The sequence below is a fragment of the Arachis stenosperma genome, chromosome 8, assembly GCF_014773155.1.
Source record: "Arachis stenosperma cultivar V10309 chromosome 8, arast.V10309.gnm1.PFL2, whole genome shotgun sequence".
Classification (NCBI taxonomy): domain Eukaryota; kingdom Viridiplantae; phylum Streptophyta; class Magnoliopsida; order Fabales; family Fabaceae; genus Arachis; species Arachis stenosperma.
The window spans coordinates 4,729,136-4,801,224 of NC_080384.1; the positions used below are offsets into that span (position 1 = coordinate 4,729,136).

Consider the following 72,089-nt stretch of genomic DNA (forward strand, 5'->3'; position numbering starts at 1 on the left):
ACATTAGTGGAATAAGCTTTAAATCTAATATTTTATATAGTATAAAAAATCTTCGATTCAAATGTTGTGTATTCTTATATAGTGATTTTTTTATTTAAATAATTTAATTTGCATGAACTAATCGAGAAGACATTCACATAGATATTTAATTATAAAATGAGTTATACTTCAAATGGTATAGTTTCTGCAGGAATGGATCTTTTCAAATTTTTTTAATATTAGAGAGAATAAAGTGTGATCTCTCACCTTTAATTCTATAAGTAAAACCAAAAATAAATAAAAAAGAGAAAGTAATAAAGGGTGAAATTAAACACTAAATACCATTCAATTTTTTTCCACTGGATGGAATCAACTCCTCCACTCACTTAAAAAGTCGCGAATTCGAGTTTCCTTATATTTGATAAAAAAAAATATTTAATTATATATAATATTAGTTTTTTTTAGCATATTACTTGAATAATCATAGAAAAATATTTGATTAGATGGCAAAACACACATCCAACTAAACTTAATATTCACTTCAAGTGCATTAAAATTAAGTTCATAACAAAGAAAAATTAATTAAAGCAGTGTCTTAAGTTTTCAGAATATTATATATATTGTATGGTTTTACTAATGGGTGTAACCAATGATTTTTTTTAAAATATGAACAACTATCAATAAAATAAAAATACACTATATTTTTAAATTATTTACCTAAATCTTAATATTAAAATAATCATCTGTACACCTAATAAAATGAACATCCAATATATCTATTGTTCACGTTATTCACCAATATTGTTGGTTATCTATACTTTTTCTTTACTAATTAATTTTGTGTATTTTTATATTACTAATTTCTCTGAAAAATATATTATTTTTCCGTACAAGTTAATATTGGCGTTACTCATTAGTATTCAATTAATACTAGTTTCTGGTACTGATTTACTTACCAATTAGTGAATTACTCATAATTATGACACATTTGACTTACCTTCATTGAACATCCAGATAGAACCTATGTTTGGATAAATATTGTTAAATTTTAGAGAATTTTAAATGTAAAAATTTTAAATACTGTAACTAAAATCTCTTTAATTTGAAAATATTTCGTTTCTTTGAAGTAATTATATATAGCATTTGTATTTTTAAAATATTTTTGTTTGAAAAAAGATCAAATTGCTTTTATTCATACATATGTAACTTATTTTTATCATTTATTAATTTTAAATATAAATTAATACATATAAAAGTATATCGTTATAAGTGAGAAAGAAGGAGAAAATTCAAATTCCTTTCTTATATGTGGAAGTTGAAATTTTCCCATTTTAATAGTTGAATCTGAAATCCCTTTTAAACCTTTTAAAATTCTTTGAAATTGAAAATATTTCATTTAAGTATTCAGATACAATATTTTTATCTTTAAAGTTTCAAATACTTTCAAAATATACATTTCCTCGTTTGAATTGTAAATGCTTTGTCCTCATTCTCTTCTTTCAATTTTATTATTCTGCAAATTACTATCAATCACCAGACAAAGTAAAATTAATTTAAAATAAAAAATAAAATAAAATAATCTAACAAATATCGCCAATATTTTAAAAAATTAATAAAATTAGGCATGTAATTTTTTATTTAATGATTTGGGAAAATGTTATTAAATACTATTCGTAATTAGAGATGAAAATAGGTTATATAGCCTGTCAATGGCCTAAAACTTGACTTTTAGCCTAACCTGTCATAAAATAGCATTAGACACAAATTAATTTAAAAGATTAAATTTAGACTTACAAATAAGTTTATTAGAGCTGTTAGACCTACTTACATTTTTTGGTAACTTTTATAAACTAAACACAAAAAAAAAACAAAAGAACTGCCTAAATAAAAGGACAATCCTATTTAAGACTACTCTTAAACTCCTCCCAAGGAAAATGAAGCATCACATGATGAAGTTGTAACTTTATCACCATCTTTGCCATAGTGTCTACCACCGTGTTTCCATCTCTCATAATCAAACGAAAGTCAACACGCCAATTCCAATGCATGATATCCCTTATTTTGAGCACCAACGAATCAATAAACCCAAAACCATCTTGGTGATTAGTAACAAGATTAAACGCTTCCACACAATCCGTCTCACAAATAACATCGCGTTGACCCATATCCTAGGTTCAAAGATATCCTCTCCAAATAGCAAACAATTCTCCTTGAAGAATACTACTACTCTCAATCATTCCCAAACATCCCATTTACCAACTCCCATTACAATCTCTAATAACGCAAGTAAAACCAACATTATCACCCGAATCAGGATAACTAGCATCACAATTAATCTTAAATGTACCAATAGATGGGGATTCCAAAAATCATTTAGAATAGAGGGAAGGGACGTACGTTGTAATTCAGAAGTATTCCTAAGCTCTGTTTCTAAAGCTAATGCCAGACAAATCACTCTTTCCAGAGGCCAAGTCTCATGAGTATTAAAGATGTCATTATTCTTTGCTCGTCATATCCACCAAAGTCCCAAAAAGAACTTGAATGGATGCTCTTTGCTATGATACAAGAACTAGTTCTTCAAATCTAGAGAATGATAAGAAATATCCAACCTATGCATACAAGCTGAGCTTTTTGACAATCTCGAATACAATATAAAAACCAATTCCTGGCTAGAAAGACATCTTGGGCACGTATCCGATGACGAGATACCTCTTCTGAAGCGAAAATTTGTAATAGGAAGAGCCTCCTTAAGACACAGCAAAGCTAAAAACTTGTACTTTTCCGGAACAAGTTAGCGCCAAAGCCAAAGCTAATTCTCCCGCTCCTCCCAACCAAACAGCTGCTTACACAACCACAAGTAACTATTACGTGAATCATAAACTTTGGCAGTAGACTCAAACTAATACCAACCCACTTCCGAGCCTACTTGCACATCTGGATTGTAAGAAAGAATATTACCTTTCAGATTTTGAGATAAAGGAGAATAAAGAGTATCCAAATGCCAGCTAACAACTGACCAGAGATCTTGTATCCAGAAGTTCGAATCAGAAATGTGAACATAATCCATCTCATTAGAGAACTGCCCTTCTCTCCTCCAGTTAGAAAACCAAAAATTTTGGTTCAAATTTCCAAAACAACAAGCAAACCCATCCTTCAATACTTCCCAAGCCTTGCAAAGACTCCTCCAAATGGGAGAACCCTTGTTCTTAGGACAACCAAAACAGTCATATAGAGATGATCGATATTTGGCATCCAATAATTGGACCCATAACTTGTCTGACTGCTGGAAAAAAGTCCAAACTAGCTTCCCAAGAAGAGAAATATTCACACAATAAGGATCTCTAATCCCCTGACCTTCATATTTTTTTGGAGTAACCAGTACCTTCCAACTAACAAGATGCAATCCTCTTCCATTAACTTGTCCTTTCCAAAGAAAATTTCTGATCATAGAGTCCAATTTACTAATGATTCCTTTGGAAAAAATAGATACCTGCATCTGGTACATAGAAATAGCGACTGCAACGGAATTAACCAAGCAAAGTCTACCAGTTCAATTGAGTAAACTCCCTTTTCAGCTTGCTAGTCTACCCCGAATCTTATCCAAGACACCATTGAAAGTTGAACAGCTCACCCTAGAATGGCTAAGGGTAACCCCAAGATACTTGCCAAGTCCTAGACAAATCTAATAGAGGACACCCCAGTGAAAATCTCTTTCCTTGTTGCAGAGACATTTTCAAAGCAAAGCGCTTTAGACTTCTCCACATTAATCTTCATCCCAGATGCTTTGCAAAAGTCTCTAAAACCAACATCACATTTTGCACTTATCTCTTTGTAACTTTACAGAATAAAAGAAAGTCATCCGCAAACATTAAGTGGGACATTCTAGGTCCCCCTCTAGAAATAGTAACCGGCTCCCACAAGCCCAAATCAAGCTGATGACTAATGAAACATGTCAATATTGCCATACACAACACAAAAAGATAGGGTGACATAGGGTCTCCTTGTCTAAGACCCTGGCTAGGAGTAAAGCTATTCAGACGATTTCCATTCCAAAGAATAGATAAGGAGAAAGTAGTGACACGATTCATAATCAAATTAATCGTAGGACTGGAAAAACCAAAGCTCTTAAGGTATGGGCTAAAAACATCTAGTAAATTCTGTCATAAGCTTTCTCCAGATCAATCTTAAAGGCCAGTGTGCCTTTCTTTGATTTAGTCTTCTTCATAAAGTAGAGGACCTCTTGAGCAATAATGATGTTGTCAGGAGTTTCTCATCCCAGAATATATCCTTCTTGAAGCGGGCCAACAATCTCCGCAAGATAAGGACAGAGCCTATTAATAAGGACCTTCGTGATGATCTTGTAAACTACATTGCAGAGACTAATCGGCTTGAAATCTTTCATAGATACCGGCGATTCAATTTTTGGAATAAGAACCAGTAAAGTCTCCATTATTCTCAGATCAAGAGCAACATCGGAGAATGCCTGCTTAACCATCTTCCAAATATTAATACCAATGATCTCCCAATATTCCTTGAAGAAGAAAGCTTGAAACCCATAAGGACCCGGAGCTTTAAAAGATTTCACGTGAAAAATAGTTGTTCTGACTTCCTCCATAGTAACTAGTGCCGTAAGATCATTGCAAGCTTCCTCATTCAGAGAAAAAAGAGGAACATCACCAAGGCAACCCAAATCAACATTATCCAAATGATAGAATAAACTTTTGTCGAAAGACTCTGTTTCTCGACTCATAACCTTCAGATCAGTTTCTCACACTCCATCCTTGAGAAAAAGACCATAAATCTTATTATGCTTCATTCGCATAAGAGTTTGAACATGAAAGAATCTTGTATTTCTATCCCCGAACCTTACCCATTGCTCTCTGGACTTTTGGAACCATAGGAGCTCTTCTTGCACTAGTGTATTATTATAAATCATCAAGAAAATGTTGTTCTTTCTGACGCAAGTAAATTCTATCCACCACTTCCAAACTCTTCTGTAAATAATTAATCTACTGCTCTAATTCACATTTCTTAACAAAAATATTACCAGAAACCTTCGAGTTAAACTCTAATGATCTCTTCTGCACTTCCGAAAGTTTGTCATGAACCCCTCTATTACTAGACCACCATGACTGATTCACAATATCCTTATACCTGGGATGAGTAGCACAAGCAGTAACAAAACGGAAAGGTCGATTCCCTTTAGGCTGAGGATAACTTTTACAACACACTAGAATAGAGCAATGATCAGACTGAAGCCTATTTAAAACTTCTACATAAGCCTCTGGAAAGATAGATAAGCAACCACTATTTATACAAACTCAGTCAAGCTTTTTTGCCACGTCAACATACTCTTTCACCCTCCTGTACCAAGAAAACCATCTTCCAATAGTCTTCAGATCAAACAAACTACTATCCCCTAATGAAGTAGCAAACCTGTCTGCTCTTTGATGAGAAAATTTACAACCCTTAGATTCATGGAAAAATATGACTTCATTAAAATCTTCAAGAATAATCCAAGGTCTTTGAAAAATCATGAATTGTGCAACAAGATAATCCCAAAGGAGAACCCTTTTATTAAATTGAGGGTTACTATAAATACCACTACACCCAATTAAATTATCATATTGAACCTTAACAGAAACACCTTGATCAAAAGTATCAATGACCTTACAACAAATACCCTGCATAGAGGATAGAAACCAAATACCCCCCTTTATGCTCTTCTGCTTCCACTATACCAACAGAGTAATACCCCAACCTTTCATAGAATAATTTTAAATGCTGGAAAAGGGAGCGAGTTTCAACCACAATAAAGAAAATATGTCTAAATTTTCTAACAAGTTCTTTACAATGCACCCAGGCTAACTTATTAGAAGCACCCCTAACATTCCAAATAATCATATTTAAACTATCCATAAATAATAGGGACAGAATAAATAAGAACATAATATTCTAAATAGAATCACCAACCTCAATAGGTGGTTTGTCCTGCGATACTAGCACACTCTGATCCTCAATAATTGCCACCCTCGGACCCCCCAAACGCTGCACCCGCCATGCTTCCATCTACTAAATTTCCCTCCGCTGCACCGTCATTTTTATCAACTAGCGAGTTCTGCAGGGAGGAAGGTCGCAGGCGCTTCCGGAGAGAAATTCCATGACGTGCAGGAGTTCTGCACGATGGAGATGGCACAATTTCATGCTTTTCTCGCTGCCCTATTCTAATGCCAATTAGTTTACCTCCATCACCATATAAATTGGGCCTTGGGACTCTTTTCGAACCATACTTGTGCTACTTTCCGTCTTGGTCCTTCATACCTGATGGCTGACCCATTGTGAATTTTCCCTTATGCAATACTTGTTACCAGCCCTCTCCATCATCTATGCATGTCTCCTTAACATGACCATCAGACACGTGAGGGGTCAATGGTTTCGTAACTGCATCTTTCCCTTTAAGAACTCCTAATTTCTCGCCCAAATTATGAGAATCTTCACCCAAATCGCGAGCTTCCGATTCAACCTCTTTTTGAATTTTATGATTGTTGTGTGGCACTAGTGTTGGGGTTTCATGATTCTTTCCATCACCGAAAGAATCATCTTTCCCTTCTGATGACTCCTTCTCCATGCACAATGATTTATCATGCCCATACCGTGCATAAGTAGAACAAATCAACTGTAAACTCTCATACTCCACTTCAAAAGTCATGCCCTCTACTATAATGTGTTTGATTACCGGCAACCTAAGATTAATTTAAACACAAGCTCGGACATATTTTTCTCTCTCTGCAAGCTTAGTGGCCAAGTCTAGTTTCATCGGAGCCCCTATTGCAGAAGCAATCTGCAGCATTGCTTGTTCCTGGTAGCACCAAATCGGAAGTCCCGAGACTTGAATCTATACTAGCGTTGATCCGAAGGATTGTTCGCATGGCCTAAAATTCACATCCCATAGCTTTATTATGACAAAGTGACCATCTATCAACCACTAGCCACCAAGCATGACTTTGATCTTCAACAATATCAAATTTAACAAAAAAAATATCCAAACCCCACATCCAACAAATTAAACCCTCCTTGATGCGCCAGACTATCTGAAGCTTATGCATAAGAGCCGTGTAGCCATAATGCTTATCCAACACCTTGATCACGATGGCTTTCTTATATAGTTCAGCTAGACAACTCTTTGTCTCTTTCGTAAAACTGACACTTGGTGGATGAGAATTACCTTGCTTACCTGTCAACGTGGTAATACTATCTCCAGATAAAGATCCTACTAATACAAAGGCCTTAGACTTCTCTACACCATTGACATTATCTCTAAAAGAAACCTTGGATGGCTTTTCTAAACCCTCTCGAGAAGAACCCTCCTTGACACCGGATACACACCCTCCCACGCTTTCTCCCTTATTTCTTCCGATGGCTATGACCATCTTTCTCACCATGTTTTACCCTCAAACATTCGTCCCGGCTCTCTCCTTCTCTCATTCTCTCTGAGTACAGAGTACGTAGACTTACTTGCATTTGTTAAAATATAAATAAATATATAGAGTTTTTATAATTAAAAAAGTTATTAAAATTTTAAATTTGTTATACTTTATTATAAAATACTTATTCATATTTTGAATACTTTAAATGTTTAAATATTATTAAAAATTGAATTTGGTATATTGAATATAAATAATTTTTTAAAGAAAATTAAAATTTTTAAATATTTTTTATTTTTGTTTATAGTTTAGGTATATATATATAAGGTCTTTTTCAAGGCTAATATTTTTATATGGAAAAAATATTGGTATTTTTGTTGAAAATGAGATTATTTGGTGTAATTACAGGTGGATGAATTTTGCAAGTGGATAGTCAACATGCAGGGTGCGTGTTGGACATGTATCAATATTTTGGCCAACACGCGACATCTTTTTTGCACATTCACAATACTATAATACACTTCAAATATCAATATTCAACCATAATACCATCTTCATCTCCATATTAAAGATAATTTCTGCTTTTTTAAAGCTTTGGGTTAGTCTAAACATAATAATAAACCAGATTTAATACTTAAAAAGTAATCTATAACAGATTGCAAATTAATTATTTACATTATAGGTTTAGCCTAGTCTGATCTAACTTGACATGTTTCCACCGTAATCGCAATACTATGTATCATACAAATAGAATATTTAATTAAGTTCTGTTGCAATGTATTTGAAAAAAGTTGCTTACTTCAACATATTATGTCAAATTATATATTCATGAGAGATGGCACATTATTTCTTTAGAAAATTTTTTTGTTATTGAAAAAAATGTATTTTTCATTGAAATGGAGAACTAAGATATAATTGCAAGTATATAGATGTTATAGATGAACATGCAACATGTAAGTTATGTAAAACTGCAACATGCAGGTTGCTGTATTTTGTAGGTTGTGTGAAGCCTCGATGCAAGTCAAATACTTAAATAAAAGTGTCAGCGGATCATCCACTACTTTAAAATTATAATGCAATGCATGCAACAGTGCCTTGTAAAGAGCATTAGACAAATTGCCCCCAATAAGTACGAATTTGTGCAAAATCTCGAAGCATTGATAAATATTTCAACTAGGCATAAGTCGTTGACTTATCAGCGAACAACATAGTTCTGGGCAAATAGAAAATGTGGCACTGCACATATAGTTAAATAGATTTTAGTGTGTTTAAAGGTTTTATATCTCAATATGTCGAATCTATGACAGCCTTATGTAACTTGATGAGTTAGTGCTAGCTTTGGATTTTCTATTAAAAACTGTTATGCACTTAGCTTATTTACCAAGAAGGCATGACTACTGTTTGTTCCTCCGATAATGGCGTCCCGAGATCAATCCACATACTAAAAATGTTAACCACATCTTTTAGGATTATCATACATTCACCTATCAGAAAGTGAAAGGTGTGAGTCTCAGACCTCTACCATTAATTTCAACTAAAGCCACAACTCGGTAGGCACTATCGCATGTCTTTTTGTTTAGCACACCCTAAAAACGTGATAGAACTCTGTCAATCTTAATGCATCAACTACAATCTCATTATTCATTTCTGGCGGATCAACTTTTTAGGATAAGAAGTTCATGATTGCTTGATACAAACAACATAACACTAATAAACCAAAAAAGTCTAACAAAACAATGATAATTATAAAATTATTATTATTTAAATACATTATAATTATTAAATATTATCAAACACTAAACATAAATATTAAACTATAATTACGAAAATCTAAAAATTATAAAATAATTCTAAATTCATTATTATACGGGTTAATAGTCAAATTAGTCCCTAAAAAATGACTCGTTCTTCAAATTCGTCTTTGAAAAATTTTATCAATCAAATTGGTCCTTCAAAGATTGTAAATTAATCATTTTTGCCCTTCAGTCACTCAATTAATAATTTTCGTAAATGTTTGATGATATGAAATGTTAACTCACATCAGACTTGACACCTAGCATATTTAATTAGATGCTGAACAAATATATTTATGAAAATTTATTAATTTAGTGTCGTTAGGTTATATTAAGATTAAGGTTTATATAATTGAAAAATGAATTATATTAATAGATTTTCATAAACATATTTATTCAACCTCCAATTAGACATATTATGTGTTATGCATGTTATCAATTAATGTTTTGTATCATCAATCGTTGACGGAAACTATTAAGTGTTGGAAGGACAAAAATGATAAATTTATAATTTTTAAAGGACTAATTTGATTGGTAAAATTTGTCAGGGACAAATTTAAAGAATAACACATCTTTCAGGGGTTAATTTTATCATTAACCGTCATTGTACACTAACAAAAACAATACAAAATAATATAACTTAAAAAAATGAAAATCGAAACTATTTTTATAAAATAATATAAAATATTAAACTATTTTAAGTATATTAGGTGTATCGTACAGGATAATGGAGCGATTGAACAAGATGTAAATCATAGGATCCAAGCAAGTTAGTCAAAATAGCAGGGTGCGTATGGTTTCATATGTGATAAAAAAATGTCTTTAAAATTTAAAGGTAAATTATATTACACTGCTATTAGACCGGCTATATTTTATGGTAAAGAGTGTTGGACGGTCAAAGGAGAGCACAAACATAAGTTAAGTGTGGCGGAGATGAAGATGTTAAGATGGATGAGTGGTCATACACTATTGGATAAAATAAGAAACGAAGATATAAGAGAGAGAATTGAAGTAGCACCTATTGTGGATAAGATGGTAGAATCGCATCTCAAATAGTTTAGACATGTGAGAAGAAGACCAACAGAGTACTCAGTCAGGAAGGTGGATGAGATGGAAGATAGATATGGGATGAAAGACCTAGAAAGACCATTCATGAGATGGTCAAATGAGATCTACATGTAAACGATCTCCCTGCAAACATGATATATAATAGAATTCAATGACGTCATTTGATCCATGTAGCCAATCCCACCTAGTGAAACAATGCTTTGTTGTTGTTGTTATAAAATAGTAAATTATTGAAATACTAAACTTTTAAATTCCATTTTATAAAACATAATTAGCAAATACTAAAGATAAATATTAAATTAAACTGTAAAATCTGAAAATTATAAAATACTTATTTACAAATTATTACAAAATAATTATAAATTATGCCTACTTAAAAATATTAAAGTAATTAAATTATAAAATATTCCTATCATAAATTATTAAACTTGTCATAACAATTAAAAATTATAACACACTATATTATAATTATAAAAAAATTGAAATTATAAAATTATTGCAAAAAGTACTAAATTACATTATTACATTAATTAAATTACTTTATATTAAACTTTAATTACATTAAAAAATTTTATAAATTATTACATTATAATTTAAAACACAACTGAAAATTATAATACAATTATAAAAAAACAAATTTATAAATTTAATATAAAACATTAAAGTGATTAAAATTAATATCATCTTACATTTTAAATGAAATTAATCAAATAATGAGGATTATAAAATATATAAAAATAATTAAAAAAATTAAGGTGATTAAAAGATTAAAATGTTTGACAATATATTATGTCGATAATATATAATCGCGCATTGTTTTAACACACATTAATAGTTTTAAAATAATTAAAATTCTCTAGTTTCTCTAAAATTTTTTGCAAAAATTTAAAAACTCTCTCTCTCTCTCTCTCTCTTAACTTTAGATGCAAACATGCAATGCAAGCTCCTCCTCAACTAAGGATGACAACAAGTCCTCATGGGAGTGGAGACATGCCCTTCGCCCTTGTCTTCCGCCTCCATTATCTATCTCCATTCTCGCCCCGTCCCCATGACGGGTAACGGAGGCTCTGTATCCACTGGCAACTTGAGTATTTGCGGATACCCACAGATTTATTTTAAAATAAAAAATTGAAAAAAGTTAAAAAAATAGAGATAATTATCAACAGCCATGGAACCTTTAAAAGTAAATACTCAAATGATAACAGCAAATTCATAAATGAGTAAGGCAAATCTACCGAAATTTTGATAAACACACAAAACATAGACAGTAATAACAGCAAATTCACAGATACAGTGATAACAGCAAACCATAGATGAAGAACGACGAAGACAGAGATCCTCACTGCTGCGACAAAGACAGCATTGAGAGAACCCTTCCTACTGCGACGAAGACAGCGTTGAGAGAACCCTCACTGTTGCAACAAAGACGACGACGGTAACCCTCACTGCTTCGACAAAGACGACAATAGTGACACTCATATATGTGTGAAGAGTGAAGACACCGACAATGGATGATGAACGATAAAGATGGCGACGTAATTTCAATGAGAAAAAGAGTGCTAGTGCACAACGGTAAGGGATTTAGGGTGGCGGCAGACGGCGAAACGGTGTTGGGAAAAGAAGTGGATTAGAGAGGACAAGAAGTATGGGTTTCATGAATGATTTCATAAGAATTTAGAAGAAGAGAGAGAGTGCGAATGACGACTTAGGGTTCACTAGAGGGTTTGAAACATATATATATATATATATATATATATATATATATATATATATATATATATAAAGATAAAGGGCACTTTTATCATTTCTTATAACAGGGATTATATGGGTATCCACGAGGCAGGGACCTCTATCTCCGCCTCTTTCCCCTTTATTATATGGGTTTTCGTCTCTGTCTTCTATAGAAAAAATTGATCTCTAAATTTGTTCCTTAACGGGTAAATTCCCGAAGATAGCCATCCCATAAAAAAAAAATTGCCATGCCTACCCTGTACCCTCAACTTTAAAAATCCTTCACACAATGTCTCCAATTTTCAAACATGCTTCTGTCTCCTACATGCAAACCAAAAATATTGTGACCTGCGTATTAGCTTTCACGTAATTTGTGTAATTCCTACAGATTTCTACACATGTTAAAACCTAGTCTTCACATAACTTGAATACTGCTCTTTTCGTAATCTGCAATAGATACCAATATAATTGGATTACACCGTTTTTTTTTTCACAATAAAAATATTCTGGATTTCTCCCCCTAATTTTAAAATAAAACACACTAATAAACTATTTCAGCCTCAAAATTACACTAATGTCTTATTTTGATTTTTGGTATAAACATGTCCTAGATGATTCTACGTAAATCGAATCAATTAGATTCAATTTATATTCTTTCAATGTAAATCGAATATAATTTATTCAATTTACTATATATGCTATATCAATAGTAAATTGGATCTAGTTGATTCGATTTACTATTAAACAATACATATATAGTAAATCGAATCAGCTTTATTTGATTTATTACTTGTAACAGATTATTGATATTTACTACTTTTAAGTTAATTGTTACTTCTAACTTAAACTTAGATTTTTCAGAATATACAATCATCAAAGCATAAACTTTATACTTCATTTCACAAATTAAACAATAATTTAATTGATATAGTATTTTAATTATTTCTCGAATTACATATTGTATAAATATAGTTAGTCATTTTATAAAGTATAACTATCTATTACTTGTGACTATGAAAAATATTCAAGTTTTAACCCTTATGCCACCTTGGAGGGGTGACAGAGGAAAAATATCGGTAAAGATTTTTACAAAAAATATCGCGTTGCAAGTATAGTTCTAAATCGACAATTAAACGTCAATCAACATTTAAATTGTTTGTCACAAATACAAACCCAATAAAATTAACTAAAGTATTTAAATCTCGGGTCATCTCTCAAGGAATTGCAGTGAAGTGTAGTTTATTATTGGTTATGGAAAAGTATATTTTTGGGTTTTTGAAATAAGGAACAAGAAAATATAAATTATGAGAAAAATAAACTAATAATTAAGAAAGCTCTTAGCAAGGATTGAGAATTAGAAGTCATATCCTTATTATCATCATCAATTGTGATGGTAAATGTGAATTGCCTTCACTTAGTTAACCTCTAACCAATGGAGGAAGGTCAAGTGCATACAATCAACTTGAGTTCACAAGTCCTAGTCAACTCATAGTGAGACAAGCTAACTGACAATCTTCAATTACCAATCAACAAAAGAGTTTTGATAACTCAAGAGTCTATAATTGATCAATCCAATTCAAGAACATAAAAATCTACTTTAAAAGCCACCCAAGCATTTTATCAAACACTTGGAAGACACAAAATAAAAGCATAGAAAAGTAATAAAAGAATATAAAATCTAAGATCAACAATTGCAAGGAATCAATAATAACAAATGAAGAAAGAAACAATAATAAACATGAAATACCTCAAATTGCATTAAAAGGAAATTGAATTTAACATGAAGAGTTCATAAACTAAATTAGAAAAATTAAGAAATCAACAAGAGAAGATAAACTAAGATGCTAGAAAAATAGAATGTAGTATAAAACCTAAATTAAAGCAAAATAGAAATCTGAATTTGAGAAGAACTAAAACTAAAACTAAGAGAAACCCTAAAACCTAGAGAGAGGAGAGAGTCTCTCTCTAGAATTCTACATCTAAACCTAAAATTCTGTGAATGAAAATTTGAATGAATGATTCCTTCCAGCTTCACTCTGCGCCCTCTAATCAATATTTTCGGGCCTGAAATTGGGTCAAAAGCAACTCTGAAATCGCTCCCAGTATTTTCTGTAATTGCAGCACGTGATGCTCTGTCACGCGTACACGTCGCCCACGCGTACGCGTCGCTTGAACTCGGCACTGGCCACGCATAGGCGTCAGCCACGCGTGCACGTCGTATGTTTGCTGCACCAGTCACGCATACGCGTCGTCCACGCGTGCGCGTCGCTAGCAAATTCTGAAAACTTCAATTTCTTGTGTTTCTTCCACTTTTGCATGCTCCTTTTCCATCCTCTAAGCCATTCTTGTCCTATAAAACCTGAAAACACTTAACACACATATCACGACATCAAATGGTAATAAGAGAGGATTAGAATTTGCAAATTTAAGGCCAAAGAAGCATGTTTTCAATCATAGCACAAAATTAGGAAGGAAAATGTAAAATATGCGAATTATATGCATAAGTGTGAGAATAATGGATAAAATCTACTCAATTCAATACAAAATAAACCATAAAATACTAGTTTATCAATCTCTCCACACTTAAACATTAGCATGTCCTCATGCTAAGCTCAAGAGAAGCTATAAAGGAAGTGAAGAGGAATGGTAGAATGTATGCAATGCAACCTATCTATATGAATGCAACTAAATGTGAAATGCTTCTACCTACTTGGTTAAAATTAACTAAATCTTTTAAGAACGAATATGAACTGGATTCCACTAATTCAAATCATAAAATGAAGTACAAATAGACTTGCAAGAAGAAAGCTCGTGAAAGCCGGGAACAAAGAATCGAGCATCGAAGTCTCACTGGAAGTGTATACACTCTGATCACTCTAGTGTTTAAGGTTCGATTCTCTCAATTCTCTACTAATCTTGCTTTCTAAGACTTGCTCTTCTTCTACCAATCAACAAAAATTCAATGCACGAGTACACATATCAAGAGGTCTTTTCAAGGGTTGTAATGGGGTTAGGGTCAAGGTAGGAATGTATTTGGTCAAGTGGACTAATATCTGAATCCTTGATTAACCTAAACTTTTCACCTAACTTAAGACAATCCATGTAATGAGAATATAAAATCTAACTACCCATTAACTATCTTCGCCACATATTCATGAATCCAAATTTGAGTACAACTCATATGCGTTGCTAACACCATTTACTTTGGGGCATTTTGTCCCCTTTTATTATTTGCTCTTTTTCTTTTTTTTTCTAATTTTATTTATTTTTTTCTTTTTATTTTTCTCAATGCATATGATTGAGGTATTGAATGCAAGAATGTGTGCTCAACTATTTTTTTCATAGTTTTACCAAAAATACACAATATACCCAATTCCCAAACCAGATGTTTCCAGATCAAATTTTTTCACACTTAAATTATGAACACTCTCACTAGTCTAAGCTAACCAACGATTCAAATTAAGGACATTATTGTTTTCCTCTTAGAGTTAATGATGTGTTAAAGTAAAGAACAAATAGGGTAAAATAGGCTCAACATTAGTTTGCAAAGGATAATGAAAGGGTAAGGCTATATGGGTATGTAAGCTTAGAGAAACAAGGCCTCAATAACATAAGTACATGCATACATCAAACAATGAAAATATAAAATCAAGCAAGAGAAAGATCACAATTTTAGAGAGAACAACACACACCAAAACAAAATATATTGGTTGATAAAATGCAACCAATTAATCCGGCCCAAAATCTCACTGGTTTGTGTGTTCGAGCTCTAAAACGATGTTCCAAATTAAATATCTTCAAACAAGTTTAACAAAAATTTTAATTCAAATTAGTGAAATGCTCTAAAAAATTTCTTGAAAAAGAAAATATTACTTCAACCAAGTAGTAGCTAAATGCAAGCAACTAACTGACCATGCAATTTATCATGCAATGCAACAATTCAGTAACAAAGAAAACTAAACATTGGTGTTGAAAAGAAAGTAAGTAACCAATAGAAGTCGGTACCGACCTCCCCACACTTAAAGATTGCACCGTCCTCGGTGCATGTAAAGATGTGCAAGTGGATGGGTTGCTACAACTGATGTGCTTTCTCCAAAGATTGTGCGGCGGGACTTGTTTGTCGCCCCATTTAGAATTTTTTCATTTTCCTTCTTGGTGGCCATCCTGAAAGAAGAGAAAAAAGAAGAAGAATAACCCACAAACAAAGATATGCAAACAAATAAAATATGGGTGGGCTAATGCCAAATAATACTGAGGTTGTCAAGTACATGGTAGCTACAACATGTGAGTGAAAAAATAATATAGGTAAATGGCATATCAATAGTGCAAGAATTGCAACAATGAGGGAGAGAGAGTGGGTCATGAAAGACAATATAAGGTCATATCAATGCACAAGGAATACAAGTGTCATAAAAGATTAGCATTGAGCTATAAATAATATCACCCAATAATATAAAACAAGTCACTAAGCACCAAAATAATGGAAGAAATATGCAACAGTTGAGTAAGAAAATTCAACACCAATGAAAAAAAAAGCAAAGTTAGAAAAGGACATGAAAATAAGTACAAAATTAAAATACAATGAATGAAAGTATGTAACGGCAATAAACAAAAGAAAATGAGAGATGAGAAAAATGAGAAGTGAAATTTTGAAAAGATGAAAAAAGAAAAATAAAGAAAGGTGAGTGAGAAATGAATGTGGGAAGTGAGAAAGAGAGAGAGGAAGGAAAGAAAAGAAATGGGGGAAGGGAAGAAAGAAAAAGAAGAAAGAAGAAAGAAAGAAGTAAAGAAGAAAGGAGAGAGAGAAGCAGCAGGGTAGATGCGATGCCGAGGTGACGCGCACGCATGGACCACGCGTGCACGCGAAAAGCAGAAAAGGGCAGCGACGCGTAAGCGCCATCCACGCGTACGCTTGAAATAAAGAAAAGTGAAGGTGACGCGACGCGTCAGTCATGCGTACGCGTGGGCATAAATGGTGCCCAGCGCACAAGTTTCGCATGGTTCCAGCACAACTCTCTAGAATCAGCACTGGGTGGCAGCATCAACCAAGCAACGCATGCACGTCGATCATGCTTACGCATGGGTAGGTGAAAATTGATGGGTGACGCATACACATCAGTCACGCGTACGAGTGAAGTTGGCTATGCGCATAGCACCACACCAGCATTGTCCTGTTACAACTCTCTGTCCAGGCCGCGCTGTTGCAAAGTTCCAGCACGGTTTGGGCATGAACCCAATTTGGGCGTTGACGCGTACGTGTCGGTCACGCGCACGCGTGACAGCTGATGAGCGGATATTTTATACGCTTTTTGGGGGTAATTTCATGTAGATTTTAGCATGTTTTAATTAGTTTTTAGTTAAATATTATTAGTTTTTAGGCAAAAATCATATTTCTGGACTTTACTATGAGTGTGTGTATTTTTCTGTGATTTCAGGTATTTTCTGGCTGAAATTGAGGAAGCTGAGCAAAAATCTGACTTAGGCTGAAAAAGGACTGCTGATGCTGTTGGATCCTGACCTCCCTGCACTCGAAATGGATTTTTTGGAGCTACAGGAGTCCAATTGGTGCGCTCTCAATGGCGTTGGAAAGTAGACATCCAGGGCTTTCCAGAAATATATAATAGTCCATACTTTGCGCGAAGATAGACGACGTAACTTGGCGTTGAACGCCAAGTACATGCTGCTGTCTGGAGTTAAACGCCAGAAAAACGTCTTGATCCGGAGTTGAACGCCCAAAACACGTCATAACTTGGAGTTCAACTCCAAGAAAAGCCTCTACTCGTGGATAGCTTTAGTCTCAGCCCCAGCACACACCAAGTGGGCCCCAGAAGTGGATTTCTGCACCAATTATTTTAGTTTACTCATATTCTGTAAACCTAGGTTACGAGTTTTACTATTTAAACAACTTTTAGAGAATTATTCTGTACCTCATGACATTTTCAGATCTGAATTACATACTTTTTGACGGCATGAGTCTCTAAACTCCATTGTTGGGGGTGAGGAGCTCTGCAGCGTCTCGATGAATTAATACAATTCCTTTATTTTCCATTCAAACACGCTTGTTCTTATCTAAGATGTTCATTCGCGCTTAATTATGGAGAGGGTGATGATCCGTGACACTCATCACCTTCCCCAAACCATGAACGTGTGCCTGACAACCACCTCCGTTCTACATCAGACTGAATGAGTATCTCTTAGATTCATTACGCAGAATCTTCGTGGTATAAGCCGGATTGATAGCGGCATTCATAAGAATCCGGAAAGTCTAAACCTTGTCTGTGGTATTCCGAGTAGGATTCTGGGATTGAATGACTGTGACGAGCTTCAAACTCCTGAAGGCTGGGCGTTAGTGACAGACGCAAAAGAATCAATGGATTCTATTCCAACCCGATTGAGAACCGACAGATGATTAGCCGTGCTGTGACAGAGCATAGGAACGTTTTCACTGAGAGGATGGGAAGTAGCCATTGACAACGGTGACACCCTACATAGAGCTTGCCATGGAAGGAACTTTTCGTGAGTTGAAGGATTTTAAGGAAGAGTTGAAGTTCGAAGGACAAAGCATCTCCAAAACTCCAACATATTTCTCATTACTGCACAACAAGTAACACTGTTATTCTCTTTTATTTTTTATAATCAAATCTAGTAATTTCACTTATAATCCTATTGGCCTCCTGACTAAGATTAATAAAATAAATATAGCTTGCTTCAAACCAATAATCTCCGTGGGATCGACCCTTACTCACGTAAGGTATTACTTGGACGACCCAGTGCACTTGCTGGTTAGTTGTGCGGATTACAAATTCGTGCACCAAGTTTTTGGCGCCGTTGCCGGGGATTATTCGAGTTTGAACAACTAAAAGTTTATTTTATTTCTTAGATTAGGAATAATTTATTTTTTATTTTTTATTTTTTTTTATTGTTATAGAGTCATTAAGTCTTGATAGGATAGTTTCTTTTCAAAAATTTCTTTTCAAAATTTATTATTTTTCTTTTAATTAATTGCTAATTTTCGTGAGTTTAGTGTCTTGTTCCAAGTTTGGTGTCAATTGCATATCTCATATTTTTCTTTAAAATTTTCGACTTGTATTCTTTGTTCTTCATTGATCTTCAAGTTGTTCTTGTTTATTTTTCTTGTTTGATCTTGAGTTTTCTTGCTTTGTGTCTTTTCTTGTTTCACTTGTGTTCTTTCTAAAGCATTAATTGGAATATCTAGAACAAGTGTTACATTTATTCCCAATTGGCTAGAGTATTGGTTTATATTCTTGATAATTGGGTATACGCTTTGGAACCTTTTTCAAAAATAATTTTTCTTGATTTAATCTTGTGCCAAACTTTAAGTTTGGTGTTTTCTTGTTAATCTTTTCATAATTTTCGAAAATTTTATTAAAGTTTTCTAAAAATTTTAAGTTTGGTGTTCTTCCTTTTGTTCTTGGTGTTCTTGTGAATCTTCAAAGTGTTCTTGAGTTTTTCTTATATCTTGATCTTAAAATTTTTAAGTTTGGTGTTCCTTGGTGTTTTCCCTCCAAAAATTTTCGAAAACTAAGGAGCATTAGATCTAAAAATTTTAAATCTTGTGTCTTTTGTGTGTTTTTCTCTTTCATCATAAAATTCAAAATTCAAAAAAAAATTTATTTTTCTAACTAATTTTGAACTACATTTTTCGAAAATTTTATATAAAAATTCAATTTTCAATTTCAAAATATTTCCACTTTCTTTTATTTATTTCGTTTTTATTTTATTTTATAAAAATTAATTTTTATAAAATAAATAATTTTCAACATATAAATTATCTCTTGTATTCCATTATGGAAGTAAGTATGAATGAACAATCCAAGAGGACTCTGGGGTCATATGCTAACCCCACTACTGCTTCATATGGGAGTAGTATCTGTATACCCTCCATTGGAGTTAGTAGCTTTGAGCTGAATCCTCAGCTCATTATCATGGTGCAGCAAAACTGCCAGTATTCTGGTCTTCCACATGAAGAACCTACAGGGTTTCTGGCACAATTTTTGCAAATTGCTGACACAGTACATGATAAGGAAGTGGATCAGGATGTCTACAGATTATTACTGTTTCCATTTGCTGTAAAAGATCAAGCTAAGAGGTGGTTAAATAACCAGCCTAAGAACAGCATAAAAACATGGAAGCAGCTGTCAGAAAAATTCCTGAATCACTATTTCCCTCCAAAACGGATGACACAGCTAAGGCTAAGCATCCAAGGCTTCAAACAAGGAGATAATGAATCTCTTTATGATGCCTGGGAGAGATACAGAGAGATGCTAAGAAAATGCCCCTCTGAAATGTTTTCAGAATGGGTGCAATTAGACATCTTCTACTATGGGCTTACAGAAAAAGCTCAGGTTTCTCTAGACCACTCAGCTGGTGGATCTATACATATGAGAAAAACAATTGAAGAGGCTCAAGAGCTTATTGATACAGTTGCCAGAAATCAACATCTGTACCTAAGCAGTGAATCTTCCATGAAAGAAGAAGCTAAAACAATAACTACAGAACTCAGTCCAGTGGATCAGGCTAATGAATTCAATCAGCAATTAGATTTTCTAACTCAGCAGCTAGCCGAATTCAAGGAAATATTACAGGAAACAAGAATGGCTAACAGGAACATGGAAGTACAATTAAAGCAGACAGAAAAGCAACTGTCAAAATAAATAGCAGAAGAATGCCAAGCAGTTCAATTAAGAAGTGGGAAAACCTTAAATACCTCAATTCAAAGCAGCAGGAGACCAAGAAATGAACAAGTGGATACTCAAAATCCCTCTGAGGACAGTCAGAGCCCAGAAAGGAATAAAGCTGGCGCTGAACGCCGAGACCATGCTCATTCCTGGCGTTCAACGCCAGAAACAAGCATGAATCCGGCGTTGAACGCCCAAAGGGAGCATGGTTCTGGCGTTCAAACGCCAGTAACAAACAAGGAAGTGGCGTCTAACGCCACTCCAGCTCCCACCACTGGCATTCAAATGCCAGTGGGGAATCAGTCACATACAAGTGCTGATAACAACCCTTCTAAAAAGGCTTCCCAACCCACTTCTGTAGGTAATAAACCTGCAGCAACTAAGGTTGAGGAATACAAAGCCAAAATGCCTTATCCTCAAAAACTCCGCCAAGCGGAACAGGATAAGCAATTTGCCCGCTTTGCAGACTATCTCAGGACTCTTGAAATAAAGATTCCGTTTGCAGAAGCACTTGAGCAAATACCCTCTTATGCTAAGTTCATGAAAGAGATCTTAAGTCATAAGAAGGATTGGAGGAAACTGAAAAAGTTTACCTCATTGAAGAATGCAGTGCAGTCATTCTGAAAAGCTTACCTGAGAAGCTTAAAGATCCTGGGAGCTTTATGATACCATGCACATTAGAGGGCACTTGCACCAAGCAAGCTTTATGTGATCTTGGGGCAAGTATCAACCTAATACCTGCATCTACTATCAGAAAGCTTGGTTTAACTGAAGAAATCAAACCAACCAGGATATGTCTTCAACTTGCTGATGGCTCCATTAAATACCCATCAGGCGTGATTGAGGACATGATTGTCAAGGTTGGGCCATTTGCCTTTCCTACTGACTTTGTGGTGCTGGAAATGGAGGAGCACAAGAGTGCAACTCTCATTCTAGGAAGACCTTTCCTAGCAACTGGCCGAACCCTCATTGACGTCCAAAAGGGGAAGTAACCTTGAGAGTCAATGAGGAGGAGTTCAAGTTGAATGTTGTCAAAGCCATGCAACATCCAGACACCCCAAATGACTGCATGAGTGTTGATATTATTGACTCTCTGGTAAGAGAGGTCAATATGGCTGAGAGTCTCGAATCAGAGCTAGAGGACATCTTTAAAGACGTTCAGCCTGATCTGGAGGAGTCAGAGAAAATAGTAGAACCTCTGAAAATCCCTCAGGAAGAGGAAAAACCTCCCAAACCCGAGCTCAAACCATTACCACCTTCCCTAAAATATGCATTCTTGGGAGAAGGTGATACCTTTCCTGTAATCATAAGCTCTACCTTAGAGCCACAGGAAGAGGAAGCATTAATTCAAGTGCTAAGGACACACAAGACAGCTCTTGGGTGGTTCATCAGTGATCTTAAGGGCATTAGCCCAGCTAGATGCATGCACAAGATCTTACTGGAGGGTGACGCCAAGCCAGTGGTTCAACCACAAAGGCGGCTGAACCCAGCCATGAAGGAAGTAGTGCAGAAAGAGGTCACTAAATTACTAGAGGCTGGGATTATTTATCCTATTTCTGACAGCCCCTGGGTGAGCCCTGTCCAAGTCGTCCTTAAGAAAGGTGGCATGACAGTGGTTCATAATGAAAAAAATGAACTGGTTCCTACAAGAACAGTTACTGGGTGGCGTATGTGTATTGATTACAGAAGGCTCAATACAGCTACCAGAAAGGATCATTTTCCTTTACCATTCATAGACCAGATGCTAGAAAGACTAGCAGGTCATGAATACTACTGCTTCCTGGATGGATATTCAGGTTATAATCAAATTGTAGTAGATCCCCAGGATCAGGAGAAAACGGCATTCACATGCCCATCTGGAGTATTTGCATACAGAAGGATGCCATTTGGGCTATGCAATGCACCTGCAACCTTTCAGAGGTGCATGCTCTCAATTTTCTCTGATATGGTGGAAAAATTTCTTGAAGTCTTTATGGATGACTTTTCAGTGTTTGGAGACTCATTCAGCTCCTGCCTTAACCATTTAGCACTTGTTCTAAAGAGATGCCAAGAGACCAACCTGGTTTTAAACTGGGAAAAGTGTCACTTTATGGTAACTGAAGGAATTGTCCTTGGGCACAAAATCTCGAACAAGGGAATAGAGGTGGATCAAGCTAAAGTTGAAGTAATTGAAAAATTACCACCACCCACCAATGTTAAGGCAATCAGAAGCTTTCTGGGGCATGCAGGATTCTATAAGAGGTTTATAAAGGATTTTTCAAAAATCACCAAACCTCTAAGCAACCTGCTAGCTGCTGACACGCCATTTATCTTTGATAAAGAGTGTCTGCAGGCATTTGAGACCCTGAAAGCTAAATTGGTCTCAGCACCAATCATCTCTGCACCAGACTGGACATTACCATTTGAATTAATGTGTGATGCCAGTGACCATGCCATTGGTGCAGTGTTGGGACAAAGGCATGACAAGCTTCTGCACGTCATTTACTATGCCAGCCGTGTTTTAAATGACGCACAGAAGAATTACACAACCACAGAAAAAGAGCTACTTGCAGTGGTTTACGCCATTGACAAATTCAGATCCTATTTAGTAGGATCAAAAGTGATTGTGTATACAGATCATGCTGCTCTTAAATATCTACTCACAAAGCAGGATTCAAAACCCAGACTTATAAGATGGGTGCTGCTTCTGCAGGAGTTTGATATAGAAATAAGGGACAGAAGAGGAACAGAGAATCAAGTAGCAGATCACCTGTCCCGAATAGAACCAGTAGAGGGGGCGTCCCTACCTCTCACTGAAATCTCTGAAACCTTTCCGGATGAGCAACTCTTTGCCATCCAGGAAGTGCCATGGTTTGCAGATATTGCAAACTACAAGGCAGTGAGATTTATACCCAAAGAGTACAGTAGGCAACAAATAAAGAAGCTGATCACGGATGCAAAGTATTATCTTTGGGATGAGCCGTATCTCTTTAAGAGATGTGCAGACGGAGTAATCCGTAGATGTGTGCCTAAGGAAGAAGCACAGAAGATCCTATGGCACTGCCATGGATCACAGTATGGAGGACATTTTGGAAGTGAGCGAACAGCCACAAGAGTCCTCCAAAGTGGCTTCTACTGGCCTACTCTCTATAAAGACTCCCGAGTGTATGTACTTAATTGTGACAGTTGCCAAAGATCTGGCAATCTACCTCACAGTTACGCCATGCCTCAGCAAGGGATCTTGGAGATTGAGTTGTTTGATGTATGGGGCATTGACTTCATGGGACCCTTCCCACCATCATACTCAAACACTTATATTCTGGTGGCAGTGGATTATGTATCCAAATGGGTGGAGGCTATTCCAACACCCACCAATGACACTAAAACAGTGTTAAAATTCCTCCAGAAACACATCTTTAGCAGATTTGGTATCTCTAGAGTGTTAATTAGTGATGGGGGCACTCATTTCTGCAATAAACAGCTTTATGCTGCTCTGGTTCGTTATGGAGTTAGCCACAGGGTAGCTACTCCCTATCATCTACAAACTAATGGGCAAGCTGAAGTCTCAAATAGAGAACTCAAAAGAATCCTAGAACGGACTGTAATTAACCGTAGAAGGGATTGGGCAAGAAGCTTGGATGATGCTCTGTGGGCATACAGAACAGCATTCAAGACCCCTATAGGGACCTCTCCATACCAGCTTGTGTATGGAAAGGCATGTCACTTGCCAGTGGAACTGGAACACAAGGCTTATTGAGCAACCAGATTCCTAAACCTTGATGCCAAGTTAGCCGGAGAAAAACGATTGCTCCAGTTAAATGAGCTAGAGGAATTTAGACTCAATGCTTTCGAGAATGCAAAGATTTACAAAGAGAAAGCGAAAAGATGGCATGATAAGAAATTGTCATCCAGAGTCTTTGAGCCGGGGCAGAAAGTTCTGCTATTTAATTCTAGGCTCAAATTATTCTCCGGGAAATTAAAATCCCGGTGGAGAGGTCCATATGTCATTACAAACGTATCACCATATGGATACATAGAGCTTCAGGATAATGACTCTAACAAAAAGTTCATTGTTAATGGACAAAGAGTCAAACATTATCTTGAAGGCAATTTTGAGCAAGAATGCTCAAAACTGAGACTTGATTAAAACTCAGTAATAGTCCAGCTAAAGACAATAAAGAAGCGCTTGCTGGGAGGCAACCCAGCCAATCACAAAATTTAATTTTATTCGTATTGATTAATTAATTAATTTTTACAGGTATATGTCAAAGTATCTTCAAAGGAAAAATAGCAATTGATTGGATTCACAGAGTTATAAGGGAAATTGGAAGTTCACTGGCGTGAAAAAGCCAGTAAGAAACATTTTGGGCGTTGAACGCCCAAAAGAAGCACCCACTGGGCGTTCAACGCCAGTAAGGGTAGCCATCTGGGCGTTAAACGCCAGAAAGGAGCATCTTCTGGGCGTTAAACGCCAGAAAGAAGCACCTTCTGGGCGTTTAACGCCAGATTGACAGCATCCTGGGCGTTCAGAAAAACGCCCAGTGACAAAGGACTTCCTGGCGTTCAACGCCAGAAAGATGCATCAGCTGGGCGTTGAACGCCCAGGAGAAGCAACATTTGGGCGTTAAACGCCCAAAACATGCAGCGTTTGGGCGTTTAACGCCAGAATGGTGGGGAGGAGGTAAAATTCGTTTTTCTTCACAAATTTTCTAATTTTTATGTTTCAATTCATGATTTCTTGCATAAACATGTTTCAATTCCAAAAATTTTTAAATCCTAATTTCTAAAATCCCTTTTTCAAAAATATCGAATGTATCTTAATTTATAAACACAAATCTTTTTCCAATCCAATTCTTTTTCAAATCTTTTTAATTTCTTCTCATATCTTTTTCAACTCATCTTATCTTTTTTCGAAACTGCCTCTCCTTCTACTCCTCTCCTTTCCTTTCTTTTGCTTGAGGACAAGCAAACCTCTAAGTTTGGTGTGATTTGCCATGATCACTGAGCTAAAACTCATTAAGATCATGGCACCTAAGGGAACAGGAAGAGCAAGGATGTGAACTTAAGGGAGCTGAAGCGTCAGAAATTAATTCTTGAAGGCACCCCACAAACTAGAGGAACATCCACCTCCCAAAATACAGGTTGTTAAGTTCTAATTCTAGCTTTAACTCTGTGATAGTATTATTATAGGATTTTACCTTAGAAGTTATATAGGAGTAGTAGTAATTAGCATATCTATTTTGGCTTTATTTCCAATTAAGTTATAACTTATTTTTCTCATCATCATCAAACATGAATAAAATAGTAGATTTATAGAATAAAGAGGCAATTTAATTTTTTCGAGTTCTTAATAAGGAAAATTCTAATTATTTATATGTGGTGGCAATACTTTTTGTCTTCTGAATGAATGCTTGAACAGTGCATAATTTTGATATTGAATTTTATGAATGTTAAAATTGTTGGCTCTTGAAAGAATGATGAACAAGAGAAATGTTATTGATGATCTGAAAAATCATGAAATTGATTCTTGAAGCAAGAAAAAGCAGTGAAAAAAAAATTTGCAAAAAAAAAAAAGAGAGAAAGAAAAAAAAGCAAGCAGAAAAAGCCAATAGCCCTTAAAACCAAAAGGCAAGGGTAAAAAGGATCCAAGGCTTTTAGCATTAATGGATAGGAGGGCCCAAGGAAATAAATCCGGGTCTAAGCGGCTAAATCAAGCTGTCCCTAACCATGTGCTTGTGTCATTGGTGCGCGAAATTGTGAACAATACTTTTCACAACTCTCATAATCCCTGGTCATGAACTCCAAAAGATTGGTGGTTCAATTCCATGGCATTACACAACTTCGCACAACTAACCAGCAAGTGCACTGGGTCGTCCAAGTAATACCTTACGTGAGTAAGGGTCGATCCCACGGAGATTGTTAGCATTGAAGCAAGCTATGGTCATCTTGTAAATCTTAGTCAGGCAAACTCAAATGTATATGGTGATGAACGAAAATAACATAAAAGATAAAGATAGTGATACTTATGTATATCATTGGTGTAAGAGCTTCAGACAAGCGTATGAAGATGCCTTCCCTTCCGTCTCTCTCTGCTTTCCTACTGCCTTCATCCAATCCTTCTTACTCCTTTCCATGGCAAGCTCGTATAGGGTTTCACCGTTGTCAGTGGCTACCTCCCATCCTCGCAGTGAAAGCTAATGCTCACGCACTCTGTCACAGTGCGGCCAATCACCGGTTCGGTTCCCGCTCCTACTGGAATAGAATCCCTCTTTTGCGTCTGTTACTAACGCCCAGCAGGTTAGAGTTTGAAGCACGTCACAGTCATTCAATCATTGAATCCTACTCAGAATACCACAGACAAGGTTAGACCTTCCGGATTCTCTTGAATGCCGCCATCAGTTCTTGCCTATACCACGAAGACTCTGATCTCACGGAATGGCTGGCTCGTTTGTCAGGCGAGCACTCGGTTGTCAGGCGATCAACCATGCATCGTGTTATCAGGAATCCAAGAGATATTCACTAAGCCTCAGATGCTTGTAGAACAAGAATGGTTGTCAGTCACCTTGTTCATGGGTGAGAAGGATGATGGGCGTCAATCATCACCTTTATCAGGTTGAAGAACAAGTGATATCTTGGACAAAGAACAAGCGGAATTGAATAGAAGAACAATAGTAATTGCATTAATACTCGAGGTACAGCAGAGCTCCACACCTTAATCTATGGTGTGTAGAAACTCCACCGTTGAAAATACATAAGCATAAGGTCTAGGCATGGCCGAATGGCCAGCCTCCCAATGATCTAAGATAGCATAAAACGAAGATAGCTACCAAAGTCCTCTTATTACAATAGTAAAAGGTCCTACTTATAGATAACTAGTAGCCTCAGGTGTACAAAGATGAGTAAATGACATAAAAATCCACTTCCGGGCCCACTTGGTGTGTGCTTGGGCTGAGCAATGAAGCATTTTCGTGTAGAGACTCTCCTTGGAGTTAAACGCCAGCTTTAGTGCCAGTTTGGGCGTTTAACTCCCAATTAGGTGCCAGTTCCGGCGTTTAACGCTGGAATTTCTTGAGGTGACTTTGAACGCCGGTTTGGGCCATCAAATCTTGGGCAAAGTATGGACTATTATATATTGCTGGAAAGCCCAGGATGTCTAATTTCCAATGCCGTTGAGAGCGCGCCAATTGGGCTTCTGTAGCTCCAGAAAATCCACTTCGAGTGCAGGGAGGTCAGAATCCAATAGCATCTGCAGTCCTTTTGAGTCTCTGGATCAGATTTTTGCTCAAATCCCTCAATTTCAGCCAGAAAATACCTGAAATCACAGAAAAACACACAAACTCATAGTAAAGTCCAGAAAAGTGAATTTTAATTAAAAACTAATAAAAATATACTAAAAACTAACTAAAAGATACTAAAAACATACTAAAAACAATGCCAAAAAGCATACAAATTATCCGCTCATCACAACATCAAACTTAAATTGTTGCTTGTCCCCAAGCAACTAAAAATCAAATAAGATAAAAAGAAGAGAATATGCAATGAACTCCAAAAACATCTATGAAGATCAGTATTAATTAGATGAGCGGGGCTTTTAGCTTTTTGTCTCTGAATAGTTTTGGCATCTCACTCTATCCCTTGTAATTCAGAATGATTGGCTTCTTTAGGAACTTAGAATCCAGATAGTGTTAATGATTCTCCTAGTAAAGTATGATGATTCTTGAACATAGCTATTTATTGAGTCTTGGCTGTGGCCCAAAGCACTCTGTCTTCCAGTATTACCACCGGATACATACATGCCACAGACACATAATTGGGTGAACCTTTTCAGATTGTGACTCAGCTTTGCTAAAGTCCCCAATTAGAGGTGTCCAGGGTTCTTAAGCACACTCTTATTGCCTTGGATCACAACTCTTATTCTTTTCTTTTTCTTTCTTTTTCTTTTTCTTCTCTTTTTTTTTTCTTTTTCGGTTTTTTTTTTTCGCTTGCTTTCTTCCTTTTTTTTTGTATTCACTGCTTTTTCTTGCTTCAAGAATCATTTTTATGATTTTTCAGATCCTCAGTAACATGTCTCCTTTTTCATCATTCTTTCAAGAGCCAACATTCATGAACCACAAATTCAAAAGACATATGCACTGTTCAAGCATACATTCAGAGAACAAAAGTGTTGACACCACATCAATATAATTAAACTGTTATAAAATTCAGAATTCATGCAATTCTTTCCTTTTCAATTAAGCACGTTTTTATTCAAGAAAGGTGATGGATTCATAGGACATTCATAACTTTAAGGCATAGACACTAAGACACTAATGATCACAAGACACAAACATGGATAAACATAAGCATAAAATTCAAAAAACAGAAGAATAAAGAACAAGGAAATCAAGGAATGGGTCCACCTTAGTGATGGCGGCTCTTCCTTCCTCTTGAAGGTCCTATGGAGTGCTTGAGCTCCTCAATGTCTCTTCCTTGTCTTTGTTGCTCCTCCCTCATGATTTTTTGGTCTTCTCTGATTTCATGAAGGATGATGGAGTGTTCTTGATGCTCCACCCTTAGTTGTCCCATGTTGGAACTCAACTCTCCTAGGGAGGTGTTTAGTTGCTCCCAATAATTTTGTGGAGGAAAGTGCATCCCTTGAGGAATCTCAGGGATCTCATGATGAGAGGGGTCTCTTGTGTACTCCATCCTTTTCTTGGTGATGGGCTTATCCTCATCAATGGGGGTATCTCCTTCTATGTCAACTCCAACTGAATAACAGAAGTGACAAATGAGATGAGGAAAGGCTAGCCTTGCCAAGGTGGAAGACTTGTCCGCCACTTTGTAGAGTTCTTGGACTATAACCTCATGAACTTCCACTTCTTCTCCAATCATGATGCTATGAATCATGATGGCCCGGTCTATGGTAACTTCGGACCGGTTGCTAGTGGGAATGATTGAGCGTTGAATGAACTCTAACCATCCTCTAGCCACGGGCTTGAGGTCATGCCTTCTTAATTGAACCGGCTTTCCTCTTGAATCTTGCTTCCATTGTGCGCCCTCTTCACATATGATTGTGAGGACTTGGTCCAACCTTTGATCAAAGTTGACCCTTCTTGTATAAGGATGCTCATCTCCTTGCATCATAGGCAAGTTGAACGCCACCCTCACACTCTCCGGACTAAAATCCAAGTATTTCCCCCGAACCATAGTGAGATAATTCTTTGGATTCGGGTTCACACTTTGGTCATGGTTCTTTGTGATCCATGCATTGGCATAGAACTCTTGAACCATCAAGATTCCGACTTGTTGAATGGGGTTGGTGAGAACTTCCCAACCTCTTCTTCGGATCTCATGTCGGATCTCCGGATATTCACCCTTTTTGAGTGAAAAGGGGACCTCGGGGATCACCTTCTTCAAGGCCACAACTTCATAGAAGTGGACTTGATGCACCCTTGAGAGGAATCTATCCATCTCCCATGACTCGGAGGTGGAAGCTTTTGCCTTCTCTTTCCTCTTTCTAGAGGTTTCTCCGGCCTTGGATGCCATAATGGTTATGAAAAAGCAACGCTTTTACCACACCAAACTTAAAATGTTTGCTCGTCCTCGAGCAAAAGAAGAAAGAAGAGAGTAGAAGAAGAAGAAATGAAGAAGAGGGAGATGGTGGTGTATTCGGCCAAGAAGGGAAAGAAGGGGTGTTTAGGTTGTGTGAAAATGAAGGGTTGAAGAAGGGTATATATAGGAGAGAGGGGGAGTAAGGGTTCGGCCATTATGGGTGGGTTTGGGAGGGAAAGTGGTTTGAATTTGAAGGGTGAGGTTGGTGGGGATTTATGAAGGATGGATGTGAGTGGTGAAGAGAAAGATGGGATTTGATAGGTGAAGGGTTTTTGGGGAAGAGGTTTTGAGGTGATTGGTGAGTGGGGGAAGAAGAGAGAGAATGGTGGTGGGGTCCTGTGGGGTCCACAGATCCTGTGGTGTTAAGGAAAAGTCATCCCTGCACCAAGTGGCATCAAAATTCACGTTTTGAGCCATTTCTGGCGTTAAACGCCGGGCTGGTGCCCATTCCTGGCGTTTAACGCCAGGTTGTTGCCCTTTACTGGCGTTTAACGCCAGTCTGGTGCCCCTTTCTGGCGTTAAACGCCCAGAATGGTGCCAGACTGGGCGTTAAACGCCCAACAGCTAGCATTACTGGCGTTTGAACGCCAGCTTCTTCTCCTCCAGGGTGTGCTATTTTCTTCCTGTTTTTCATTCTGTTTTTGCTTTTTTTTCATTGTTTTTGTGACTTCTTATGATCATCAACCTACAAAAAAAAGATAAAATAACAAAAGAAAATAGTTAACTATAAAACATTGGGTTGCCTCCCAACAAGCGCTTCTTTAATGTCAGTAGCTTGACAGATGGCTCTCATGGAGCCTCACAAATGATCAGAGCAATGTTGGAACCTCCCAACACCAAACTTAGAGTTTGAATGTGGGGGTTCAACACCAAACTTAGAGTTTGGTTGTGGCCTCCCAACACCAAACTTAGAGTTTGACTGTGGGGGCTCTGTTTGTCTCTGATTTGAGGGAAGCTCTTCAAGCTTCCTCTTCATGGTGACAGAGGGATATCCTTGAGCCTTAAACACCAAGGATTCTTCATTCACTTGAATGATCAACTCTCCTCTATCAACATCAATCACAGCCTTTGTTGTGGCTAGGAAGGGTCTGCCAAGGATGATGGATTCATCCATGCACTTCCCAGTCTCTAGGACAATGAAATCAGTAGGAATGTAATGGTTTTCAATCTTCACCAAAACATTCTCTACAAGTCCATGAGCTTGTTTTCTTGAATTGTCTGCCATCTCTAATGAGATTCTTGCAGCTTGCACCTCAAAGATCCCTAATTTCTCCATTACAGAGAGGGGCATGAGGTTTACACTTGACCCCAAGTCACACAAGGCCTTCTTGAAGGTCATGGTGCCTATGGTACAAGGTATAGAAAACTTCCCAGGATCCTGCCTCTTTTGAGGCAGTTTCTGCCTAGACAAGTCATCCAGTTCTTTGGTGAGCAAGGGTGGTTCATCCTCCCAAGTCTCATTTCCAAATAACTTGTCATTTAGCTTCATGATTGCTCCAAGGTATTTAGCAACTTGCTCTTCAGTGACATACTCATCCTCTTCAGAGGAAGAATACTCATCAGAGCTCATGAATGGCAGAAGTAAGTCCAATGGAATCTCTATGGTCTCATTTTGAGCCTCAGATTCCTATTGTTCCTCATTGAGGAACTCAGAGGAGATTGGTGCACGCCCATTGGGGTCTTCCTCAGTGGCGTCCACCTCCTCTCTTTCCTCTCCATATTCGGCCATGGTTATGGCTTTGCACTCTCCTTTTGGATTTTCTTCTGTATTACTTGGGAGAGTACTAGGAGGGAGTTCAGTAATTTTCTTGCTCAGCTGTCCCACTTGTCCTTCCAAATTTCTGATGGAGGACCTTGTTTCATTCATGAAACTTTGAGTGGTTTTGATTAGATCAGAGACCATTGTTGCTAAGTCAGAGGTATTCTGCTTAGAACTCTCTGTCTGTTGCTGAGAAGATGATGGAAAAGGCTTGTTGGTGCCAAGCCTGTTTCTTCCACCATTATTGTTATTGAAACCTTGTTGAGGTCTCTCTTGATTCTTCCATGAGAAATTTGGGTGATTTCTCCATGAAGAATTATAGGTGTTTCCATAGGGTTCTCCTAGGTAATTCACCTCTTCCATTGAAGGGTTCTCAGGATCATAAGCTTCTTCCTCAGATGAAGCATCCTTAGTACTGCCAGGTGCATTTTGCATTCCAGACAGACTTTGAGAAATCAAATTGACTTGTTGAGTCAATATGTTATTCTGAGCCAAAATGGCATTCAGAGCATCAATCTCAAGAACTCCTTTCTTCTGATTAGTCCCATTGTTCACAGGATTCCTTTCAGAAGTGTACATGAATTGGTTATTTGCAACCATTTCAATTAGCTCTTGAGCCTCTGTAGGCATCTTCTTCAGATGAAGAGATCCTCCAGCAGAGCTATCCAAAGACATCTTGGATAGTTCAGAGAGACCATCATAGAAAATACCTATGATGCTCCATTCAGAAAGCATGTCTGAGGGACATTTTCTGATTAATTGTTTGTATCTTTCCCAAGCTTCATAGAGGGATTCTCCATCCTTCTGTCTGAAGGTTTGGACTTCCACTCTAAGCTTACTCCATCTTTGTGGTGGAAAGAACTTTGCCAAGAAGGCATTGACTAGCTTTTCCCAAGAGTCCAGGCTTTCTTTAGGTTGAGAATCTAACCATATTCTAGCTCTGTCTCTTACAGCAAAAGGGAATAGCATCAGTCTATAGACCTCAGGGTCAACCCTATTAGTCTTGACTGTGTCACAGATTTGCAAGAATTCAGCTAAGAACTGATGAGGATCTTCCATTGGAAGTCCATGGAACTTGCAATTCTGTTGCATTAGAGAAACTAATTGAGGCTTAAGCTCAAAGTTGTTTGCTCCAATGGCAGGGATAGAGATGCTTCTCCCATAGAAATCAGGAGTAGGTGCAGTGAAGTCACCAAGCACCTTCCTTGCATTGTTGGCATTGTTGTTGTTTTCGGCTGCCATGTGTTCTTCTCCCTTGAAGAATTCGGTCAGGTCCTCTAAAGAGAGTTGTGCTTTGGCTTCTCTTAGCTTTCTCTTCAAGGTCCTTTCAGGTTCAGGATCAGCTTCAACAAGAATGCCTTTGTCTCTGCTCCTGCTCATATGAAAGAGAAGAGAACAAGAAAATGTGGAATCCTCTATGTCACAGTATAGAGATTCCTTGAAGTGTCAGAGGAAAAGAGAAATAGAAAGAAGAAGGAGAAGAATAATTCGAACTTTAATTAGATAAGGTTCGAATTGTGCATTAAGAGGGAGTGGTACTCCATAAATAGAAGGATGTGAGAAGGAGGGAAGAGAATTTTTGAAAATTCAATCAAAAGATTTTGAAAACATTTTGAAAAACACTTAATTGATTTTCGAAAATTGAAAGTGGAAAAGAAATCAAGTGATTTTTGAAAAAGATTTTGAAATTAGAAATCAAAAAGATTTGATTGAAAACTATTTTGAAAAAGATGTGATTAAAAAGATTTGATTGAAAAGTTATGGTTTTAAAGAGATGTGATTGAGAAGATATGATTTGAAAACAATTTTCAGAGATATGTTTTGAAAACAATTTTAAAAGATTTGATTTTGAAAATTAATGACTTGCCTAACAAGAAAAGATATGATTCAAACATAAAACCTTCCTTAACAGAAAAGGCAAAAAATGTTCAATCAAATCATTAATTGTTAGTAAGTATCTTTGAAAAAGGAAAGAAATTGATTTTGAAAACATTTGATTGAAAAGATATGATTTGAAAAAGATTTGATTTTGAAAAACTTTGAAAACTTGAAAAAAAATTGATTTGAAAACAAAATCTTCCCCCTAGCACCATCCTGGTGTTAAACGCCCAGAATGGTATACATTCTGGCGTTTAACGCCCAAAATGCTACCTCTTTGGGCGTTAAACGCCCAACCAGGTACCCTGGCTGGCGTTTAAACGCCAGTCTGCCTTCTTCACTGGGCATTTTTGAATGCTCAGCTTTTTCTGTATAATTCCTCTGCAGCATGTTCTGAATCTTCAATTCTTTGTATCATTGACTTGAAAAGACACGAATTAAAAGTATTTTTGGATTTTTAATAATCAAAATGCAATAAGAATCAAATAACAATGCATGCAAGACACCAAACTTAGCAGTTTGTACACTACTAACACTATATGAGACACATAAACACTCAAGCCAAAAAAATTCAAAGATCAGAGTAAGAAATCATCAAGAATTACTTGAAGACCCTTAAGACACATGAATGAATGCATGCAATTGACACCAAACTTAAGATGAGACACTAAACTTAAGCAAGAAACATCAAATATTTTTGGTTTTTATGATTTTGTGATTTTTTTTTTTGTGTTTTTCAAAAATTAAGTGGAAAAAGGTATCAAAATTCTTAATAAGAATTCCAGGAATCAGTGCAATGCTAGTCTAAGACTCCGGTCCAGGAATTAGACATGGCTTCACAGCCAGCCAAGCTTTCAAAGAAAGCTTCGGTCCAAAACACTAGACATGACCAAAGGTCAGCCAAGCCTTAGCAGATCACTGCTCCAAAAGCAAAATTGATGAAAATCAACAAGCTCTTGTGGTGATAAGTTGAAACCTCGGTCCAATCAGATTAGACATGGCTTCTCAGCCAGCCAGATTTCAACAAATCATCATGAAACTCTAGAACTCATCTTCAAGAATTTCGAAAAAAATAAATACCTAATCTAAGCAACAAGATGAACCGTCAGTTGTCCAAACTAGAACAATCCCAGGCATTGTTACCAAAAGCTTGCTCAAAACTTGAACAATCCCCGGCAACGGCGCCAAAAACTTGGTGCGCGAAATTGTGAACAATACTTTTCACAACTCTCATAATCCCTGGTCATGAACTCCAAAAGATTGGTGGTTCAATTCCATGGCATTACACAACTTCGCACAACTAACCAGCAAGTGCACTGGGTCGTCCAAGTAATACCTTACGTGAGTAAGGGTCGATCCCACGGAGATTGTTAGCATTGAAGCAAGCTATGGTCATCTTGTAAATCTTAGTCAGGCAAACTCAAATGTATATGGTGATGAACGAAAATAACATAAAAGATAAAGATAGTGATACTTATGTATATCATTGGTGTAAGAGCTTCAGACAAGCGTATGAAGATGCCTTCCCTTCCGTCTCTCTCTGCTTTCCTACTGCCTTCATCCAATCCTTCTTACTCCTTTCCATGGCAAGCTCGTATAGGGTTTCACCGTTGTCAGTGGCTACCTCCCATCCTCGCAGTGAAAGCTAATGCTCACGCACTCTGTCACAGTGCGGCCAATCACCGGTTCAGTTCCCGCTCCTACTGGAATAGAATCCCTCTTTTGCGTCTGTTACTAACGCCCAGCATGTTAGAGTTTGAAGCACGTCACAGTCATTCAATCATTGAATCCTACTCAGAATACCACAGACAAGGTTAGACCTTCCGGATTCTCTTGAATGCCGCCATCAGTTCTTGCCTATACCACGAAGACTCTGATCTCACGGAATGGCTGGCTCGTTTGTCAGGCAAGCACTCGGTTGTCAGGCGATCAACCATGCATCGTGTTATCAGGAATCCAAGAGATATTCACTAAGCCTCAGATGCTTGTAGAACAAGAATGGTTGTCAGTCACCTTGTTCATGGGTGAGAAGGATGATGGGCGTCAATCATCACCTTCATCAGGTTGAAGAACAAGTGATATCTTGGACAAAGAACAAGCGGAATTGAATAGAAGAACAATAGTAATTGCATTAATACTCGAGGTACAGCAGAGCTCCACACCTTAATCTATGGTGTGTAGAAACTCCACCGTTGAAAATACATAAGCATAAGGTCTAGGCATGGCCGAATGGCCAGCCTCCCAATGATCTAAGATAGCATAAAACGAAGATAGCTACCAAAGTCCTCTTATTACAATAGTAAAAGGTCCTACTTATAGATAACTAGTAGCCTCAAGTGTACAAAGATGAGTAAATGACATAAAAATCCACTTCCGGGCCCACTTGGTGTGTGCTTGGGCTGAGCAATGAAGCATTTTCGTGTAGAGACTCTCCTTGGAGTTAAACGCCAGCTTTAGTGCCAGTTTGGGCGTTTAACTCCCAATTAGGTGCCAGTTCCGGCGTTTAACGCTGGAATTTCTTGAGGTGACTTTGAACGCCGGTTTGGGCCATCAAATCTTGGGCAAAGTATGGACTATTATATATTGCTGGAAAGCCCAGGATGTCTACTTTCCAACGCCGTTGAGAGCGCGCCAATTGGGATTCTGTAGCTCCAGAAAATCCACTTCGAGTGCAGGGAGGTCAGAATCCAACAACATCTGCAGTCCTTTTGAGTCTCTGGATCAGATTTTTGCTCAAATCCCTCAATTTCAGCCAGAAAATACCTGAAATCACAGAAAAACACACAAACTCATAGTAAAGTCCAGAAAAGTGAATTTTAATTAAAAACTAATAAAAATATACTAAAAACTAACTAAAAGATACTAAAAACATACTAAAAACAATGCCAAAAAGCATACAAATTATCCGCTCATCAGTCATGCAGGTCCAAGTGAAAAGTTTGAGACTGAGTGGTTAAAGTCGTGATCCAAAGCAAAAAGAGTGTGCTTAAGAGCTCTGGACACCTCTAATTGAGGACTCTAGCAAAGCTGAGTCACAATCTGAAAAGGTTCACCCAATTATGTGTCTGTGGCATTTATGTATCCGGTGGTAATACTGGAAAACAAAGTGCTTAGGGCCACGGCCAAGACTCATAAAGTAGCTGTGTTCAAGAATCAACATACTAAACTAGGAGAATCAATAATACTATCTGAATTCTGAGTTCCTATGGATGCCAACCATTCTGAATTTCAAAGGATAAAGTGAGATGCCAAAACTGTTCAGAAGCAAAAAGCTACTAGTCCCGCTCATCTAATTAGAATCTGAGCTTCACTTGAAACTCTGAGATATTATTGTTTCTTAATTTCTTTTCATCCTATTTTATTTATCTAGTTGCTTGAGGACAAGCAACAATTTAAGTTTGGTGTTGTGATGAGCGGATATTTTATACGCTTTTTGGGGGTAATTTCATGTAGATTTTAGCATGTTTTAATTAGTTTTTAGTTAAATATTATTAGTTTTTAGGCAAAATCATATTTCTGGACTTTACTATGAGTGTGTGTATTTTTCTGTGATTTCAGGTATTTTCTGGCTGAAATTGAGGAAGCTGAGCAAAAATCTGACTTAGGCTGAAAAAGGACTGCTGATGCTGTTGGATCCTGACCTTCCTGCACTCAAAATGGATTTTTTGGAGCTACAGGAGTCCAATTGGTGCGCTCTCAACGGCGTTGGAAAGTAGACATCCAGGGCTTTCCAGAAATATATAATAGTCCATACTTTGCGCGAAGATAGACGACGTAACTTGGCATTGAACGCCAAGTACATGCTGCTGTCTGGAGTTAAACGCCAGAAAAACGTCTTGATCCGGAGTTGAACGCCCAAAACACGTCATAACTTGGAGTTCAACTCCAAGAAAAGCCTCTACTCGTGGATAGCTTTAGTCTCAGCCCCAGCACACACCAAGTGGGCCCCAGAAGTGGATTTCTGCACCAATTATTTTAGTTTACTCATATTCTGTAAACCTAGGTTACGAGTTTTACTATTTAAACAACTTTTAGAGAATTATTCTGTACCTCATGACATTTTCAGATCTGAAATACATACTTTTTAACGGCATGAGTCTCTAAACTCCATTGTTGGGGGTGAGGAGCTCTGCAGCGTCTCGATGAATTAATACAATTCCTTTATTTTCCATTCAAACACGCTTGTTCTTATCTAAGATGTTCATTCGCGCTTAATTATGGAGAGGGTGATGATCCGTGACACTCATCACCTTCCCCAAACCATGAACGTGTGCCTGACAACCACCTCCGTTCTACATCAGACTGAATGAGTATCTCTTAGATTCATTACGCAGAATCTTCGTGGTATAAGCCGGATTGATAGCGGCATTCATGAGAATCCGGAAAGTCTAAACCTTGTCTGTGGTATTCCGAGTAGGATTCTGGGATTGAATGACTGTGACAAGCTTCAAACTCCTGAAGGCTGGGCGTTAGTGACAGACGCAAAAGAATCAATGGATTCTATTCCAACCCGATTGAGAACCGACAGATGATTAGCCGTGCTGTGACAGAGCATAGGAACGTTTTCACTGAGAGGATGGGAAGTAGCCATTGACAACGGTGACACCCTACATAGAGCTTGCCATGGAAGGGACTTTTCGTGAGTTGAAAGATTTTAAGGAAGAGTTGAAGTTCGAAGGACAAAGCATCTCCAAAACTCCAACATATTTCTCATTACTGCACAACAAGTAACACTGTTATTCTCTTTTATTTTTTATAATCAAATCTAGTAATTTCACTTATAATCCTATTGGCCTCCTGACTAAGATTAATAAAATAAATATAGCTTGCTTCAAACCAATAATCTCCGTGGGATCGACCCTTACTCACGTAAGGTATTACTTGGACGACCCAGTGCACTTGCTGGTTAGTTGTGCGGATTACAAATTCGTGCACCAACAGCCCTCTTTTTTATATATATAAGAAACTAACAAGCTATCAAAGTAATGCTAAACTTTATTAAATAAGTAAAACCACAGCTTAAACTAAATAATCCTAACTAAAAATAAAAATTCAATTTATTTCCAAATAAAAGAGAAAATAGGAAGAGTTTATCATGGTGGGGTGTCTCCTACCTAATACTTTTAGTTAAAGTCCTTAAGTTGGACATTTGGTGAGCTCTTGTCATGGTGGCTTGTGCTTGAACTCATCTTAAAACTTCCACCAACGCTTGGACTTCCAATAAGTTCCAACATTTCCAAGTGAATTCACCAAGCCTTGATGAAGTTCTTCAAAAGCTTTGAGCTCCCAAAATTGATCCTCTTGTATGTCGGGATTCCAAATCTTGTTTCTACACCCGTCTTTAAGTTGATCATCATTGTTCCAACCGGGTGGCAAGTAATCTGAATTCTCACTGAAGCATCCCAATAACTTCCTAGACCCAATCAATTGAGAACTATACCAACCATTGCACTTAGACCTTGAACATCCAACCATAATGAACCTAGGATTGTATTGGCAACCACTAACCATCCCCTTTTTTCTCTTAAAATTATAGAGAGCTCTAAGTTGTCCATACGTCTCAAGCAAACCGTATGCAAGAAAGAAATTAAAACTTAAGAAGAAGAGATTTACCCACTTGAATGAAAGGATGGATGGTGATGGCTTCGGGAGAGGTGTCTCCAATGGCGGCCTTGCCAATGTATGCTTCACTCTCTTGGACTCCGCTTTGATGATCTTTACCTCTTGACAAGCTTCTTCAACATCAACCTCATCCTCAAGTCCAATGGGAGAGGATTCAATTGTAGATAAAAACTCATCAATTATTGAATCCATCTCATGATCAACCTCCTCAAAGTCTTCAACCATGATATGCCTTGGAGGTTGTACACCTTCCTCAACATCAAATTCAAACGTCTTGGAAGGAGGCTCTATGACTTGAGTTTCCCATGGAGGTTTCGCATCTCCTAAGTCATCAACTACTTCCTCTTCTTCGATAATTTCGGCTTTCTCCACTTGCTCTAGTACAAAATCCAGCTTCTCCTTGATGACTTCCACCTCTTGACAACTTTCTTCAATTCCCACTTTCTTGTTAATTTCTTCCAACTCTTCTTCATTGATCAAGTCATGTGTTGGAGGGTGTATACATTCCTCCTCAACATTGGTTTCACATCCGATGGAAGAAGCTTCAACAAGAATCTTATTGTCACTTTGGTATAGAGTTGTCTTCAATGATGAAACTTTCCTCTTGTTCAACCTCCCCTAATTCTTCAACTATTCCTTCATCTTCAAGGGTCTCTCCCACCTCCACCTTTTGGGCCTCCTCTTGCTTCTCTTGAAGTATGGATGCGTGAATCCGATCCATTAAGTCCCTAAGATGATCCATTCTCTCTTGTTCCATGTCACTAGCATAATTGGTATCATGTTGCTCTTGGATTGATGGATATGGATGTTTTTTCATGGAGGGTGGTGGTGGGATGGAGAGATCATTATGTGGTTAAAAAGGAAGTGCACTAGAGCTTGAGGGTTGAGTATTGGAGGTAGAGGGTGGATCCACATGGGATATAAGAGCTTGAAGAGTAGAGGTGAGACCAGTGAGAGTAGAGGTAAGTGTGATTTGAAACTCTCTTTGCCCTTGGCCAATAACACTAATGGTATCATCTATGGGAGCTTAGGATAGATAGGAGGGTTCATTTGTTGGAAGAAAGGGCTCATAATACGAAGGTGGTTCTTCTTGATAAGGATATGGAGATGGTGTATATTGAGGTGGTGATTTTTGGGGGTAATTGTGTTGGAATTGGGGTGGTTCTATGTATGGTTCGAATGATTCATATGGTGGTTGGTATGGTAGATAAGGGTTAGGATCATATGGAGGTGTTTGGTTGAAGGAGGCTTGTGAGTATGGTGGTTCAAAACTATGTTGAGGAGGGGGTTCATAGGCATATGGTGGTGGTTGTTGATAGTCAAAAGGTGGTCCACCATAGCCATCGGAATGGTATGCATCTTGGAATGGCTCTTGGTCATATATAGTATGTTGGTGGAGGTTGTTGCCATGAATGTTGTTCGTAAGCTTGAGGCTCCTCACACCTTTGATTCTCCCATCCTTGATGCATGTTCTCATTGTAGCTTCCATTCTCTACAACATAATTTGAACCAAACTCATAGCTAAAGTGGTGAGAATTCATAGTAACAAGAGAAATGAAAACAAATACTAACAAAAACTAATGAAAATAAACTCCTAAAACTAGCAACAACTAACAAAAAAATAAAAGGCAAATATATTCACAATATTCACAATAACCAATAATAAGGGACACATTTGCAATTCCTCGGCAACGGCGTCGAAAAACTTGACGGAAGAAAAATGTCGGTAAAGATTTTCACAAAAATATCGCGTTGCAAGTATAGTTCTAAACCGACAATTAAACCTCAATCAACGTTTAATTTTTTTTTGTCACAAATACAAACCCAATAAAATTAACCAAAGTATTTAAATCTTGGGTCGTCTCTCAAGGAATTGTAGTGAAGTGTAGTTTATTATTGGTTATGGAAAAGTTTATTTTTGGGTTTTTGAAATAAGGAACAAGAAAATATAAATTGCGAGAAAAATAAACTAATAATTAAGAAAGCTCTTAGCAAGGATTGAGAATTAGAAGTCCTATCCTTATTATCATCATCAATTGTGATGATAAATGTGAATTGCCTTCACTTAGTTAACCTCTAACTAATGGGGGAAGGTCAAGTGCATACAATCAACTTGAGTTCACAAGTCCTAGTCAACTCATAGTGAGACAAGCTAACTGACAATCTTCAATTACAAATCAACAAAAGAGTTTTGATAACTCAAGAGCCTCTAATTGATCAATCCAATTCAAGAACATAAAAATCTACTTTAAAATCCACCCAAGCATTTTATCAAACACTTGGAAGGCACAAAATAAAAGCATAGAAAAGTAATAAAAGAATATAAAATCTAAGATCAACAATTACAAGGAATCAATGATAACAAATGAAGAAAGAAGCAATAATAAACATGAAATACCTCAAATTGCATTAAAAGGAAATTGAATTTAACATGAAGAGTTCATAAACTAAATTAGAAATATTAAGAAATCAAAAAGAGAAGATAAACTAAGATGCTAGAATAATAGAATGTAGAATAAAAATTAAATTAAAGCAAAATAGAAATCTTAATTTGGGAAGAACTAAAACTAAAACTAAGAGAAACCCTAAAATCTAGAGAGAGGAGAGAGCCTCTCTCTCTCTCTAAAATTCTACATCTAAACCTAAAATTGTGTGAATGAAAGTTTGAATGAATGATTCTTTCCAGCTTCACTTTGTAGCATCTAATAAGTATTTTCGGGCCTGAAACTAGGTCAAAAGTAGCCCAGAAATCGCCCCCAACATTTTCTGTAGTTACAGCACGTGATGCTCTGTCACGCGTACGCGTCGCTCACGCGTACGCGTCGCTTGAACTCGGCACTGGCCACATGTAGGTGTCAGCCACGCGTGCGCGTCACTACCAGATTCTAAAAACTTCAATTTCTTGTGTTCCTTCCACTTTTGCATGCTCCCTTTCGATCCTCTAAGTCATTACTGTCCTATAAAATCTGAAAATACTTAACACAAAGATCACGACATCGAATGGTAATAAGAGAGGATTAGAATTAGCAAATTTAAGGCCAAAGAAGCATGTTTTCAATCATAGAACAAAATTAGGAAGAAAAATGTAAAACATGCGAATTATATGCATAAGTGTGAGAATAATGAATAAAATCCATTCAATTCAATACAAAATAAACCATAAAATAGTGGTTTATCAAGGGTTTATATTTTATATTAACTTTTTTAACATCAAAATTCACGATAATGATTCTTTAGATGCTAATGAGTCAAAAGATAATTTTTAACGAAATTTTAAAAATCGTTTATTGTTCTATTTTAAATTCATGAATTTATAAAAATGTAGATTTTTTGAAATTTGAACTAAAATACAAAAGTTGATTTCTATTCTTATTTCGTTTTGATTTTTGATATTTTATTTGAATCTGTTACGGACTGTAAAAGGTCCAGCCCAGGTAGTCGTCGGGTTGGGGCATCACCCCTGACCCAAGCCCAAGCCATATAGGGTGAATCCGACGGGTCAACTCCTAACACCCGACCCATGGCACCGCTCAACTTACCATCCGTACGACTCGAAGTTCGGAACGACTTGCTCCTCCCACGTGGACCAGGACATCACATAGAAGCTTCTTGGCCAGTGGGTTAGGTCACTCATGGGCTCGCCCAGCACAGTATATAAGGGGAGAGGTCAGCTCTCCCCCCAAGGTACGTAACCCTTTACCCAATTCGGCTATCACCTCGTATGGTCACTGACTTGATCGTCAGAGTGTTCTTGCAGGTGGCCACCCCTCCTTGCTACATCACCTCCGGTGTCACCAGTTCACACCTTCGCCTCTACTCCACGTCAGTTCAGGGTCTCTCCCGCTCACCCTCTCATCATCATCCGACCCGCCGAGTACCCGAGATCTCCAGGTGACGATTAGAATCCAAATGAGGTATTTTTTATTGATATTTATGTTTTAAAGTTAATATACTTAAAAGTAATAGATGTTAATAATATGTTACAAGTAGTAAATCAAATCAGTTTAATTCGATTTACTATATATGTGTTATTCAGTAGTAGATCAAATCTAATTTATTTAATTTGCATAAAATCATTTAAAATATACTTGCAACGAAAATCAAAATAGAACATTAGCATAATTTTAAAGTTAAAATGTTTTACCCTAATTTTATATAACTTAAGAGATTAAACAAATTAGTTCTTTATAGATTTGTAGTCTTTAATTATTATTCACACTATGCAATGAGCAATGGAAATTATTTAAATTGATTACAACCGTATTAAATTTTGAAGAAATTATTTTTCTTAACGTGTAGTATTTCTTGAATATTGATTAATGGAATTTGATATTTTGCTCTATCTAATTTTCTGATAATTTTTTCTTTTTAAATAATACAAAAAGGGAGATTATATATAAACAGCAAAACAATAGTAATAAAGAGAAGGAGAAAGTTTATTTATAATTTTATATGTTCCCTTCTATTTCATTTTCTTTGAGAGTACTTGTTAAAAGATTTAAGAGATTAAATTCTGAAATTAATGCATTTTGTTTGAGAGAATATAAACTTAACGATATATAGTCTAAAAATTTAGCGGAGCCCAATGCCAGATACCCCGGATAAGAAAAATCCCATATGAGTATGACATGACACTCCAAAATTGTTACATTCTGAATGCCACATAAAATTTTATTTTTATTAAGATGCCCAATAGTTTATCCTCGAAACTGACGCGAATAATTTGTTTGAGCCCTTGAGGGTCATCTTATCCATTATTCCATTTAAATAAAAAAAAAAAATTTGTTTTGGCCGTTCATGTATAAGTTCATCAGGTGGTCTATCATTCATGAATCATGACATGGCAAATACAAGACATGTCTTTCTTATCTACCATCTAATTACTCGGTGATTTCTCCGGTAGTAGTAATTATTTTCTAATTAATAACCTTACTTGTTTATTATATTTTTTGATTATTTTTAATAAAAATTTTATGAGAATAAATAATTAAAGGTAAAAGACAATTTAAAAAATTATAAAAAGAATGATATGATTAATTTTTAAAAAGTAAGTTCTATAGTAGCACAAAAATCAATGGCTAATGATGACTAGCGTTTGATCACTCAATGGCATAGTGACACGTGACATCAAGAAATCTGGAATAGGAGTGGATCAAGAGGAACTTCGGCTAATTTACTATGAAGTTGAAAGTTTTTGCAAGCAAAAAATTGTTTTCTGCAACATGGGCTATTTCCGAAAATTTTCTCTTGGTTTTTGAGAAGGAAAAAAAATCTGAGAAATTTTATCTCTCATCAGCAGTCACCAAACAAAAAAAAGATATCTTTCATCAGTTTTAACTTTTGAGTAGTGAAGATCTTCTTCCTCGTTTATGAGCATCCAAACATTGAAAAAAATTTCACTTTCCTCTTGCATCTTCAAACATGTTGCTTTTACATCTTTCATCAATCCAAGCAAAAGTCTTTTCCTCTATATTTTTTGCTTTCGAATCATGTTTGTCTCATTTCAAACGCAAAAAATGTATTATGATTTTTTCTTTTCTGAAATTTTTGTCTTCCACTGCTGTGACATGCATTTTGAAATAGTTTAATAGAATTGTTTATCCCCAATAGTTTTGATTAATAGGGATACAACTATTTAACTTTTCTCCTACTTTAAATACTTCTTTTAGGCTTTATCTTGCTCTTTTTTTAGATTTTTCAGAAATTATAAATTTATTCTTTGAAATTCTTTAGTAATTTTTTAGATTTTTCTTTTGTAACATAGTGATGATGCTCTTATAGATTTTTCGAGATGTTGAAAAAAAAAATTTATTGCGATTCGTGAACGCGTTAGTGCTTCGAACCAACCTAGACCACCACCTAACCTAACATAGGAGGTGGATATTTACTTATGGGTTTTCAAGAAGGTTAAATCTACTCCATCTAATATTATCACACAAGAAGAGTTGGATGAGTTACGAGCATCTAGAGTTATTTTTTCTTTTTGAAGGAAGGAGCTCAACACAAAGAGTAGAGCAAGGAGAGTAGCAAGAAAATAAACAAGAATTCAGCCTTTGCCCTTTTCTGTGGATCACGACCTCCTTTTTCACATTAGAGAGACTCCCTCCTATTCCTTTGAGGTGAGAGGGAACGACGACGATCATCCTCCTGATGTTTTCTTTGCCCCACTTCGGGGTTCTCCTGTCACGACTATTATGCCGATCTCTTATCGTTTGACTTTGAAACCGATATTATTGAGACAACGATCATTCTGCTAGTTGTTGTTCCAATTTCTGCACTTGATAACGTATTTCGTGCATCGCATGGACATAATTTTTTCCTAAGCCAATGAAATACTGACCTCCAGTGTTTTGAACTTCTCGACATTCAAAACCTGGAGGGCTTTGATGCTAATGCTCTCTCACATTGGGATCGGAGTAATCTTAGTCTCATATCTATCATCCTCATTTTGTTGTTCCTTGAAAGGAGTGTTCAGTGTTATCTGGTGAACAGTGGAATTTACTTTGACTTCTCGATCAGCCATGGTGCCAACTTCTTAGGATCCCTACAGATGGCACCAAATGTCTTTACCAGTTGCAAAGTTTACAAATTGATGAGTTGTTGAAATCCTAACTTGAGTTGAAACTAGGCTGGGAAGGCAATTTGCAAAAACACTCCGATATTTAAGTCAATAATATTCTTAGGTGATAGTGTGAACAAGTTTGTTACTAAATTTTCTTTTTTCTTTATTACACTTTTCTGATGTAACCATCTGTAAACATTTACTACTTTTAATGTACCTTTTCAATGCCATGATTTTAGAACGTTACGAACTACTGAGTTCATAATGATATATCCGTTAAGCTTGATTGAGCTTGTAACATAGTAAACTCTTTAATTGATATTATGGAGTGATTATTCTTATCCAGAACAATAGGAAAAATCAATGAATATGGTTTCGAAAGTGCAATGTAAACCAAGATGGAGAGGGCATCAATTTTCTTTCTTAAATATCATTATTCGTTTCTTTATACTTGTTGAGTCATCGTACGCTTATTGGTTCAAAAATTATTTCACGTACCGAGTTTGAGGTATTAATTCAAAAAATTCGAAGTTATTTGGATCTTATTTCCTTTTCCCTTCCTCTCCCTCTCCCTCATTCCTTTTGGACTTTTCGTAGTAATATTTAGACATCTTTTTATATATTTTTTTGTAAAGTTAGCCTTAATTCAAAATAGTTATATTGACCATTAAAATTTTTAAATGTATAATAAATCAATAATAATAGATAACTTCAGTAATTTAATTTGATTATTCAAAAATAATTCCATAATGATAATAGATTCAAACAAAGTTTAAGATTATAAACATTTTGTTCTTATTATATAACTCAAGCCAGATTAACTTAGTCAAACAAACCCTACGACAAGCAATTTTGGACACAAAAAGAAAAAAAAAATCCAACACAATATTTTCATTTTCTTTATGGTATTGTAGCCTTAAGTAATATATTGTGCAACTTTTCAAGTTTGTGTACTAGTTCTTTTCTTTTTTGGCTTACAGTTTTCTTACTAGTTACTCCTTTTGTTATTATATACATAGGCTAGAAAGCGAAGTTTCAAGGTTGATCCAGCTGAGGTCAGAGAAAACACATTTTCAAATAAGTGGAAACCAGTCAATAACGGGCATTTGGTCTAGTGGTATGATTCTCGCTTTGGGTGCGAGAGGTCCCGAGTTCGATTCTCGGAATGCCCCATTTTGATTACTGAGACCTTTTTCTGTCTTATAGCTAACCTTAAACAAATACTGCCAGAGGGATGATGGCATATATATTCTATATTCACGGCAGAAAGATTAGGATCACCGCAACAGCTCGGTGCGGCGGTGCTCCCCCAATTCTACACGGAAATAATCAAAGAATAAACATAAACAATCCTATTGCTTTTTATGCTTTCATCAATTGATAATACTTCCCTCTGCTTAACAACAAAATGCCTTCAATCATCTACAAGGACAAAACAATATCTTATATTGCAATCTAATACAGTATTAAATAGCCAAGTAGATCATACATTTGAAGAAGCAAATAGGTCCATAATGTTCATATTCATGAATATACTGTACTATACACGATAAATCACAATTCACTGGGCCAACGCATATATGTGGCTTCTTAACCAGGTAACAAAGGAAATGGATCCTCTCCAGTTTTTTACATCTATCATAAACTTTCAACACACGTTTAGCTTCCAAATCATAAAATAATTAAGAGGGATTAGGTGAAACCCAAATTGGGAGAGGCCAACCCAACCTAGAATATGAATTTCGGGGATAGCATGGCAAAGGCTCAATACCTTGGTCCCATAATCTGAAGATCCCCAAATCATGCTTCCCACAAGCATCATCATAATTAAAATCCGAATAATCATCAGTGAAATATATGCAATCCCCCAAACACCCAACAGAAGCAGCAACTAACGAAAGCGAAGAGTTCCCTCCAATAAACAGAGCGCGATCGCCCAAACTTTCAACCTTTTGCCATTTGAACGCACACCAATTCATCTCAAAGATTTCAAACCCCACGGTTCTATACACCAAATTGGATTCACCGCCTGCATCATCGAACTCCTGTTCCAGAATCCGCGACACCAACATCATGTCCTCGCCGGAAAAAACCGCGTAGTGAATATCGCCGGAGAATCTCGCCGACGCCACCGTTTGAATGATCGATACACGAGGAGGAAAACAATCATCATCAACACAACACACCGCAACCGTTCCTTCTTTGCTCACCGCATAGAACGAGTTTGAGCCATCGTGATGAACCGCGTCTTCCCAGCAGTGAAGTTCTTCGCTAACGAAAATCCAAGAATCATCGCCGCCTCTACAGAACGCCAGGTTCCGTTCACCGACAATCGCGAACGCCGAGAATTCGCTGTTCCCTGAAGGGCTCGAGGATAAGACGATCTTTCTCACGAAGGAGTTGCACATCTGCCTGAGATTGAAGGAGTCAACGCCGCCATGGTGGTTCCGAACGAGGTATTCTCGACCGACGTTGGAGTAACTAAAACCGATGATGCTGGGGAAAGCGTTGAGTGGAGGGAGAGAGCGCGTGGCGCGCGTGAGAGGGTTCAGCAGGCTGACGCTGGGGGACTCTTCGTTGAGAGTGACGAGCCAGCCGTGGGAGGAGCCGCAGTTTCGGGTTCGGATGGAAGCTTCTGGAAGGTTGAGGAGGTGAGTCTTGTATGTGGAGAGGTGGAAGAAGGCTCGCCGTGAGAGCATGAGCCATGGGAGCTGAGGACGGAGGTGGAGAGGTGATTGTGGGAGAAACGAGTGCCAGCTCCGGCATGCGGCCCTGAATCGGAGGTAGTCGCCGTAGGTTGGTAAGTTTCCGGCGATAATTTCGATAATCTCCGGTGGTAGGTCACTCCAGTCCATGCCCATTATTTATTAGTATTCTTTTCCTCTAAACTCGGAACTGAAAAGTCTTTTTTTTTTTTTTTCATCTGTTTCTCTGCAAATGTTAGTACTTGGTACCTTGTCAATTTGTCATTGCTTGCTGCTCTTCTTCTTCCGCCTCTTAAGGTTTTTGTTTACTGCTACTAATTTGGGCTTTTTATTTTGAGAAGGCCTGAATCTCAACAGGCTTAGTATTGTAGTCCAATATGGGCTTGCCTGAAACGGTGTCTGTAGATGTGGATTGACAAAACTAAAATACAAAATTAAATGAAACGTAGTACACCAAAATAAATAAATAAAAAGTAATTACTCAATTCGGACTCAAGATTTTAAAAGCAGATATTTTATTTCCTAAGAAAAAATAATACACAAATTAATTTCTATCGTTTTTTTTGTCAGACATATCCCCCAGTCTATTTTCCGGCATAACTCATCAAAGGAGATTGCTAACTTAGCATGTTAACTCACACACATGGCCATTAAATGTTCACATGTGCGAGAAGGACAAAACAGTCTCTGGACTTGTTAACTAAAACATCGTCGTATCCAAAATACTCCTCCTTTTTTGTTCTTCATCAATGAAGGTCTCATGAAACTCTAGTTCTTCATCTACAGGAATCGACACATCTAGGTTTAGTTTTGATGATGTCAAGTAGAGGAAGTTCATCTTCTTTAAATTGCGGTGGAGGGAGACACGATTTCTCCGGTGGTAGTAGTTTCGTACATGGTGATGTGAGGAGCCTGAGAAACGTTGAAATCACGAAGGGACAATACTCAAAATGCTTATGTAATTTGTATGCAATAATCTCTATTTCAAGAACTCATGAAAATTCGAGCAGGTTGTTTTTTGGATGCCCACCGTATAAGGTAAAAAATTGTTGGTATTCTAGTTAATTAAAATAAAAAAATGCGTTGAATAATCTGCTTGTGAAATGGGAAGGAGAAACTCTATTAGGAGAACCAATTTTTGTCTCGAGATTTTTAGTAGTACTATCAGGAGGCCCTAGCAATCTTTCTCTGGAAAGATTATCTTTTAGATTGTTAGTTCAGTCACCCAAATTTTCATCTGACACTGAATCAGTTGACACCTCTATGTTTGACCTCTTATGCATATGGGTTTTTGAAGCAGGGAATTTAACTCTTCCATTTGATGGCATTGAAGTCATTCTGATGGGCGATGGTAATAGTAATAGCATAGAAGAATCCTACCATAAAGTTAGCACAAAAGTGATATCATTGGATTATTCAAAGGTGGCATTTTGCCAAATTTTCCATAATGCAAAATGCTAATAATACTTTCATTACTTTAAACATATGCATTATTTATTTTCTTAATTAATCCTCCTAAATTGTTTTCGTTTAGAAAATTTTTAACTTTGTTGAATAGAATATGTTGGCTATAAAATGATAAGTAACATATATTCATCTCATATGAGAAAGAGGTCATATTTCAGCATTATAAGAATTGTCTTCTATACTACAATTGTTTTACTAGTATTTCAAGCTTCTATCTTCACTGTCTAATGTGCCACGTATTTGTGAAAATGAAGATGTTGGTTTGGGACAGAAACTAATAGAGTTATAGAGTAGAATTGATATATTAGAGGTTCATCAAAATGTAATCCCAAAGATTGACTCCAAAAATAGAGGTTTTAATGTAGTGTCTATTTTTATGGTTCTAGAATTGTTAGTTTTGGCCATGGCGATAGTTATTGTTGTTTTGTAAGAGATTTAGAGTTGGGCATATATTATGTGTAAGCTTGTTTTTAGTTCAATATTTGAATGCTATTTTGGTGAAGTTGCAAGAACATTTGTAATAATTTTTTAGATTGAATGGTAGTAAGTTAAAGCAAATTTTTGAAAGAGTCCCGCTAGGAAGCCAATGAACTATTTGTACAATGTGTACAATGGGCTATTGAGTTACAAAACATACCATTACTAAGTAAACTACTGTAGAGTATATAATTTAGAAAATAGCATTCAAGACTTTAAAAAAGTTATTCATGTCATAGTAGCAAGCTAACAATATGCTTGAAAGTGTTAAAATACAAACTTTTCATGCATACAATAGCATGAAACATAATAACAACCAAACCGAAATTTTTTTATACAAGAATCTCTCATCCAAAACTAACATCATGATAGCAAAATAGAGTATTTAGAATATTAAGAGTATTTCAAGTCTTCATCCTTGATTATCAAAATACAGTTTAAATTAAGACACTAAAAGCCTAATGTTATTTATTCAGCATGCATCATTGATTACTTTTTCCTTGGATGTTTGAAACCAAGATTTGGAATGAACTGGAACATCCTTGATGCAGTACCCTTACTGGCAACTGCCATTGTTTCAGCTGAGACCCTTCCAATTGTTGTAGGTGCTGGAATCGGTAGTGGAGTGCTCGACTGAATGGGGGGGGGTGGTTGATGTGGCCTGATAATAAGTTGCTTGGCTCTAGCACTAAGTGAAATTGGCGCTTGAAAATTGGCCCTAGCATTAGGTGGAATTTGCTTGGCATCACATCCGAAATCGTATGGCTCCTTGGGTTACTCCTCAATAACTCAGTCAGGTATTCTCTCAACTTAATATATTGTGCCCTCTCATTGCCAATCAAATGCTCTCTAGCCACTTTCAGATTTTTATATACCATCTTCCCATTTATTATGACATTGTAGTCAATTTTAATGTGTTCATATGCCTCACTAAGGTTCATGTGAGGTTGAGTTCAAAGTCGTTTTCTAGCTTCTTTGTCACCCATTTCTGACTTGTTTATATAAGCCATGGACAAGATAAACTATTGGCAAGCCCACTTTTGGTCCCATTTTCATTCACAACAATAGTAGTTTCAATCCCATTGTTGGATTGGACAGCATCACTTTCTTTATTAGTTTGAAAATTTTCATTAACATCTTCACTAGCATCACCTCCTTTAGCAGTCTTGTTCTCTACATTCACATTTCCCTCAATCCCATTCTGCTCATTTTTATCTTTTCTATTTGTATCCTCCATATTTTCTTCTTTTTGATTCTTTGATTTTCTGGATTTCTTAATCCTCACAACACCATACTCACAGTCACACCTAACTCTCCTTTGGTCATTTTTTATGTATTTTATCTTTTTCTCTTCATATATGACATGGTCCTTTAAAATATTCTTAAACATTTCAATGGTTGAAAATTCCATCTCCACTCCGAAATAAAATTCACTAAATCCAGTCCTTTTATTAAATTGTGAAAATTCATATCTCTCCCACTCATCTTCAGAACTCTCAGGAGTTAATAACGTCTCAGACTCGTAGTTAAATGCAGGTTCTTCTATCTCCTCCTCAAACTCTTCATTCTGTTCATCCTCTTCATCAACATTAATGCCATGAACTTTAACACCAGACTTAGAAGATCTTGTTGTAGTACTACTAAGCCTACTAGCCTCACTTATCCCACCAACAACACTAAGCGTAGCAGAACCACTTAGCCCAGCATCAATTGGCCTAGAAACAATTGGCCTAGCAGCAACACTAAGCCTAGCAGCACCACTTGGGCCAGCACCAATAGGTCCATCTTTATTTCTCCCATATGTTAGGCCACTAACCTTCTTGCTACTCAATTGATTCTTCTTTGTAGTTATGATCCTACTTTTAATATCCATATTTGTCTTCTTCTTCCACATATCACCTTTATGGTCCGTTTTTTTTTTCACTCCTAACAGTTTTCTTCCTTATTACCATACACTCATCTTCACTACTATCAGATTGATCACACTCAAAATCAAAGTCTTCATCCTCAAATGGAGTTAACATTATTGGGTGATCAAAGTATAACTTGAATTCTGGACTCTCCTTGTCCTTTTCTTTGTACGTACGTAATTCATTAATATGAGCATCTTCTTCTATGGGATGTAATCCAGGCTCAAGTTAGAGGCAGAAGAATCAAACTAGTACATAACTTTGTAATCATAATATCCTAACCTTTTGAATAGAGTTTTCAAATCAAAGAAACACAGCAAGTCAATGTCTATTTCAAAAAACTTGTCCACTTTTTTTTATCAATATACAGCAACACACCCTTATTATCTCACACAAAGTGACCGTCACGGTAAAAAACAAGAACCACAAAATATTCCATCTACAAACAGAATTAAAATAGACCAGCATTAACAAAATTGAAACTACAAACTCAAATATACCATTATTTGTTGCTTATAATAACTACTGAACATGATGTATTCTTCTAACAAAAATAAACCCATACAGGCTCAACACTATTACAACTCACAAGTTTTTACTGTCACTAAATTCTAAACATCCAACAAAATTAATAGATTAATCAAGTAAAGTATCATTGTATTCTATAAATTAGCCTAACAAAGATTATATACTCACCTTCTGCCATGTGAGTATTCAGTGAAAATCTTGTTGCTATCATAGCATCCACCGCAATACTTCGTGCGATTCAAAGACAACGAAAGTAATTGACGGCTGTGACGATGATGAATGGAGTCCTAACGTTAACGGTGATGGAGTGATGTGAGAGAAGAGGTTACAGGAGTATACTGTTTCTATGTAAAATGGAGAGTGAATGATGGAGTTTGATGTCTTTTTGAGAGGATGAAGACATATGGAGGAAAAAAAGAGGTGAGAATTGGGCGTAACATTTCATCCTATTTTCAATACAATGACGTTTTAATTAATAAGTTCAGAGACTGTTTTGTCGCCACATGTGCGAATTAACGTGCCAAGTTAGCAATCTCCATTGATGAGTCACGCCAAAAAATAGACTAAGGACTAAAATGCACAACTAGAAAATGGATTAATACAAACAAATTTACAGACAGATTTAGTCTTTATTACAGACAGATTTTTTGTTACCGACGGATTTCGTCCCTCTGTAAAAGCCTCGTCGAAAAATATTTACCAATAGATTTTTTTCCGTCAGAAAATTACCGACAGATTTTTACCAGTTACCGACGGATTTTTCCTCTGTAAATTCTCCATCCATTTCCCTGACGCGACAAAATTTCTGACGAATTTTCCATCGGTAATTACAAACGGATTTTTTGGCAGATTTTCCGTCTGTAATTTGAACCTTGGAAAATCATCCCACACTGATTACAGACAGAAAATCCGTCTGTAAATCCGTCAGTAAGGTAAAATAGAATTTTTTTTAGATTTTTTCATTACAAAATAAACTTGTTTTCATACAAAATAAATATAAATTTAATAAATACAAATTTTTATTGATGGTATAAATTGAAAAACACACCAGTGAGTACAAAGTGCTTTCTTTATAATAAGAAGCAATTATTTTCATGCAATAATATAATCTAAATACATTAGATGACAAGTAACTAGTGGACTCATCAGGATTCAATATCCTAATTTATGGATAGCTTCATTCTTTCTTGAGCTTCTTAGTGATGGTGGCAATATACTTGCCTTGGTGGAATGCTTGCTCCAACTCAAGTTTAGTTAGTTGTCTTGATCCATCACCACCAGCATAAGTTCGGACACCGTACGGACTGCCACTCTTCACTTCATTCATCTCGAACATGCCGCCACCAAATGTATATCCAATTGAGGCAGTCTATCTCTGCTTCCAATTCAGTAGAGAATTAATTAAGACCAATGAGGCAACAAAATATTTCATATGGGTAGAAATATAACTAAGAACATGTAAATTATAAAGGTTAGCATTATTACCTCATTAGGAACATGTAAATTATTCGCTGCTTCCCACTTTCTAAGCAGAAGATGTCTACCTTACTATATCCGATCTACACTCAGATAATAAATAAGGCAATTATTAGAAAAAAGAACCAAAAAGAAATTGTTACCACTACAGTTACTTTTGATTAAATAAGGTAAAGAAATATCTCATGACAAAATTAACCCAAGAAACAAATTTAGGTTCATTAGAAATTTGACAATAACAATTAAAAGATGTACCTGCAGAAGACGCCATGGAGAATTAGGCCAATGAATGGGATCAAGAAGTTGAACAGAAGAAATGGTTCCCATGAACCAACTGATTCTAGAAGAATCCTTAGTTTCAAAGGGCATCTTGAACCTCATCCCAGAACACCACCTCACTTTCATTGCATCTCTCACAACTGAAGCCTTAACACAAAACTCAGGTGAGCTTTCCCTTGGATAGTACACAACCTCAAATGTCCTTCCATTAACACCACAACTCACAGTTTCAACCACCAATGACACCAACACCTCACCACCTCCAACTGCCACCTTCTTGGCCCTCCTTATCCCAACACACAGATCACCATCCTTCGCTCTCAAGAACACAATGGAATCACCAGCTACAACTCAGAACTTCATGCGACGGCGAGGAGAGGAGGAACAATGCGAAGAGGGTCGAGTAGAGCTTCCCCATATGACGAAGGCACCCACGGTCTGTTCCCGTCGGTGACGAAAGTACCTTCTACCGGAGGAGAAGAGTTCGAGGGATGGGGGCTTCTGGCAACGTTCGAATGGAGTGTGAATGGATGGTGATAAAATTAGGGTTACCCCAACATTTCTGACGGAAAATTTAAATTACAGACGGATTTTCTGTCTGTAATAATTTAATAAAACGCAGCGTTTTGTTTATTTAATTACAGGCAGATTTTTCGTCGGTAACCATTTTTCATTTAAAAAAAATTAATTTTATCAACGGAATTATCGACAGATTCTGTTTTCTGTCTGTAATTTATGCTAATTTGTTTTTTTGTTTTCTAACAAAAAATTCGTCTAAAATTCTGTCTGTATTTCCGTAGAATAAAATCTGTCGGAAATATCTATCTGTAATAACTAATTTTCTAATAGTGATGTATGACGAAAGAAAACGATAGAAATTGATCTATCTATTATTTTTTTTAATGACTAAAATTTAAAATCTTTGAAGACCAAATTGGATAATTACTCATAAATAAATGAAACGTAATCGCTATGGATAATGGATAGTCCATACATTGTAATTTCTAGAGGAACGAAAACTTGAAAGAGTTACCCTTGCCACGACCAAAAACACAGCAAAAGAATTGTTTTGAAAGAGTTAAAACTTAAAACTGAAAGGACAACTTTTGAAAATTATTCATAAGCTTAAAATACCTTTTTGAATATTTATATTTCTTCATACATAAAATTAATAAAGAGTCATGCATGATGAAACTCTAAAATACAATATATTAAAAAAAAACATAATAATGTTAGGAAGTTAACTTTTGCTAATCAATATTAGTCAATTTTTTTAAAATTATTTTGTTTATTTTAGATTCTATCTAGACCCAAATTCATAAATTATTAAGCCTAAATTTTAAATTATAAATCTTAAATTCTCTTAAAGATTCAAATTTTTATAATTAAAAAAAGTTAGTTAATATTATTTAATTAAAAATTAATTTTTTATATTTTTTCAATATATATATATGAGTAACTAAAAGTGACTACCTGTACAAATATTTTTGCAGTTATTAAGTGTTAAAAAAAAAGTTTAAAGATATTATTAATATAATTTAATTTTGATATACTATTAATATAAAATAATTTTATACGTTTTTAATTATGTAATACCACATCTATAATAGCGGAAATAATTGTGAAAAGAACGAATTTGATTAAACGAACTAGTAATAGGTTTTAAATAAAACTTTTATTAACAACAGTCATATTATCATGTTACAAGTGGCAGTTATCAAAGTTGTACTGATAAATTTTGTCTATTTTTTTTCTGAATAAAAAAAGTTGGTCTGTTTTACGTTACCTGTAATGTAATAAGCTGGAATCGTTCCCTGTTGTAACTGCTGATAACCAGTTAAGTAGCTGGGAGAAAGATGAACATAGATCTAAAATATGTGTCTTTTGAAATAACTAACTAATAACCTAATTGTAAATCTAAATATCACTTCTTATAAGCAGTACATTAACGATATACAGTATATACTGTAGCTTTACGAGGTACGTCACAAATATAACAATAGCGAAAATTGCAACCTGGTGCCGGGGTCTTAAAGTATTGGAACTTTAGAACGGTAATAATGAGTATCACTTGCATGGCACATATACTATTTTTAAATAAAAAAGAATATAAATTAGTTTTGCTAATTAGATTTTCACGAGAGAGAGAGAGAGAGAGAGAGAGATCACGTGGCACGGTAGCTGGAAAGAGACCCACGTCAACATCAAATACATCGTCATAGACTCCATCATTTAGATTTTGAAACCGAAATTCGACAATGTTGTTCCAAACCAGCTCATCGGACCCATTCCCCTACAGTTCTCGAAAGATAATGCATCCAAATACGTACAACAATTCTCCCTTCGTTCAATTTTCCATGTTGGTTATCTGCGCCAAAAATCTCATCCTTTTAATTCTCATCAGAGTCTCAGAGTCACATGAGCTAGATGTTCAAAACTTCAAATCAAATTCTCAATCATGCATTCAGTTTTGTCTGATCTTGCATTTGGACCTGTTAGAAGTGAGTGTTAAATAGTTATCAGGCCAGTTTTAAATTACCAAGATTGGAGTTTAGTATTGTTCCCTAATGAGATTATATTTACCTCTAATAGTCATGGTACATCAATTCGTAGATCAGGACATAAAGTTGCGGCAAATCTTCTTGTTCTAGATTGATATCTCCACGAGATGACGGTGTACACGAAAAAAAAATTTGACATTCAAGTCGATAATAATATACAGGAAAAGTATAGAATTTTTTATAATATTTGAAAAAAAATAGAGAGAATTCGAATAAATTTGTACAAGATAAGTTTGATCTAAATTCCATCTTTTATGAGTTAACAATTAACATACTTCACTCCAACAAAAATTATTTTCAGGAATAATAACATAATATTTATTATATGTCTTATTTAATTTAAATTTTTGTGGCAATAATATATGTTCTGTTATTACTATATGTTATAATGATAATTATATACATTTTGCGATCATTAAAAAGTCTTTAGCAATAATTATATAATTGTTACTAAAATTTTTTAATGGCAAAACATAAATTGGCTATTGTTTAATTGTCAATAAATATATTAGTCATTATTTTTATTGTTACTAAAAATAAAATAAATAATTACTAAATTATTTTTTCAAGCACCCTAAAAAAGGCACAATTTTAGACGTAATTTAAAAATTAGAGCATAATAAAAGGGTGACTACCTAACCCCTCTAAAATAACATGTATGTTACCCTTCATGATGTGTCACACTTTAATTGGTTATTATCTTAACTATAGTTAAGTTATTTTGTAATTTATTATTTTAGATGGGTAATTGTATAATTTCTTAAAATATTAAAATTCTACCCGGTAAGCAGCGCTGACTTAGTTGCACACAATCTTTTTCTACAGTGCATCATTCCTTAACGAGTCGTTGAAATCCCATGGCTTGTAATTTTTCCGTTCTTCCCCAGTATAGCCAGCGCCGACTTCATTGCTATCTCCTGTCCTCTCACTCAATCCTTTTTTTGTCGTGGATCACTCCTTACCAACATAATTAATAGTTAGTTCGGTTATTAAATTTTTTTCATTAAAAATAATATATGGAATATATATTCATATGTAAAATATAATATAATAAAATAAATCTATTCAGAATACTTAAAAGTATAATTAAAATCAGGAATATACAAATATAATAATAAAATTTGTACTCTAAACAAGTAAATATATCTTTTATTATACATAAATTATTTAAAAACTATAAATTATTAAAATTAATAACACAAATTTAAAATGATAAAATTCAACTTTCTTACAAGTATTTTTTATAGTATTTTTATTCTTTTAATTTTTAATTTATTTAATTAATGATTAAACAAATTATTTTCATGAGAAATTATTTTTTGTATAATCTTAAAGAAGAGACTAATATAACAGTTTAAAAATTAATGTAAAAATGATATTTTAAATAAAAAATAGTTAACATTAAAATTTTTAAATACAAAAACAAATTATATAGATATTCAAGATATAAATATGAAATATATGTTTAAAATAAATAAAAAAGACAAAAATAATTATTTATTTCTCATGAATATTCCTATTTTATCTGTTTTATTTATTTTATGCATATATTTATATTTATCTTTTAAATATTTATACAAATTATTTTTGTATTTAAAAATTTTAATATTAAATATTTTTATTTAAAATTTTATTTTTACGTTATTTTTTAAACTATTATATTGGTCTCTTCTCTAAGATAATACAAAAATATTTTTTTATAAAAATAATTTATTTAATCATTAATTAAATAATAAAGTACTAATAAATTGTAAATTAAAAAAATAAAAATATTATAAAAAATATAGTAAAAAATTGGATTTTATTATTTTAAATTTGTATTATTAATTTTAATAATATATTTATTTTTTAAATAATTTATGTATGATAAAAAATATGTTTACTTGGTTAGAGTACAAATTTTATTATTATTTTTATATGTTCATGATTTTAAATATACTTTTAAGTATTTTGAATTGATTAATTTTATTATATTATATTTTACATATGAATATATATTCCATCATATAATTAAATAAATATATATTTTTTTAATGAAAAAAATTTAATAACTGAACTAACCATTAATGATGTTGATGTTGGTAAGGAGTGATTCATGGGTCATGGCCAAAAAAAAAGTGATTGAGTGAGAGGACAAGAGATAGAAATGAAGTCGGCGCTGGCTATACTGGGAAGAACGGGGAAGTTACGAGCCATGAGAATTCAATGACCCGTTAAGGAATGATGCACTGTAGAAAGAGATTGCGTGAGAATGTGCTTCAATTAACGGGGTAGAATTTTAATATTTTAAAAAATTATACAATTACCTATCTAAAATAATAAATTACAAAATAACCCAACTATAGTTAAGTTAATGACCAATTAAAGTGTGACACATCATAAAGGGTAACTTACATATTATTTCAGAGGGGGTTGGGTAGAATTCACCTAATAAAAGTTGTATTAAAATTTGTAGATAACTGAAAAATACTAAACCGTTAACATTTTTTTCTTATATTTTACTTTAATTAATATTAAATACTTTCTCTCTTTTTATATTAAAAATGTTAGTTAGTACCCTAACATTCACACTTATTTATAATATTAATGTACTAATAATTATAATAATATTGATACAATGTATGAGGGATCAGATGTCGAAGAGTCATCATCTTGAAAAGGCATCATCTCCATTGGCTCATTCTTCTTTGATTTAATCTACCCGATAGTCGATATCCTGATGATCACATGTGTCATGTGATATTCTAATTAAGAATATAATTATACATTTCCTCGTACAAATGTTTTTCTAATCTTAAATAATGAGGATAAGGTTTATTTACTCGAGTAATATGAGAGTATTCCAACGAGTCAGATTACCCATTTTAATTAAGATTTGAAATTAAAAAAAAAAAGTCACTTGGATGAAATGCAAATTATTTGAGGTCTGACAATAAACAAACACAAATAATATCAACTAGGACCGCGCCCAAGGAAAATCAAATAATAAACTGACGACGTTGTTCAAGGCCATGGCATGCATATCTTCACCATGTGTTTTCAATCATTCTTTGGTCTTGCCTTGTCTGATCTGGAGAATTATATATATATTTATATATATAATCTTAATCAATATTAAATATTTGTTAATAAAATTATTTATTATGTGACTTACTTCTTTTGTTTTGAAATAATCATCTATGTTAATTTTTAAATTTATTGATAAATTAATAATACATCTTATTTAAGAAAAGAGAATAATAATATGGCATTCATATTTCACCAAAACAGTTCCAATTTAAAAGATAAGTTCAACTAAAGCACTAAGTTTTTCATATATTATCAGTCAATTTTTTAAATTATAACTTTTAAATTTAAATTCTATAATCTGAATTTTAATCATAAATAATTTTAAATTCTTCAAAAATAAAGGTTAAAAAAATTATAATAAAAAAATTGATGAATCTTTAGTTCTCTAAATTTATCAATTGCGATTGCATCTACTTCTTAGAGGGACAGGAAAAAGTTAAAGAAAAAAAGTTTAAAAAAGGAAGGGGAAAAGCGCAGTAGCCGCTTCACGTTAAGGTCTTTCATTTGGACAGGTATGGATCATAATCATGAAGAATGGTGGTTGTGGATTCCTCTCTGCATCGAGTTCTGCAAACTAGGTTAAGAGTGTTGCAAGTCCCTAGCTAGTTCCCAAGTGTAGGTAATACTACTATTGCTCTTATTACATAGGTTTGGTTTGGCCTCACAAATTAAATTAAATTGCTTTGATATTGTACTCCCACTAGTCAATCGAATCTGCATATTTAATAGCCTTAATGAGCATACTTTATAGATCAATGTTTTTCCATTATTAATCTTCCGTGTTCCAAAAGTAAAACTTTGATGCCAGAGAAACGATAAAAGGTAAACATCCTTTGTTACCCTTTTCGTTTTATGTCGTGCTTGCTTTACATTTATACCTTGGACATGCCCCACTCTGTTAGTTAGGACGAAATAGAAGAAAATATATAATTTACAGTCCCCACCATAATAACCATTGTCCCAAACCCTTTACAAAAATAAAAATGCTTTTCCATAAAGAAATAAAAAGTTGACGCTACCTATAAGGCAGCAAAGGAGGGCCAGGAGCAAAGCGCATGTATCTTTTTTCATCTTTTTGAAAGGTTAAAAGTTGAAGCAAAGCAGGAAAGTTAATTCTTCTGTATCTTCCTAAAGTCAAAATTATTGTTAGGGTAGAACTGAACATGTTATTAAATAACTAAAAAAATGATTGTACGTTGAAATAAGCTAGCAATGAAAAGAGGCTAATTCTATAGTATCTACCGCTTTATGTTTAATTTTTGTTTAATTTATTTTTTATATTAAATTTTAAATATTTTAAAATTATTTATTTTTATAATTTTTAAATTAAATAATAATTCCTAACCTTTTTTAACATATTAGATATCACTCTTTAAATATCATAATAATCACCATGAAAAGAATTCAATATCTTTATTAACCGGAGATCATTTGTTACTTCTACATACACTAATTTGGAAATAGCATAATGAAAGATCTAATTTCAAAGGAAAAAAAATAACGCATAATATGGTTAATATACTCAAATGATCCTTTTACTAATTTATTTATTTGCATATTATGATCTTAATAATTTAACTTACACAAAATCTTTACAGGTTTTTAAGTGAGTTGAAAATGAAGAGTTAAATCAAAAATTACTTTTAAAACTTTATAAATAAATAGTGTAGAATTCTAGTTTTAAAAAATTATTTGTGATTTTATCTCGTCTGATAGGCTGCGTTTGTTTCTGAGAACAGGACAGGATAAGACACTAGTGGACAGAGATACAATTTTGTGTTCTTGTATTCTATTTGGTGATAAACTAGAACAAATTATGAAAATCTAATTTATTCTCATTTTTTTTGATTCAAAAAATTTGAAATGAAAAATATAATAATAAAAAAATATAATTATGAAAAATTAATAAAAATAATTAAAAAAAATAAAAAATAAATTGCGTCCCTTGTTAGTGTCCTTGTGTCCTTGGACACAAAATACACTAATTCAGTGTCTCTAGACACACTGTCTCTGTCCATGTCTCCTTTGTCAAACATAATTTTGTGTCTCTATGTCCATGTCTCAGTGTTCTGTCTTTATAAACAAACGCAACCATAGTGTCAAAAAAAATGTAAAGAATAGAGAACGAACAGAGTAAGAATATAATATATTTTGATTTGGCTATGAAGTACAATATAATTTATGTCCAATTTTTACTATAATAATAGTAGAATTTTTACTATAACAAATATAAATTATAAACACCAATTTTAAAAGACTGATATTCTTATAAACCATCTAAATTATTCTAATCTTAATAACTCATCTAGGTGGTAAACTGCTAACCCAATTTAATTAAGAAGAACTAAGTGCATTCTAACTCATTAGCACACTTTTAAAATTGAAATACTTAAACAAAAATTAAAATAACTTTTGTATGCACTATTTTTTTTATTTTTTGTATCTCTCAAAGTAAACTTAAATTAAAAAAAAAACATATGAACATACTCAAAAATAATGAGTCAAAGATTGTTGCCTTCTTCTTTGATAGAAATCTTAATATATAGAGCTTGATTGCTTTTTTAATGTTAGAATATTCTTAATTTGATCAAACTAGCCATTGCGTCTTTAATGCTCTTAATCGTTGACATTGAAAGGAGAATCTTTTCTTTTTTTGTTTTAATAATATGCAGGAGCTATCCAATTACTCATAAGCTTGATTCTTAGAGCATTTCTTGTTGTTAAATTGTGTAATCTCTTTCCAAACTTGACTTAATATGATATTCATATTAATGTTGATAATTTGCACAATTCCATCTTGCTTGATTAGTCTTTCTTAATTGATTCCTATAATGTTAATCATAATAAATTAATTATACTAAAAAATAATTAATTATATTTATCATCACAAAATATTAAAATATTTTTTTACTCAACAACGTACAACAACATTAGACACATCAGCTAAACAAAATAACATCAATAGCAACATACACTAAAAAAAATATTAAGTACCATTAAATTTACGTCAAAAACAATTGAATGGTATAAAAGTTGCTAGTAAATATTTACTGTCAAATTTATTTCGTCCGACAGTAATTATTGTTGGAATTTCTGACAGACCACCTGCTCAAAAAATTAATTGATTACTAGTAAATTTTTTCGACAGTAATATTAACGACAAAAACATGTTATTCCATGCTATATTACTGTCAGATTATTCCATCAGTAATGACATTTTTTTAAAAAAATTAAATAAATTGTCAATTTAAATTTTTTTACACAGTTAGTGGTCAATTCATAAATAATGAAGAATTTTTATTTAAAATAAAAGTCAAGTACATCAAATAAATATATGAAACAATAAAACAAAAACCTAATATCTACAGATTTAGGTAGTCGTCGTCGTCACTCCCATGGTGCTGAGTCGACGGTGCAGAAGGTGGTGACGATGTCCGCGTGCTACAAGCAGGGTTGATGCCAGCGGTGCGCATATATATGAGCTTGGTACACCTCCATCTGAGCCTCCATATGCTACATCCGCTCCCGCAACTCCCTAAACTCTTGCCTAAGCTAATCCGTAGAAGTCATGCAGGTGAGAATCTCCTGATACCTCTCCCCATAATCGTTAAGCTCCTGAATCTATTGGTGAAGACTGCGCTGGAGCTCTTGCACCTGGAGCCTTAAATTTATGCCTTTCTCTCGATGGACGGCTCGACTTGGTGGCGAATGTAAGACCCCAGATTTTTAGAAATTAAATAATAAATTATTTATGATTTATTTTATTTATTTGAGAACATATTTTCAGAGATTTTTATATTAATCAATTACTTTTTTATTATTGATTTAAAGCTTTAGTGATTGAAAAAAAAAAGGAGGAATTCATATGCTTTAATTTGAATAATTAGATTTTGAACTTTATTTTATAATTAAAAAAATTAATTTGATTATTTCTAATTTTTGAATTAGAATATTTCTTTCAAAATAATTTATAAATTTATGAATAAATAATATTTCTTTTAAAGATAAGTTTGTTGAATTAAAAATTAGTTTTTGGATTATTTTTTTACCCTTAAATTTATTAAAAATACTTATACTAGCCTAGCCCTTTTTCCCCAAACAAAATCCTAAGTCCTTAAAACATATCATCCTAACTCTAATATTCACTAACAGCCGCCACTTATGCCCCAAATCTCCACAAAACAACGAAAGAAGAAAGAAAGGGAAAGAAAAAAGAAGGGGGTACGGGGAGGAAGAGAGAGCTGAGGAAGAAAGGGGAAGGGAAAGGAGACGGCGCCAGGGTGGGGCTGGGAGCCACCGCCGCTATCGTACACCAAAGGAAAAGAGAGAGATCGACCAAAGAAAGGAAGACAAAGGGAGAAGAGAGCGCGCGATGGAGAAGAAGGAAATGCTACTCGTGCCGCCGCCACTGGATATTTGGTCATTGCTACCGAGCGTCGCTGAGGCCTGAGGGAGGAAGGGAACAAGCTGGAGGAGCCATCGCACTTTGCCACTGCCAGTTCCGTCGCGAGTTTTTCTGCTATTGGAAGGGAGTCCGACCGCCCTCACCACTGGAGACTCTCCACCGAGCTTCTGCTGTCGTCGCACCATGAACGCCGTCGCCGTCGACCATTGCCGCCATCGCATCGCCATTGGAGAAAAGGGGAGAGAAGAGAATGCGGGCCAGTGGCTCAGGGGGAGGAGTCTCTGCCGTTTGTGCCTCTTGCCTCCGCCGCTGTCAGTATGTCCACCGCCGTCGTTGCCGCAGGGGAGGACAAGAGAGAGGGTCGCATGGATGGTGATCACCGCGAAGCTGTCGCTGTTGTTGCTATTTCTCGTCACTGTTCTGTCACTGAAAAACACAGTTGGAGCTACTGGCGCTCCGTTGGCTTATTCCTCTTCAGCCGCAGTAAGTCGTTCTTGACTTGAAAATCCTTACCGCTAGTGATGAATATGTGTTCTGTTATGAGTTTGGTGAAAACTCTGAAATTTTGGTAAAATAGGTTTGAGTTGCGGTTTTCGCATGTCGCGTTTAGATTTGCTGTGGTTGCTGCGAAAGTGGTTTGGAGCCGTGGTTGTGGCTACCACTATTGCGGGCTGAGAAATAGGGGGTTTGACCTATTTGCCTTTGTGAATTTCAACGAGTTGAGGTAGGAGTTTTTCTTAAAACTTATTTTCTATTATGAAATTGTTATAAATAGATTTGATGTGAAAAATATATTTATGTGATTATGTGAGTCTTATGGATGTGATTGTTTGCTTGATGAAATTATTGGTAGGAGGTAGTATCATTACCATGGACGGAGGCACGTATTAGGGGTTAAGGACCATGATGAACGACTGATCCACTAAACTTGCAACCTGTGATGTCACCGGCATGGTCAGAGTAGAGGGAGAGGATCCAAAAGTCCCGGGTCGGAAGAAATCCTCTATCTACCTGAACCACGACTACAACCACGACCAACAGTCTGATCCGCAGCATATCTGCCTATTGACGTGTCTGCAAATATTAAATTATCAAACAATCTCAACAATAATTGCTTAGCAAAACAATCATCAATGTAGCAATGAACACATTTAGACAATTTCAAACACTTCAACAATTCAAGACCTAATGTATTGAATCTAACCTAACTTAATCAACCTAAATACACTAAGATTAGAAAACTAACCCTGAACTAACTTTGAAACTGATTCAAAATTGAAAGTGAAATTCTAATCAAATTTAAACTAAATTAAACTAAAATTAAACAATCAGTAAACAATCTCAGCAACAATTTCTTAGGAAAATAGTCATCAACGCAACAATTAATATAATTAGATAATACCAAACACTTCAACAATTCAAGACTTGATGTATTGAATTTAACCTAACTTAATCAACTTAAATATACTGAAAACTATCTCTGAACTAACTTTGAAACTAATTCAAAATTAAAATTGAAATTCTAACCAAACCTAAACTAAATTAAAATATAATTAAACAATTGGCAAATAATATCAACAGCAATTTCTGCGCAAAACAGTCATCAATGCAGAAAATAACAAAATTAGTGAATTTTGAACACTACAACAATTCAAAACCTAATGTAATGAATCTAACCTAAATTAATCAATCTAAATTACAAACCCTAAACAAATTCAAATTACAAACCCAAAAATCACAATAGCATGCTTAATTACCTATAAACCAAGAGAAATTCTAATAAAAAAATTCTAATTTTACTCTAAATCAACCTAATAGCAAAAAGTAGTTTAACTAAACTAAATTACTAACGAAAAATTAAAATCTAATCAAAGCATACTAAATTTAAAACAGAGAAGATTAAATTGAAAATTGAAAAAATTTTAAAATCAACCTCATAGTAATAAGAGTGGAGCAACGGTAGAGGTGGAGGTCGCTGCGGTAGAAGTGGCTCGCCGGAGTGCACCTTGGCGGCGATGGACGTCACGATGGTGGAGGCTTGGCTCGCGGTGGAGATTCTACTTTCCCAAATCAACGTGGAAAGTTGAGCGCGACCAGCGGTGGAGGTTCTGGCGAGCCGAGAATAGTGGAGCGACGGGAGGGGGTAGAGAACCGGTAGTGAAGGTGGAGGCGGTGATGAGAAAGAAGGGGTAGAGATGAAGAGAGAGAAAGGAAAATTTGAAATGGAGGAGACGAAGGTTTGCATTATCATTTAGGGCACCATTACCGTCAGAAAAATTTGATGGTAACATTTTTTATGTGCCGAAAACGCAGCGTTTCACTAAACAATGTTACTGTCGGATTCACTCGCCGGTAAATCCGACGGTAGTGGGACGCGCCAGAAAATTTTTTTTTCCTGCCAAATATTACTGTCGACGTTACCTTCGGAACATTAATTCCGACGATAATATTTTACTATTACGAATTTATAGCCAAATTCAACATTAAATTCGATGGCAAACTCGCCGCTAACGTCCAACATTAAATCCAACAGTACTCAATATTTTTTTGTAGTGATAGTAACAATGATTCTATTAACCATAATAACAATAACAACAAAAAGACTTGGTTTGGTAAAGCTTTTTAAAGAGGCGTTTGTACTTTTCAAAAGTACACAAATATCTTATTTTACATTTGGTAAATCAAAAAGTTCACATTCTTATGTTTGCCGCTTTTAAAAAATAGGGATGCTTTTGAAAGTATCTAAGAAAAACTTTTTAAAGTTGACTTATGCTTATTAAAATTAAAAAGTCTAATATAATCTTATATATTAATTAATATCTAAATTTAATTTACATTAATATTTATTATAATATTTTTTATTTTAAAAATTATTTTACTAAACATATTTGTTGTTGTTTGTGCTTATTAAAACTATTTTTAATTTAATTATCAAATACTTATGTTACAATTTTTGAAAAGCTAACTTTTAAACATTAAATTTTATAAATTACTTTTAAAGAATAAAAAATTTACCAAACTAAACGACAACAACTACAACCAACAAGAAAATTATAACGATCACAACAACAATAATAATGATGAGAACAATAATCTATATCCAAACATTTAGATATACAATACATAACAGAAAATTTTTTATTGTTATTGTATAAATATAAACACATCAATTTCACAGTAAATTAAAAATTTTACATTCATTTTTGAACTTCTATAATTAAAATTTTCAATTCTAATTTTTAAAATAATAAAAATTAAATAAAAAAAAGAAATTAGACTACATATACAATGATAAAAACATAATTTTAGAGGTTACTCATTTGATTGTTAAATCTTAACATGATATTTTCGTATTCCATAAAAAAATATTATATTTTTTTAAAATTATAAACGAGTATCTAAATTTCAGGTTTTATTTATCCAGCAAAATTATTAACTAGATTTTTATTTTCTATTTTTAAAAATTGAAATTAGAAACTTAACTAAAAATGTTGAAAAATAAAATAAAATAAAAAATAAAAAACCTTACATTATTGTTGTCGTTGCTCTATTATTGTCGTTGTGGTTGTTAACTTGTTTTATAATAAGAAAGAAAAATTGTATTTTACCCAACTAAAAGAGACATAAATAAATAATTATTTTAAAAAATCTTGATTAATTTTGATCGTTTAATTAATATAACGTATGTTAATGTCTTTTATATATATATATATATATATTATATTTTTTTTTTCAAATTATGGTTGGAGTGCTTTATTTCCAAACTAATGTAAAATAGTTTATTGTCAAATATTAAACCCAATATATTATAATCTAAAAAGACTGAATATTACCACTATATATATAATGAATAATATCACTTTTAATTCAAATAAAATTCTGTTATAAATATATTTTTGTATTGAAGTAATATCATCAAAATAAGAAGTATAATAAACTGAATAGAAAAATTTAAGAACAACAAAATTTATTATTTTTAGCTAATATTTTTAATAATTAGTTTAATTCTTTTAGTCTAAAATTTAATAATATTATTTTAACTCATATTTTTAAACTTTGTTGATTATTTACTGATAAAAAATAATAAATTATGAACCGTTGACCCTAATTTAAATTTCATCAAAATGTACGAAAGGACTGATTAAGCTTGGTTATCATTACTTTACTTAGCTTTTTGAGAACTTTCACTTTTTCGCTATGTCTAGACCAAGAGGAAATGAAAAGAAAGAAATTATAGAAAGAAAAAATGGTAAGAAAATAATTTTTACCTTCTTGTTTGGATGACATAAACAGTAGCAGAGAAGAGAAAATTCACCCTGGTTCCACAATTTTTTTTTTCGCTTGGTATATAGAGACAAGAAAACTTGGAGAAAGAGTATTGTTTGTCTCAATAAAGTTATATATGTAATTTTACATATTTTAAATTTTTTCTGTTTTTAATTTTTTTTTCTAAACCCAAACACACAAAAAGAAAATATATTTGTCTACTAATTTTCTCTTCTCTCTATTTTCTTTCTTTCCTTTCCTTTTCACAGCCAAACAAAGTATTCGTTGGATTGTGAATATTGCATTAGGGTTTTGCTCACACTAAACGTTTTTAATACCGTAATTAACTTGGACTAATAAAAACTACAGTTATATCATTATATTTAGCTAAAATCAGTGAGACAGATGACATAATTACAGGCTATATATATATTTCTTTCACAGCCTTAAATGATGAACTAAAATGCATTAAACATAGAAATAGAAGGTAAGTATCTAGTTTTAGTTGCAGCACATGTTTATGTAAGGGGAAAATAAAGCTTCATTGCAATACAAATTAAAGTTGGTGCAATTTTCCATTGCACCAATAATTGTAATTCAGCATCAATGCAAGCCAACTGGTCGCACATCAAAAGATTAATATGTTAATTAAATTTGTAGCTTTTTCCCTTTCCAAATTCTTAAAAATAAAAACTCCTATACTCTAATCAAACCGACTTTATCAATAAAACGGAGAGGTCAGGAGACACGTATTAACATATATACCTTATGAAAAAAGTTTGGTAACCAAAAAATTTCAGTTATAATTAGCCAAAAATTTTTATAATTTACTTCATTTATATCATTTAATATTAGTTTTATTTTTTATATCACTATTTTATCATTTCATTTATTATATTCTTATCAACTCTACTTATTAATGATATTAATTATAATATTATATTTTTTACTATTAGACATTCTTATAATCAATATTTGATATTCTTTTTATAATTTAATTTTTATATTTAAGAATACATTAAATATTAATAATAATAAGAATGGACGGTAATGATTATATACATTAATTGATTTAATTGAGTTAATTATACTTGATTCTTTATTTCCTTTAAGGCATTTAATATCAATTAATGGAAATACCAAAAAATCATTAATTCTTTGTTTCCGTTAAGGCATTTACTTGTACTTGATTCTTTGTAATATATACCTTCCATTAATTTAATTATGATCATTCAAAAATTATGACTATAATACCATTGCAAGTAGAATAGTGTACAAGTCAAGAAATTTTACAAAAAGTCGCATTTATCGTTGCAAATAGTATGACATTTGAATTCGATCTGAATACGGTACATACGGTAGAAGGTGCCGATGAAGAATTTGAACAACAGACGGATTCATCCGACGAGGTTGTTGTCAGTCAACCAATTCTCGAGAATATGAAAAACCATACTAGCTTTGATGAGGTATGGTAATAAACTGATTTAATTTTTTGTGTGTTTTTATGTGCATTTATAATTATATTGTATACTAACTAAGTTTGTACACATAACATTCATACGTACATATACACAACATCCATAATTACATACAACTAACATCTAAAAATTAAATTCATGTTTATTAGATATTACATTTATACACGTATCATTTTTTAGTTATTGCATATGTAAATATAAAGTTAACACAAATGTTTTTTTAAATTTTATTATAATTAAATTTAAAAAAATATCAAATTTTTAAATTAATTTATTCAATTGATAAATTTACATATAACATTTATAATTCATACACATAACATCCATAATTTCATGTTAATAACATCCATAATTTGTATTGATAATATTTATAATTTCATACCTATAATATTTATAATTAATAAATTTTTATAATTAATATTATCAAATTTTAAACTATTCGTCTTATTATATTTTTCAAATTATCTCATATGTGCACTAATAGGCCATGATTTTAATTATTTTAATATTTTTATTTAATATTCATATGTATGCTTATTTATTGATTTTAATATGACGAGTTAATAATTATTTTTAAAAAATTATTTTTTAATTTTTGTTTATATTTTATATTTTGTTTTTTATTTTTTAATAATCTATATGTAAAATATAAATTGTATAGTAAAAGTTGGTAAAACTTTTTAATTTAATTTTTATATTTTTTGCAGAGAATTATTACATTTTAATGAATAATAATGTGATTGAGAGATGTTAGGGATTTAATTTGAAAGAAATTGAAATTAATTTTAGAAAGAACATTAATAACTCTAAACATGCAGTAAAATATAGTAGATAATAAAAAAGTGTATGTCACTTGCTTATCAAAAAAATAAAAATTTTTATATAATATTTTTATATTATAATTATTTTTTGGCTATTTAAGATTACACATACCTTATTACCATATAGACGAATATAGATATTAGATACAAATAGCATATACACAGATCTTTAGCTGGTATAACAAAAGCATGTTTTTTACATTAACTTTCAGAAAAATTTTGGAAGTATCTCTAATAATTTATTTTAATTTTATTGCTAATGTCTCAAAAAACAATTTACACTTCTATTTAAATGAATGAATAAATAAATTTCAAGGACTAATAATTTAGTTTATATTAACTAATATGTTTGGTCAATAATTCAATGTTTTTAGTCCAACATCATATTTTTAAACAATATTTATAAATATTATTGAATGTTAAATGTTGGTTAAAAATAATAAATCATACTTTTCATGTTATTTTTTAGTGAATTTTATCTTTTTTAAAATAATATGTAGCTTATACCTTTTATCACGTGTCAATTTTTAATTAGATAATATCTTAATCTGATTATTAATGA

At 34.4% G+C, this 72,089-nt stretch overlaps 1 protein-coding gene and 2 non-coding genes across 3 annotated transcripts; 2 read left to right on the forward strand and 1 right to left on the reverse strand.

Moving 5' to 3' along the window:
- The first annotated feature begins 32,752 nt into the window (after positions 1–32,752).
- On the forward strand, positions 32,753–32,860 carry LOC130947025 (small nucleolar RNA R71). Its single transcript, XR_009072440.1, has one exon. It is a non-coding gene; the product is annotated as a small nucleolar RNA R71 (small nucleolar RNA).
- A 14,325-nt stretch (positions 32,861–47,185) lies between these two features.
- Positions 47,186–47,257, forward strand: TRNAP-UGG (transfer RNA proline (anticodon UGG)). Its single transcript has one exon. It is a non-coding gene; the product is annotated as a tRNA-Pro (tRNA).
- On the reverse strand, positions 47,194–49,055 carry LOC130946946 (F-box protein SKIP23-like). Its single transcript, XM_057875853.1, has one exon. It carries the CDS (start codon positions 48,944–48,946, stop codon positions 47,768–47,770), a length of 1,179 nt encoding a protein of 392 aa, XP_057731836.1. The 5' UTR covers positions 48,947–49,055; the 3' UTR covers positions 47,194–47,767.
- Positions 49,056–72,089: the final 23,034 nt, after the last annotated feature.

What these genes read in the sequence shown, in the direction of transcription:
- LOC130946946 (XM_057875853.1), bottom strand. Translation starts at nt 48,946, where the DNA reads ATGGGCATGGACTGGAGTGACCTACCACCGGAGATTATCGAAATTATC.